This window comes from Gastrolobium bilobum, unplaced genomic scaffold (assembly GCF_033153095.1).
Source record: "Gastrolobium bilobum isolate Gb01-03AN ecotype WA unplaced genomic scaffold, APGP_CSIRO_Gbil_v1 utg3268, whole genome shotgun sequence".
Lineage (NCBI taxonomy): Eukaryota > Viridiplantae > Streptophyta > Magnoliopsida > Fabales > Fabaceae > Gastrolobium > Gastrolobium bilobum.
In genome coordinates, this window is record NW_026899992.1 from 857,030 (window position 1) to 923,849 (window position 66,820).

Genomic DNA, 66,820 nt, shown 5'->3' on the forward strand with positions numbered 1-66,820 from the left:
GTTCTTAAATGACATCTACCATTATTTAGCACTGTCATTAGTGTCGTGATTCTCACCTACAATAACGACATTCTTCACTGGTTAAACAATCCAACAGAGACCCGCCAGAATGTGACTCATGTGTGGAACTCCCCTGAAAAAAGCTTTGTTTTTTATACACCAGGGAGACAAATTCTATATTACTTGTTTTAATGCGAGAAATTCAAATATCATCATGATGAAGGATACTCTAAACTCTAAAGACTTCGGTGCCCCTTCATATATAAGGAGTGAAAATACCACATAATAATTATTGAGAAACGAAAGTAGCATGGTCATCTCCTAGTCAAACACGTTTATATGGTGCATCTCATTTTCGGTTCAGTCCTCGTGCTTGACCAAATGAGCAAACCACCCTCTTAAGAATCAAAAATACAAAATTAAGATATGGAAGGACGCTCACCACATCACCGTAGGTGGTTCTATTTCTCATCTAATTGATGTTTTCTAATTTCTCCACATTCCATTTTTTATTTCTCAAATTTGAACCGAACAAAATGATCATGATTATGGGATTATCCTGACTAAGATATTTATCTTCAACTAAAAATAAATGTGCTATATATTATACACATTTTACATATTTTAGATTAAAAAAAAATCGTCGCCCAACAACAAAAAACAAATAAAAAAAATGAAATATTGAAGGAGGGCGTTTAAACCGGTGGGCGAGCCGAGTCCACAGCCGGCGGAGGCGGAGGAGCTGTATTAGAGGAAGTGCCTTCACCGGCGCTATTAGCCACCCTTGGGGACCTAATCGACGAAGCTCTGACTAGGAACGGCGGCGCCATCGTGAAAACCCACCGGTCCGATTTAAATCCCCGGTCCAATCGCCTCGAAGACCTCCCTCTGCTACTTCCCTCTCCGCCGGTTCGATATCCCCGCCGCGAACTACCTTGTCGAGGCAAGATAACCAAGCTTCTGGCCCGATGCAATTCCGGGTTCAGTATCTGCTTCCTCACTTCCACGGGCAATCTCAGAGTGAACCGTTCCGTGTCTTCAGCCGGTTGGACAACCGAATGGCCGGTCGAGTGAGACCTCGGGAACCGGCGCGTCCGGCTCGACCGCGACCCTCTCGTTCGGTTTCGGTTAAGCGTCTGGTTCAAGCGCATAACTTCCAGTTCTTTTGAGTCTTGAACAGCGTCCGCATTTTGCTGTTCGGGATCGGATTCGACGACGTCGTTCTGGGCCTCGACATCTTCCCCCTCGGCGTTGAGGACAGGAATTCCACGCACGGTGTCGCCGGTGGGGGCAAGGTTGGCTCGGCAGACGGGGCAGGTGGTGTGCGAAGCGAGCCACTCGTCGATGCACTCTGGGTGGAAGACATGGTCACATTTCGGGATCAAACGCAGCGTTTCGGTCTCCTCGAACTCGTTCAAGCACACCGCGCATTCAAGCGCGCCCTTTCCAATCTTATGAATCTTCACCGCGGAGTATTCAAAGGTTGGGAACGTCTCGATCACGGCAGGATCGAGCCCACGCGCCGCCCTCCGGGATCGTCCGGCGGCTCCGCCGGCGAGGTTGCGTATGTTGCCGGAGGGGGAATCAGCGCAGTGGCGGATGTAGATGGAGAAAAAGCCCATGAGGAAGAGAGCGGCGATGAGTATGACGATAATGATGGCTAAGGAGGGGCTGAAGTTGAGGTTGTTGTTGTTGTAATAAGGATCGTTTGGGTTGTTGGATTGTGCTCCCACGAGGGTGATGAGTGGGGATAAGATGAGGAGGAAGAAACAAAAGGCGAATATTCCGCCATTTTGGTAGAAGCCACGTGGCGTGTTCATTGCGTGCGTGAAATTGAGGAGATGTGGCTCACTCTGGTGGAGGAAGCAGGGTGAGCTATGAAGGAAGAAGGAGATTGCAGGTGGGGTTTATAGAAGAATAACGCAAGCGAGGAGAGGAGCTTATAAATGAAATGAAGGGTTGTTGATTGGGAAGGTGTCGTGTAGATCAAGGGAAGCCTCATAGCGAGTGGGGTCTTAACTTAAGTGATGTCAGATGTTTGGTCAGCGACGGTGTACAATGTGGACTAACCGGAAACTTCCATACAAAATCAACCAATTTCGTTTGGATGCTTATAATATATATATATGGGGGGGGGGGGGGGGGGGGGTTGTTTTTCTGATATTGCATGAGAAAATAAACCCTTCTTACACATATCAAAAAAAGGTGTGTCACTCATTTTTTTTGTTTTTTGTTTTTTTAAATAAGTGAGTCCCACACTTGATGTATCTATGACATGAGATTTGAATTCTCCTACAACATAAGATTTACTTTTCTTTCTATATATATATTATTTTTAATTTAATATTATCCCCTGATCCAGTAAGTAAACACTTAATTTTTTAGTTAACAGTTTAAGTCTGTCAAAAATAATGATAGAAAAGAATAAACTCAATAGGCTCGTGTTTAACTGTTTTGAGATGATTTAGCGATTTTGCTTACATGATATTAATAGCAACTGATACCTAACACTATAAATAGACATAAAAGTCCATTTGGAATAATACAAATCTCCCTGATCGTGGATTACGGTATGAAATGTATTTGGCATTTTTGATCCCTTTCTAGAATAACATGATTTCATTGTCTGTTGTTTTTTTTCTTCTTTTACCTAATTTTAATTTTTTTTTTCCCCAATCTTCTTGGTTGACGAATGAAATTGATTTTGAAAGGAGAAATAGGGAAAATGCATATCGGTCAAATCCTTAAAATATGGCTAGGACTTAATTTGGTCTTTGGGGGCTAGTAAAAAAGGCTTCGCTACAGCCAATTTGTAAAACACCGTAACTTCGAAGAACCGCTGGAGCATATTACCATGTGGCTTAAGCTCTTCCTTATCACTCTTATCCTCTCTGTTTTTTACTCCATAAAAGTTGTATACAATACTAGCACTCAACTTGAAATAACATATAGATCAAATTGAAATTTTAGAGCTTATATGAAGATTGAAGACAGTACTCAACGCTAACTAATTGAATAAGGTGGCCGTCGATCTAAATTTGGCTCATGTCCATATATGAGTAGATATTTATTTTTATTTTTCATTATGTAAAATGTAAGTGAAAGAAAAAGAAAACTTTGCCAAGCTAGTGATATCAATGTGTTTTGTTGAATATAGTTAAACAAGTTATATATGATGGCTTAGACATTAAAATTTGAATACAGCGAAAAAATTAAAAAAAAATAAGAATCAAAAGGTCTTATTTTGACTTAGCGTACATGAATTCTGAAAGCCTGAATTGCTATATGTATATAATAAATTACGATCGATATAGTTGACCAGGCAGAAACGTGACCGTAATTTGATTTTGGTGCATCTTTGTTGGATATATGCTTTTTTGGTCACTAAAGTCCTATTGGGCTTCAGTGACACTTGAGCTCATGAGGCTTAGGGTTGAGTTATGTCTAAGACCTAAGCGTATATATTCATAGTTTTCTCCTCTTGTGCCTCCAAGGTGAACAGATCATCAGAAACAAACCCCAAGAGGCAGACGTTCATCATCTGAACGGTTGCCCACACAACCATCTCATCCTCCTCGAGAGATAGTCTGGAAGATCTGCCACAGTCCAGCTTCAAGGAGGTTGTTCATGCTGCGGCGCTGAGGTGAGCTGTTCGTGAAGAGGAATCCTACAAGGGAAGATTCTACACGAGACCTGCGCACCGAGAGGTAATTGTGAAACAAGGATGATTCGGTAAGCATACCAATGTACTAGGTCCTAAACCGCTTCCGCATAAATCTAAGATTTCCTACAATTGGTATCAGAGCCTTGACTGTACATTGGTATGTGAATCTAGTTTCACTATTCATGTAATTAGTTTTGCTTCTTGAAATGTGGCACCTAGGGTTCTAGGATTATGGTATGAATCTAGCATGTGTATTTTATAATTCATTTTCATAAAAGTTTAAATTTTAATCAGTAAAAATGCTTTAATCCATGGTTAGGGTCTCTCGTGTATTTCTCGATTTGTAACAAGGAGGCTAATCCCATATGATTAGGTTTCCTCCTTGCTGTTTTTGTTTAATTTTGGAATTTCTGTGTATTTTTTCAATATTTTGTAAAAGTTCAAGATCGAGAAATCGCGAGGAAGATGCGCAGTCAGCACTGTCGGAGACTTTTCGAGGACTTACCGATCTCAGAATGGGGCTATCTATATATGGTTGGAAAGAGGACGGAAAGACGAACGCAACGGTGGGTGGATCACCTCCATCGGAGACTCCATGCTCCACCACGCGCCTCCACAAGAGGCTGAGAGTGGCCGCCACTCTCCTGAAAAGAATGGGAGAGTGAGGGAGCGTCCGGCCACCTTTTTGGGTGGTTCCGGCGGCGGTGCACTCGTCTCTACGTGGCGGTCCTTCCCCTGGAGTTTCACCCTGATTTGACTTCGGGTGACGGCGCGGCAGACCTGACGGCTAGGGTTCCTCTTTCGCGTCCTAGGGTTTCTCGCCAAAGGATTGGGTCTTTGGGCTTTGGGCCCATGGAAACCCTAAAGGGGCTTGAGACAGATACTATGGGCTAGGCGAAAGTTGAATTCCAAAGTTGTAACATTTTTTTTTATTTTCTTTAAAATAGGAATGTCATGGATTAAAGTAATTAGATTTTATTATTTAATGCTTTTATTATTGGTATAAATTATATGATTGATAACATGCTTTATTGCGATAACATGCCATATAGGATAGGTGGTGCCATATTGTTGCATAACTTGTATGATTGCATGAACATAATAGCTATTATGTCTTCAGCGACTAGTATGATAGTTATTATGGGATTATTTTGATTTTAAATCATCCTAAGAAATTAATTAATAATTATTATGATTTTTATTAAAAATCTAGATTAATAATTGAATTAATTAATTTTGGATAATTAACGTCAAGACAAATAATCGTTATGGAAATTATTTTGATTTCAAATTATCCTCATAAATGATAATTATTATGATTGTTGCAATCTAGATTAATAATTACGTCAGCTATTTGGATGATTTAAATCTAGAAAAATAATTAGAGAAAATTTCCTAAGAGAATTCTTTTATTTTGCGAGTAATTTGTGGGTTTTCTGAAATGGTCATGGAATAACACACGCTGCATACAACATTCATGTATCATGATTGTTCGGAGCATACGTAAAGTGACCGGATTTCAGGACCTTAATGCTTTCAAAATTATGTTAAGCTTAGTGCACGTTTATCGGCGCTCTTACTTATATAGTTTTTGAAATCAAACAAAGGATACTCTCAATTAAATAATTCTTGGAAATTAGAAAATGTTGCTTATGTTGAATTGAAGGAGATTTAAATTAAGAGATTAATTTAACCTTCAAGCGCATTATAGGATCATTAATAAAATAATCATGTGAAGTCCCATCGAATAAGCATGATTGGATTTTATTAGATTGGACTTAAATATCAATGGGAGGATATTTAAATTAAGAAATTAATTTAACCTTCAGGCGCATTATGGGCCTATCAATAAAATAATCATGCGAGGCCCCAACGGATAAGCATAATTGGATTTTATTGGGCCTTAATAATTTCAAAATTTTAATAAAGTATTGTACGGCCCATCGTCGATAATACTAAGTTATTAAAGATAATTTTGAAATTAAACAATGAATTCGACTGGGCTTATGAAAATTCTCAAACAAAAATGTTGAATGGGTGAAGGTTTTAAAAATTAATTAATTTTAAAACCTGTGGGCTCCATTTGTGGGTCTATTAGTGAAATGGTTATCGCTGAAGCCCCATCGGATAAGGATAATCAGATTTCACTAGATTAAATCTTAATAATTTCAAAATTTTAGTAAAGTATTGTACGGCCCATCGTCGGCAATGCTTAGACACTAAGGATAATTTTGAAATTAAACAATGGTTAATTACTTTCAACTTTGGTAAAATTGTTAACCCTCCCATCGAGGCTCTGGCAATGGCACTGAAGGCCCAAATAACAATTTTGGTTTTTACAAGTGACTTGCCCATCGTAAGCCTTGTAAAGATAAACTGAAAGATTGTTAACAATAAACAAGAGTAGTTATGAGAATCTACTCGCACTTCATTTGTTTATTGCATTATTTGTTTGTAATTGTGTGCTTTATATGTTTTTCAAAAAATATCTTAGAAATGATTTTGAGTCGGAAACCTCTAGATGGTACCAACTCTGAATAAGTGAAAAGCAAATTTTTTGATATTGTTCTAAAACATGGAAGCTAAAATTTGTCCTGACAATGCGAGGGCCATAGCAACCTGCAGAGGATGCGTCTAAGGAAACTAAGATGCATTTCTCAGATTAGGAAATGGCAGATATGGTAGTTCGCTGCTATATTATAGTCAGTCTTTCCAAATACTTGCAGAAGCAAGTGTACATGATTAAGAGTGGAGTAGAAATGCTTCAGACTCTTAATGACATGTTTGCTGCGTCTAGCAGCTTTGCTAGACAGAATGGAGTCGGTGCAGGTTTTGCTATGAGTCTTGTTAAATCCAAAGGGAAACCCAAGGGTGGTAACAAGAACAAAATGACTTGGTTATCAGTTGTCAAACCAGTTGCTATGAAGAAGCTGCAAGGCAAGTTCTTCAAGTGCAGACTGAAGGGATACTGAAAGAAAAATTGCCCAGAGGTGATGAAAAGAACCAGACATGGGTATATCTAGGCCTGATCAGTGAATGAATTATTTATTCAGGAATCACTGATTATGTTTGTTACTCTTTGTAGTAGTTCAAACATGGATACCTGTCAGCAATGGACATAGATATTTTAAGCTTGAAAATGGGAACTTGTGTCTGCATTTGCAGTAGGACAAGTTATTTATAAGACTATGGTTTTGGGTGACTATTTGTTTGTTCCAGATTTTAAGAGGAATTCAATTATTGTTAGTTGTTTTGATTAAAACATGGTTTGACAATGCAATTGATTCCTCAGTTACATTTCGAAATTCATCTTCGTCTTGTTTTGTTCTGGTACATTGTTTAAATAGTCTTTATTACCTATGTCCTATACCCTTTTTAAATTTGTTATGTTGAATGGAAAGGATGATGAACAAGAACTTTCACCAAAGAAATAAAAGTTTCAAATGAAACATAACTTTGGCCTTTGTGATTGAGTCATATTATCTCAAGTAGGAAACATATTTTAGTTAAAAGAGGAACTGAAAGTTCAATAATATTTTAACTAACAGCTACATGTTAGTCCTATTTGGAAGGTAAAGTGGCCAAGCAATCCTACAAGGGCCAAAAAGGTTTGCGCAACTATTCAACTGGAACTGGTACATACTAATGTATGTGGACCAATTAGTGTTCAGACCAGAAGAGGTGATGAGTACTTCATTATATGAATGTTTACTCTGGATTTGGACAGATGAACCAAGTGCGCCATAAGTCTAAAGCTTTTGGAAATTCCAAGAGGTTTAGTCTGAGGCAGAAAAGCATGTAGGTGTTCAAATCAAAAACTACTTTGGTCTACTAAAGGGTTTGGCTACCTGTCTGGTAATTTCAGGTCTTACCTGATTTAAGAGGGGATAGTTTTCGTAACTGTCAACTCTAAGAACGCGTTAGTTGAATGAAGTTGCAGTATGCAAAAATCAAACATTTCTAGACTTGGTGAAGATCATGTTCAGTTATTCATCTTTGCCAATGTTGTTCAAGGGAGATGCCTAAGAGAAGGAAATGCACCTTCTTCACTTGGTTCCGTCAAAGTCTGTTGTAAAGACACCTAAAGAATTATGGAAAGGGTGCAAGCCCAGATCAAACCATATTCGGATTTAGGGTGCTACGGCACACGTCCTACAACAACAGTCAAATAAGATGGAATCTTGTATGGAAGAGTGCATATCTTTTGGCTACCCTAAGAGAACTAGGGATGATTTCTTCTTTAGTCTTAAGGACAAGATAATCTAAGTGAGCACTCACATGATTTTCTTAAAGGAGGACTAGATAAGAAATTATCTCAGATCAAGAATTTTCAGAATCTGTAGAAGCTTCATCCACTGTTTCCTTGATTGTTCAAGAGGGGATAGATATATCTCTAAGTGAACAAACAAGAGAACCATGATTGGAAATTCAACATGATAATATATAAGTGAAACTAGTAGAAATATTAGTATCACATGTAAAGGAACAATATCAAGGATAAGCGGATCCTCAAGAAATTGAAGATCCATCATTTGACCCACTTTTTGTTTTACCTATAAATACACAAGGTCTAGTGCAGTACATTCGTAGTGGGAGAGAACCTTGTTAACTCTCAAGTTGTCTCTTGTTGAGTGATATTGATCCTACTAGTTACGATAATGCACTAGAAGATGTTGTTGATCAAGTGTTGCTCAGGCTATGAACAATGAGATGAAATACTTGTATTTCAACTCCGTTCGGTCCTAGTAAAGACACCAAGAGGGGTAAAACCCACAAGGTGCATGTGGACATAAAAGGCAAATAGAGGATGGACAGAAAGGTGAAAACCTTCAAAGCTAGCTTGGAGGCATTTTTTGCCAGACGCCAAGCTTGAGTCTATCCAGATTCTCTTAGTTGCTATAAGTCTCAATTATGAGAATACATTTTGGGAGTTGGATGTCAGGATATCTACATACAACAACCAAAAGGGTTTATAGCAAATGAGTAGGAACACACGGTATGCAAGTTGTGAAAGTCTATTTCATAGACTTAAGCAAGCATCCAGGTCTTGAAACATCAATTTTGATCAGGTTATCAAAATTTTGATTTTGAGAGAACCTTGATGAATGATGTGTATTTGTATATAAAGGATACAACGGAAGACAGTAGCTTTTCTGGTACTTTATGTAGATGATATGTTCCTTATTAGAAACAATGTGGAGGTAATATCAAGCATAAAGAGTTGGCTAAGTTAGTGTTTTGGTATGGAAGTACTGGGGAAGCCAATTATATTCTTGGTATAAAACTCTTATGAGGCCGGAAGAATAAGTTGTTGGCATCACCTCAGACTACTTACATTGACAAAACTCTTGCCAAAATTCAACATGAGAATTCTAAGAGAAGAATTATAATTCTCAGATGTGGAATTCATCTTCCTAAGGAGTGACCAAAGACTTCTAAGAAGGAAGAATGCATGAGCAAGATATCTTATGCTTTGGCAAAGGTAGACTCACACATATCATGTTGGGCGTTAAACCAGACATCTGTCACGCAGTGGGAGTAGTGAGATAGTACCATTTTGAACCTAGAGGAATACTAGATTATTGTTAAGCATGTACTCAAGTATCTTTGGAGAACGAGAGATTATATGCTGGTATATTCTAATGGGAGTCTTGAAAAGCTGAGTTTTCAAAAATTCAGTTATTTCAAGTGGATATTGACTCGAGAAAATCAACCTCGAGCTATAAGTTTTTCACTAAACTCAGATAGCATTAGAGGTGGATCTTGCAGACCCAGTTACTAAGAGTTTGCTTGAACTTGTGTTCGAGAGGCATGTTACTTCTTTGGGTCTTAGGAGGATCTCAGACTTGCATTAAGCAAGTGGGAGTTATTGGTTTCATTGTGCTCTTGGAGTAAGACGATGAAACAATAAAAATAATTTTCTGAATTTCATAAATAAGGTTTTATTTATTTATTTTGCGCACTATTTACAAACATAAAGGTCCGGATCAAATTGTGGAGTATATGATCATATGGATACGTTCATGGAGGACATGATCATAGGTTCTCACAATTGATGAATGGAGTCACATCCGTTAAATAAAGTTGGGCACTTTATTCAGGCTGCAATATTTTATGAAATGGTTTTGTCCGAATCATTGTAAAATATTGGTGTGAATTAACATTCACATTGAAAGGATCAAGGAGAGATTTGATTAAGGTTGTTTTTCTGTCATAAGGTATCAAATCTCCAGTTAACTATAGTTATGTGATTGCTCTTAATCCTGAGTTTATTATAAATAGGTAATGAAATAGTTTTCATTCTTTGATTTACCAACGGGTGAGGTTCGATCTATTGACGGCCAATAACTCGGTATTTTGGGAGTGAGATTATTTGATTATCGTTATTTATGAGATAAACAACATGGAATTTGTAGGATATGTCCCCTTGATATGTTTTGGTACTTGGATATTAAAGACACTGGCCAGTGCATGTAATCCATTAGAGAAACTATCATAGTCAAGGGAATAAATAATTGATTGAGTTACAGAAAACTTGTCAATCAATTATAGACATTCTACAAAGGGGCGATGCATATTCATGTTATAAAGGTCATTAATCTTGGAGTTCACGTTCGGGCTTTTAGTGGAGTAGCGCCGAATTAGATAATCTTTCAAAGATTATCAGGAGCCTTGATCAATGACAAATGGTAGGTCCCCAGGCTAGCTCGAGACAAGGGATGGGGTATATTATCAGATGATGATAGCTTATGGGCTACATGGCCTTGGGTTAACGAACTCAAGTTTGTATCTTAAAGAGCAAGTGGGAGATTGTTGGATATATGCTCTTTTGGTCACTAAAGTCCTATTGGGCTTCAGTAACACTTAAGCCCATGAGGCTTAGGGTTGAGTTATGTCTAAGATCTAAGCGTATATATTTATAGTTTTCTCCTCTTGTGCCTCCAAGGTGAACAGATCATCAGAAACAAACCCCAAGAGGCAGACGTTCATCATCTGAACGGTTGCCCACACAACCATCTCATCCTCCTCGAGAGATAGTCTGGAAGATCTGCCACAGTCCAGCTTCAAGGAGGTTGTTCATGCTGCGGCGCTGAGGTGAGCTGTTCGTGAAGAGGAATCCTACAAGGGAAGATTCTACACGAGACCTGCGCACCGAGAGGTAATTGTGAAACAAGGATGATTCGGTAAGCATACCAATGTACTAGGTCCTAAACCGCTTCCGCATAAATCTAAGATTTCCTACAATCTTTTCATTTTAGTATAATAATTCAATACAAAAACTTCTGGTTTATTTTTAACCAGTATCAACAAAATAGGCATCTTGCTGATTGGCCTGGTGTGCTCTGTTATATATGGATCCTTTTCATCCCTAAGACCTATAATAATTACAGAAATGCATGAAAGAAAGAGAGCACAAAAATCAAAGATGATAATTCTGGGCTTATCCATAAGCGAATAGTGGTTGGCAAAATGGGGTTTTCATGGACTTCTTTGCCACTATGGATCGCAAGTTAAGGTCCCGCACAATATGGGATTTTCTCTTTCTTGTTTGATTTCATATGTGTGTAGGGAAAAATAAGTAAGTAGACGTTATCTTTCATATTTAAATTAACGTGATGCACATATATGCTTTTTAATTTTGCATGAAAACGCTTGTTCATTATGTAATCCTTCAGCTAAGTGTTCACGCGATACCTGGACTCAACAAGAATAATCATAATTATTTGTGTAAGTATATCTGCCGCATGTCTAATGGTTGCAGCCTTTCCAATACTATTTTCATTTTTCTTTTAAAATAATATCATTAAAATGAATGTATCAATCTTTATGAAAAAATTGTAGCATAAAACAACAAAGCAAAAATTGCGTAAGAAAATAAGGCGGCTAGGATATAATTCGTTGTTTCGTAGTAGTCCGTATTAGCATTGATTGCGATAAGAAATATTGTCAGCACGTTGCCTAATTTGCTTTAGCATCAATTAATCTCATTAGTGTCTGCGGTCACACAAGGAAAGCATGCATTCAATTCACTTCGTTGTTCTTGCATAGAAATTCAAAAACAGGGATTTTTTTTTATTGTGCTCCGTGATCATGTTACTGTTTTATGGTAATTTTTCAAAAAAATAAAATTATATTTCAATTACATCCCTTTCTTCTTTTCAAATTTCATCTCAATCCTTTTTCCCTCTTATATTTAAAAAAAGAGCACTTCTTTCCGGTCCCACGCCATAATAAACAAGCTCAAAAAATAAACAATGGTTTTTAATACAACTGATACAGAGAATCTGAGAAAAGGTAAAATTCATTCATACTCAATTAATTATCAGCTATGAACAGTGCTGATTTATATACAAGATCTGAAACAGAAAAGTGCAAGGTGTCATAACCACCTGATGCCAGCAAAAACTACAAAAAGGAATATATGTGGTGCAAGGCCAAAATGCAAAGCTATTGTAACAAACTCTGATATGATCTGGCACTAAATATTATCAGCTAAAATAACTAAAATAAAAATTGAAAAATACAATATATTTAACACTCCCCCTCAAGATGGAGAGTGAATGTTAAGAACACCCATCTTGGACAACAAATTAGACAATGGAGCAGGGTGAAGAGCCTTGGTCATCAAATCTGCAAGTTGTTGAGAGCTAGGAACCGGAAAGGTGAGTAGACGTCCGTGAGTGAGCTGATCGCGAACGATGTGGCAATCAATTTCAATATGCTTTGTCCGTTCATGAAAAACAGGATTGGCTGCAATATGGAGAGCGGCTTGGTTGTCACAAAAAAGATGAGCAGGGGCTGAATTTGGAACCTGTAAATCAGTCAGCAAGGAGAAGAGCCATAATAATTCACAAGTTACATTAGCCATGGAACGATACTCGGCCTCAGCTGATGAACGAGAAATGGTGCTTTGTTTCTTAGACTTCCAAGAAATGAGAGATTGGCCAAGAAATACGCAGAAACCGGAGACTGATCTGCGGCTGTCCGGGCAAGAAGCCCAGTCTGAGTCACAAAAAGCATGCAGCCGCAGGGAGGATTTGGAAGAAAAAAATATTCCCTGCCCAGCAGTAGATTTGAGATATCCAAATATGCGTTGAGCAGCTAGAAGATGAGGCTGGCGAGGAGCAGACATAAATTGACTTAAATGATTGACTGCAAAGCATATATCCGGCCTGGTTATTGTCAGATAAAGAAGGCGACCAATCAGCCTTCTGTATGCAGTAGGGTCATCCAAAAGAGAACCTTCAGATGCTGATAAATGAAGATTAGGTTCCATAGGTGTGGAACGAGGCTTACAACCAATGTGGCCAGAATCTTGAAGAAGAGAAATGGTGTACTGGCGTTGACACAAGAAGATGCCAGTAGATGATCTTGCAACTTCAAGTCCTAAAAAATATTTTAGAGGACCAAGATTTTTGAGCTTAAAGGAATTATTTAAACTCTCAGTTAAATGCTGCACAGCAGGAAAATTGTTAGAAGCCACAATAATATCATCAACATAAACTAAAATGGCCATGAAACAGTCAGGTGAGCTGCGGGTAAATAAGGAGTGGTCAGCATGGGATTGAGAAAAACCAAGAGAAAGAAGAGTTGAAGAAAATTTGGAAAACCATTGTCGGGAGGCTTGTTTCAATCCATAAATGGATTTTGTTAAGTGACAGACAGCATTAGGAGGCAGAGACTCCCCCTGTGAAGCATATCCAGGAGGAAGACGCATGTAAACTTCTTCATTCAATTCTCCATGAAGAAAGGCGTTGTTAACATCCAATTGAATTAAATGCCAGTTGAAGATGGCAGCAAGAGCAAGTAAGGTTCGGACAGTGGTGATTTTGGCCACAGGGGAAAAAGTCTCATTAAAATCGATACCTTCTTGCTGTGAGTAGCCTTGGGCAACTAACCGTGCCTTGTAACGTTCAAGGGAACCATCCGAGCGAAGTTTAACACGGTAGACCCATTTACAACCGACTGGATGCTTGCCGGTGGGTAGGGATACAATTCTCCAAGTTCTGTTTTGTTCCAAAGCATCAATTTCAGCAGCCATGGCAGCACGCCATTCAGGGAGTTGGGAGGCTTCAGAAAAAGAGGAAGGTTCATAATGGGTGGAGACAGCATTGATGAAGGCTTTGTGATTTGGGGAAAGTTTATCATAAGAAATGTGAGAGGAGATAGGATACTTGGTAGAAGCTTGGCAAACATAATCTGTGAAGTGGGGTGGGGGTTTTCTGATACGGGAGGAAGGAGTTGATGACGATGGAGCAGCAGTGGTGAGAGATTTAGTTGGAATTGAAACCAGAGGAGGTAATGCAGGAGGGGATTTAGTGAAGGGAAAAACAGTTTCATGAAATATGACATCTCTTGAAATGAAAATTCGATTGGACTCAATGTCAAGCAATTTGTATGCCTTATAGCCAGGAGGATAACCAAGGAAGACACAAGGCAGAGACCGAGGGGAGAATTTGTGACGATGCTTAGGTAGAGTGGAACTGAAACAGAGACAACCAAAAACACGTAAATGTGAATAAGTAGGAGATTTGTGAGAAAGAAGCTCAAAAGGAGTCTTACCATGTAGAAGAGGAGAAGGAGTTCTGTTGATCAAATATACTGCAGTGAGAACACATTCAGACCAGTAAGCAATTGGAACATTAGATTGAAAATGTAAAGCACGAGCAACATTTAAAATATGTTGATGTTTTCGCTCAACAACAGAATTCTGTTGTGGGCGATCAACGCAGGAATGAAATACCTGAATACCTTTGGATGAGAAAAAAGAGGTGAGAGACAACTCTGGTGCATTATCACAACGAATGGCTTTAATGGAAGACTGGTACTGATTGAGCATCAGTGTGAAAAATTGAGGAAACACAGTAGCAAAATCAGATTTCTGTTCAAGCATGTAAACCCAAGTGAATCGAGTGGCATCATCAACAAGGGTTAAAAAATATTTTGCACCCGTAACAGAGATAGGGATGAATGGTCCCCAAATATCACAGTGGATCAAGTCAAAGGCATGAGAAGAAATTTTTGGATTTAAAATAAATGGTAAACGTCGCTGTTTAGCAATCGGACAGACAACACAAGGAGAATTAATATCAGAACATCCAGTAAAATGCAAAACATTTTTCATTGAATGTAAAACAGAATGAGACAAATGCCCCAAACGGGAATGCCAAGTATCACAATGAACAACCGAATTAACAAGTGAACGGGGAGGGGGAACATGCACGGAGGGGAATGGTACAGCAGTATTTAAAATATAAAGATTCCCTGATCTACTAGCAATCCCAATCATCTTGCCCGTGATACGATCCTGAAGATGACAAAAAAATTGAGAAAAATGAGCAACAATGGGAGAATCCCGAGTTAGGGCACCAACAGAAAGAAGATTAAAAGAAAAAGAAGGAACAAATAAAACATGCATGAGAGAAATAGAAGGAAGAAAATATACTGAGCCCATAAAAGAAACAGGAACGGAGAAACCATTAGGGAGACATACAGAAGAGGAAAAAGAAGATGATTTTGAGGAAAAAAGAGTTGAAAAACAGGACACATGGTGTGTCGCACCTGTGTCGAGAACCCAACATGATGAAGGAAGAGAGGACGGTGACTCACCACTGAAGCTCGCGACGGTCGGTGATGGTGATTCTGTAGACGGAGAAGAAAGTGACGAAGTTGGAAGTGACGAAGGTAGGTTATCTTTCAGAAGACTAAGGAGATGGGTATATTGGGTCGGTGAAATAGGGTTAGGATTGGGTTCAGTAGTTGGTGAGTGAAGATGGGCTGCATGGGTTTGGGCCGAAGTGGGATAAGTGAAATTAGGGTTGGGCCGTGGGATTCTGGGTTTGTACCCAGGGGGAAAACCGTGGAGCTTAAAACACTTCTCCTTAGTATGGCCAAGAGTTTGGCAATGGGTACAAAAAGGACGGCCACGGCGAGGAGCGGTGGAGACGGCAGCCATGGAAGCTGGTGGTGATGATGTGGAAACAGAACCAGAAGAAACAGCCACTGAGCCCATCAACGGAGTGTCAGGAGCAGGAGAAAACGTAGACGAAATCTGACGTTGGCGTTCTTCTTGGAGGACCAAAGAAAATACCCGTGAAAGCGATGGAAGAGGGGTCATCAACAAGATCTGAGCACGGATGGAGGCAAAAGAGTCATTGAGACCCATCAAGAACTTCATGGTCTGGTCCTGTTGAACTGAATCAAGCAACGTTCGTAACGCTCCACAGGTGCAGGCAGCTGTTGGGGAATAGTCATTGAGTTCATCCCAAAGAATCTTCAATTTTGTGTAATAATTGTTAATGTCCATGGAACCCTGACTCAGAGAGGAAATTTGAAGTTTCAGTTGAAATAAACGTGGACCATTTGCTTCCAGAAAACGGGTACGTAAGTCAGTCCATAAGTCATAAGCATTGGAAAAATACATAAGGCTGTCTGCGATTTCTTTGGAAACTGAGTTAAGCAACCAAGAGATAACCATGGAATTGCAACGATTCCAGGAGGAAAAGAGGAGAGCAGAAGAATTTGGGCGAAGAATGGAGGAATCAACAAAACAAAATTTATTTTTAGCGGTGAGGGCAATGGTCATAGCTCGGCTCCATGAATTGAAATTACTACCAGTAAGGGTGTGGGTGACTAGAACAAGGCCAGGATGATCACCGGAATGGAGAAAGTAAGGACTCGAAGAATCATCCATGGGGGAAGGTGAAGTATTAGAAGAAGAAGAATTGGTTGTGGAGCCGCGAGCCATGTATGAAATCAAAATTCATCTGATACCATAATACAACTGATACAGAGAATCTGAGAAAAGGTAAAATTCATTCATACTCAATTAATTATCAGCTATGAACAGTGCTGATTTATATACAAGATCTGAAACAGAAAAGTGCAAGGTGTCATAACCACCTGATGCCAGCAAAAACTACAAAAAGGAATATATGTGGTGCAAGGCCAAAATGCAAAGCTGTTGTAACAAACTCTGATATGATCTGGCACTAAATATTATCAGCTAAAATAACTAAAATAAAAATTGAAAAATACAATATATTTAACAGTTTTCTTTCTTTTATTGTTTATTATTATTGTGCTGACTTGGATTCTTACGTGTCACTCAATCAATCTTGCGTCTAAAAGATCTTTAAAAATTAGTAAGTATCTTGTTCGAGGTTTTTTTTTTTTTTTTTTTTTTTTGTAAATTTAGTTTTTAATTTGTAATAATATGAATTTAAAGAAAATATATATGATAAAAATGAAAAAAAAATGCATAGTAATTATATTAAAAAAATTAAAAATTAAAAATTTTAAAACTAAAAACATGTGTCATTCATTAAAAATTAAGCCATTCCCTATTAAAAAGTATTATACTTTAATAGATAAATTTAAATATATATTTCAAAAAATATGGAACTTACTTTATAAAATATATAGTTGAAATACTTACTTAAAAAAAACCTTAAACTAGGAAAATTGTTACAGATATATATAAATCATTACATTTGTCGTCGTTGAATTTTGAAAAGGATAAATTCCGTTTTTTAAGACAAAAAATGATAAATTCTATATAGTACGTATATATTGTATTATACGGGGATTTGGCCTCAGTTCATAAAACCGGTCTAACCACATTAAATTGGATCACAATAGAACCTCATGAATTGTACACACGGATAAACCTCATGGCTCATGCCATTTCACAGAATCTTGGCCTCTGTTTCTGCACCTTGGCTTCATCTCGATCTATTTCTATATTCCGATTTGGGAGGGATTAGTCTCAAATGCTTCAGAATCTTCGTTCTCAAACGTTAATAACTAGCACACTTCCTCGAGGCCAACGACAAGATCGACTTATTATATACTGAACAACGCATGGAAAAGCATAAAAAATTGGGAGGGGAGGAGTTATATATCTTTAACCTTTTCTAGTGACTTGGCTGGCAAAAACGAATTTTGTTGACTTAGCCAATTGTTCTTCAATTTAGTAACATTTATATCAGATAACTCGATTGGCATCTTAATTAAACGGCAAATCTTGTTGACACCGTGTATCAATTTAATATGTTGGTCAATCTTTTTTTCTACCATTCATCGATTAATTGACTAATCCGATCAAATTAGATAGGATTAAAAATGCACCAAAGCTCTTCCTATCAAGTTTTTAAAATAACTATGTGTTAAAAACTAGTACAATCCTATGCCATTTAATCCACCTGTTTGGTGATTTTATCTCCCTGCCATTATACATACAAATATCCACATACACTACAAAACTTTATCCGTATCAAATATAATCTAGGAAGTCAGTATATAACTCAACATATGGTATTACATGTGTTATTGTTTCGGGTTAATTTTATCCCGCTAGGCACTGCCCTCTTATTATATTGGTCAATGCATCAATCATGTTCGTTATATTATATCTGAAGGTTGTGGCCCTAATAATTGTCCTTTGGACAGTAAATTACCTCCATTGGTAACTAGTTCTACCTATAATGTGGATGGTCAAACAAGTTGTAAAACGTATTAGAAATTGATCACATATTCCACGTTGAAATAGTCAGGGAAAGATATAAAAATTTCATTGTTGAGAGCATAGAATATCCTATTGACTTTTGAATATTATTGAATATCTTGACTGGTATTAATATTTAAACATCTTGAGTCCTTGGTCACTCGTAGAGAATAATATAATATGGTTAAGAAGGTCTATCTTTCACCATGACCATACTTATTTCTTTGTCAGCTTTTCCTTCCAGAAGCAATCATATCTGGAGGTGAAGTTAGCACTTACGACACCCACCCCAATCCATTCTACTTTTTGAAAGTAACAACCTTTAAATCACAGCCATCGCAATAAATAATTATTCATATCAAGTTATTATTTTAAATAAATTTATTGGTCATTGTTAAATGAAATGCATCAAGTCAAATTGTCTCGTAGTTGCACCAACTACGAGATATGTGTATATAAATTAAGTATGTAAGTATAATCTACAACGGTTGCTGAAATAGTAAACTTCAGTTTAAATATGTTGAGGGGACTTGAGAGTATTAGGGATTTGAGTTTATAAAAAAAAATACTTACGGAGAAAAAAAATCTCTATATCAAAATGAAAACTAATCTCTGATTCAAACGGTATAAGAAAATCTAGTTTGTGTGTATATATCATTATTTTTTATCAACAAGAATTGGCTCCTTTTACTACTCTCGGTCTATAAAAAACGCATGACCAATATGTTTGAATTCAAAAATTTGTATTATATGGACCCGATTAATGGAATAACCATGAACTTCAGTTGTTTGGTGAAGCCCAAAAAATTACCGAGGTAGCTGTTTGAATTGCCTGGCAACTAGGCCTCTCCACATAAACATCAAGAATGCTCGTGAGTTCAGTCAACCCAAGCCCACAACAATAAATTGGTTTCTTTCAATTTTCTTTCTGAAATGTGAATGGTACATGACTATGAAACTCAAAGTACTGATATTGTGGAATAGAGTTACTGAGTGCTGATACATTGCGATCTTGTCACGAACTTAATAATTGATGCTTGCATCTCTATAGGCTAAAGCACGGTTTTAAAGTTTTTGGACAAAAGAATTGTCTGGTTAAAGTTGATTGGATAAGTTTTTCCAAAGTAATGCAGTCAAACATGTCAGTTATGCTGACGGGACTAGTCCCGTCGCTGATACTGACGGGACTCGTGTCACGTCAGCGCTACGTAGGCAGTCCAATTATCGTAAAGCTTCGGAAGGCCATAACTTGTGACTCGGGTATCCAAATCAGATGATTTTTTTTTTTGATTTCATATAAATTTTCGAGATCTACGTAATGACACCTCATTTGATATATTTTATCTCCCATAAACATAGTCTTATGGATAAACACTCTTGTGATTGTGATACAATTGTTACAAATTCAAACTATGTTTGTGGAAGATAAAATATGTCAAATGAGGTATCATTGCGTAGATCTCGAAAAGTTATATGAAATCAAAAAAAAATCATCTGATTTGGATACCCAAGTCACAAGTTATAGTCTTCCGAAGATTTACGGTAATTGGACTGCCTACGTGGCGCTGACGTGGCACGAATCCCATCAGTATCAGTGACGGGACTAGTCCCGTCAGCATAGGTGACATGTTTGACTGCACTACTTTGGAAAAACTTATCCAATCAGCTTTAAACGGGCAATTCTTTTGTCTAAAAACTTTAAAATGATGCTTTAGCCCATCTCTATAATAATAATAAGTTAATAACAACAAAGACAAGCATTTCATTTAGGGATTTGTTCAAGTGGTTATCTGGCGGTGGGCGGGAGGGCTGGTTTTAATTAGGGTTCGTTTTTTCTGTAGTTACTGCAGATAAGTTATCTGCAATAAGTCTAATACGACATCATTTTCGGACGAAAATTATGGTATTTTTATAATTTTAATTTATTTCAAAGATATTATAGTTTTTATAATTATAATTTTTTAATCTTTCAATCTCAAAACGATGTCATTTTGAAAATAAATACAGATAACTTATCTGCATTAACTGTAGAAATATTTTTCTATTTAATTAAAGGGTACAAAAAAAAATTATAGAGCAATTAAATCTTAATGGCTATACTATACCCCTATATGCAATTATATCTAGCTTTTTCAGTTAAATGAACAACATCAGCTGAATGGAACCACGTAGAGTTGTAAAAGAAAAAGAAAAAAGATACTTGCAATGTCAAGTTGTCAACTTCATTATGGGCCCCAAAAAATAAACATGCAACAAGAAGGAATGGACAATGGTTATCACAAAATGCTTCCTCTAGGCCTCTCTTTATTTAGCCCTACGCAAGTTAGTTTGGAATTTAGTTTAGGTTCAAGGCAACAATTATTATCATCATCATAATCGTGATGAGAAATTAAGTAAACAATAGTTAGGGAACCCAATCCGTTTTACTCCTTTTTCTCTGAAACTTTACCCATATGAGAAAATCCCACACACATAACTACTTGCTCTCAGTACCTTTAAGCGGGAACGAGACAAAGACACACGCAGAGCTTTCAAATTTCATTATCGACAAAAAGTATGTATGTTTGATTCGAAATAAATTCAAAACAGTACATTACAATTTTCATTCCGTTCATAGCATATTGCTTTTCAATGTAATCAAAATATACCTCACATATTTATGTTTAAGGTTTCTAACTCATCGTAGGTTATGGTATTATTAGATCGTGTGAATATTATTTTTTAGACTGGAAAATTACTTATCTTACTTCTAAATCCTACATATATTGTTAATTGAATCTTAACAGAAAATCAAAAAGTTAAAAATATCGCTCATTAATACAACACAATTTTTATTTCAATTTCTTTGACGATGCCAAATACTTATTTTTGAACAAACAATGAATACCCAACAGAAGAAATAAATCCCTTCAATTTTATTTTATTTTAAATGGAAAAGATTAACATGAACCCAATAAAAAAAATTTGATTGATTGGTTGGCCGGGCTGGATGTATGTGGCATGATTTGGCTTATAATGTTAAGAACCTACGAAGTAAGAGCATGTTTTTTTCATTTGAGTTCAATCATACATCTGTTAGAAATAACAGTAGTTTGCCAGTTGTTTTGCTGGTTGAGATTAGCTAACAGTAGCCTAAACGTAGAGGTGTAAATAGGCTAGACTTTGACTTAAATAGGTCAAGTTTGTGTAAAAAATATTGGATATGGCCTGACCTATTAGCCTGTGTAGGCTCCAAATTACAAGTCTGACCTGACCTATATTTAAAACATAAAAGCCTTGGCCCAGGCTATTAGCCTGTTTAAGCCTATTAAACATTCAACAATTACAAGAATAACTAAAATAATATTATTTTATTATTAAAAATATTAAATAATAATTTTATTTATTACAATTTAAATAAATAATATGATATAGGCCGGCCTGTAGGCGTATAGGCCCGACATGTACAAAAAAGCCTATGACCTATTTTCTAAATAGGTTTTTTTAAAAGCCTAGGCCTATTCTATTTTACTACTTATAATAGGCCAAACCTGACCTAATATAGACTAGGCCATAGGCCTCTGTAAGCCGGTCTAGCCCATTTACACCCCTACCTGAACGGAATGTAAAATTTTCTCAAACTCACGAAAAAATCATTTTTTTTAACAAAGAGTTTAATTGAGATATAATATTAATGGATATGGATCCTCTAATGTGAAAATTCACATGACCATGTAATGTGGGGAATCATAACCATACAAAAGTGGATCAGTGGTAAAAAAGAAGGAGAGAGAAAAAAATGATAAAATAGATAGTTACGAAATCATAACCGTTGATTTATCTTTGTATGATTGTGATCTTCTCACATGATCATATCATGTTTTTTTGACACATTAGAGGATCCATTTCCAATATTAATATAAAGCCTTTTATACTAAGTGGTGATCCATCGTTTAGTAACTTTGATTACATTATTACTATATTTATACGAATGTTAAATGTTTTTAAAGATGCCACAACACTTTGAAGTATAATTTTTTTATTTATTTTTTTACACTGACAATGGCTCAAAATTTAATTCTTAATTAAGTTTATATATAAATACATTATCATCTTCCTGCACAATTTACACGTAACTTTATTAGAGAAAGGTTAGAGTTTAATTTTGATGCACTGTGTGTAACATTTTCTATACTGTCTCTCAACCATACATTATTATATATTAAAAATATGGTTTTTGAAATAATTATTACCAAAGTCAAATATTATGAATGATCGATGTTCCAATGTATAATTAAATTATAATTTTTCAAATTATAATTAAGTTATAATTTGCATGAACATGGTTATTTGAATTTTCAAATATCACTCATAAGGTATTTGATATTCAGCTATCTAAGCATAGTTTTTTTTTTTTAGGATAAAGTTATATATAAATCGCATAAAAAGTTATTAATGAGATACTTTTATAGAAAAAAATGCCTATTTTGGACTTCTGCGTCTGCTTATAAAGAAAAAAAAAAGATTTTTCTTTTCTTCCAATCATCATAAGATTCTTATTAAATATTAGTATTGATGGAGTTTGAAATCCAATATATCAATTCACTTTTTCATGTGGATTAAAAAATATTTATAACTCAGACAATTTTTGTTGTTGTTTGAGTTATTACCATCACTACTTGGAGCTTCCGCACTCTCTATGAATCTCATCTATCTAGTTACTTGAAAAGTAAGCTCTATTAGCTCCGGGTCATTGTTGTCATTTTATGTCGTCTAGGTTATCGAAAAACAAAAATAAGGAGACAATTCAGTTATAATTTTGGTTGGGTTCGTAGCCTTGGTAAAATACCATCTTCTATAAGAGAGGAGAAAGATAATTGGGACCGGAGATGCAGAGTAGGGAATAGATATGATGAATATGGAAAATCCAAACTGTGTGGGCTCGCAGGAATATTGAAACTGTTTGGCTCATGACTCTGGAAAAAGAAAAGAAAAAATTCCTCCCACGAGAACTAATTTTTATTTGAGTGTTTGACGACACGACTCTACCAATATATAATATATTTTTAATAAAATTTAATGTTTTCTGCTGCGAACAAAATCTTTTTATACTCAAATTACTTCTTAAGTCAAATTATGGTTTGTTAATTCTGCTATGCAAGCTATACATAAATATTATCACGAATATTATAGGTATATATGTTAAAAGAAGTTTAATATAAAATTATTAATGTATTAATCATTTTTTTTTGGATAAATGTATTAATCATTTACAACCTTAAGTTATTGGAACAAATTTGTTGTATAGTTTCATTACATGTCATTTGAGCCAACCTCGGAATTTGTTGTTTTAAAAGGTTTAAGGGCAACGTATTTCTTCTGCAATAGGAGAAGAGGGGAACTTCCCGCAGAAACATGATTATGGTGGAGCTCACATTTAAAAAAAATGTCAAGTTCGAAATTCAAAGTGTAACTGGTAAGAATTTTTTTTTTTTTTTTTTATAAACAAGAGAAAACATTTTTACTACAATAGAAGAAATATTTTTCCCAAAGTTTAATTAGCTCTTTATTGTTGTTGCCTATTGTTGCACAAATTGAAATTATTATCACGACGTTGGTAGAAGTCTTACATTGGTTAAGAATGGACTAAGTGAGCATCATATAAGTGGAAGAATTTATGCACCTAATGTCTTAAAGTTTTGAATTTGATTGTGGTGTCTAAGTCCATTTTGCTCACTTAGCCCATGAATGACGGCCTCTCCTCGCCATGAGCTCCTTCCACTGTCCCAACAAATGGTATTAGAGCCAATGGTGGATTGGCATGTGGTGATCCAAGTATTTGAAAATGTGGGAAGCTAAGGTCTCGATGAGTGTAGCCAAGTCTTGATAGAAAAGTCAATGTTTGATGAGAAGTCAATCATTGATAAACCTCATGAATACTCGAAGAAGCATATCCTTGAGGGAAAAAGAATGTGAGCCTAGGACTCATACATGAGGAAGAGATGTTGAGAAATTCAAGTATGAGCAGGTGAAATTTCACATTGGTTAAGAATGGATTAAGTGAGAACCATATAAGTGGAATGACTTATGCTCCTAATGCCTTAAGATTTTGAGTTTGATTGTAGTATTTAAACCCAAATAATGTCGTTGCTTACTTAGTCCATGGATATCAGAGGTAATGTTTGATTAGAAGTCAAGCATTGATGAACTACATGAATATTCGAAGAAGTTTCTCCTTGAGAGGGGTGGAAAGAATGTATATTGTCTTAAGATTTTAGGTTTGATTGTGGTGTCTAAACCTTCAATTAGCCCATGGATAACGATATCTCTGCGCCATGAACTCTTCTTATCAGCCCAATAGAATTATCGCATGTCGTGCACAAAAATTCTAAGTTTTTTTTTTTTGGAGAAAGGTTTGACCCGAAAATGTAGACATCGAATTTAGCTTTGAAATTGATAATTTTAATTATCTTATTAAAATATTAATTTTGAGTTGGAATTGGATAGGAAATAGATTTGGAAATAAGCTGTCAATTCATGAAGGGGATAGAACACTCAATGTACAGTGAACTATACAACTATGGATGATAAGAATTCAATTAACTTGGACTATAACGAGTGATGATGCCAATGACTGACTAAGCTAAGCAGAGAGGAAATGTGTGTGTATAGAAATCGGTTTCAACTTCCGAGGGTTGTGTGCAAAAGTTTGGAAGCAATGATGGAGAAATATAAAACTCTTTTTGACTATTTTTTTAAAGAGAAATATAGTTTTGCTGTTGTTGCAAAAAAATAAACTTTTACAATAACACATAGAAAGTTAGGAAATGTCGATGGATTTTGACTCTCTCTGTTTTTTTTTTTAATAAATGAGTCCCATTTTTTTGTATTTGATACAAAAAAATCTCATTTACAATGACAGTAGAAAAAAAATTATTTTTTAAATTAAAAATTACTTTTAAGCTAAAGTTAAAAAAGAGTTTAAAAAATGAAATTAAAAGTTATTTAATAATTATATAAAGTTGTTATGAGATTTTAAAAGAGGAAAGATAAAATAATTTATTATTATGATAGATTTTTAAGATAAAGAGTAAAATTTGTAACAGAAAAATATTTCTGCAGTTACCGTAGATAAGTTATCTGCATTTACTCTCAAAATGACATCATTTTGGGATTGAAATATTCAAAAATTATAATTATAAAAACTGTAATAACCCTGAAAAAAATTAAAATTACAAAAATACCATGATTTTCGTCCCAAAACGACGTCATATTGATTTACTGCAGATAACTTATCTGTAGTAACTGCAGAAAAAACGAATCCAATTGGTAAATGCAAATTTAAAATAAGGATAAAATTAAAAAATAAATATGAGAACTCTAAAAAACTAGTATATATCATAAAAAAAACTCTTTTTGGGAATTTCAGCTTTTATTTATTATAATAAATTTCTTTTAAAATAATAGCTTTTGTAAAAATATATTTGATAGTTTCTGCTTATAAAGAAAAAAAAATAAAAAATAAAACTTTGCAAATGAACACTAAATCGAAGGAGGCTTATAGGTAATGAAAAATTTCCCTTGCATACCATCCGTGATCTCAAAATTATTACCATAACGAGCCTCTTCGTATGTACGGCTAACTCATTAAAAATCATGAGATGATGAAACGCATGGTTGAGACGACAGTATAATGGAGATAGAGGCTAGAGGGAATTAATGAGCCTCATTTTGGGTTAAGGCTCTCCTCCACAACAAAATTAAATTAAAATTAATTTATATTATATTTAACTCTCAATTTAAATCTTTAAAATTATAACTCTAAGTATAAAAAATTAAAATTAAAATTAAAGTTTTATTTTATTATTCATTACGTTTGTCGTTATATATATGTTATCACATAAAATTAAGATTGAGATACTTCGATAAATATTGTCGATGGATGGCAACCATCAGTTTCACCATTTTGTCTATGTTGTTGCCGACCTTTGACCATAACGCCACTATTAACATCCTTCAACCACGAACGACGACAGCCAATGAAATTTTAATTTGATCTAGAAGGATGATTCAATATCTCAATTATTTATTTGTCTAAAAAAAACAATTTTTATTCTAACAAAATTAGAATTCAAATTCCACCCATAAAACATATACCCTTAATTTTCATTCCCAATTTAATATATATTTATGTAATATTTGTCATAATTATAATTTTGTAGCAAATAAGAAGTTAGCACAACTGCTAGAGAAAAAATATAAAATTATTAATATTACCTTCACTTAATAACTTTTAAGTTTTGGAGTTGAATTGGTTTTTCATATGATATTAGAGTCTACATGACTAAGTGGTCACAAATTCAATTCTCACCGCTCTCCATTCTACTAATAAATAAATAAATAAATATTGTAAAAATTTATCTATTATTCACTCTTCAAATTCAATAAACTTTAATACAAGAAAATAAATTAAAAATATATATATAAACTTAGGGTTCGCTTTTTCTTCAGTTACTGTAGATAAATTATCTGCAATAAGCCCAATACGACGTCCTTTTGGGGCAAAAATCATGGTATTTTTGTAATTTTAATTTATTACAGGGTTATTATAGTCTTTATAATTATAATTTTTTAATATTTCAATCTCAAAACGACGTCATTTTAGAAGTAAATATAGATAACTTATCTGCAGTAACTACAGAAATATTTTTCAGATAAACTTATTAACAAAACTTTCCCCTAATAACATACGCTTTTGGGATTGAATTCTTTATAATAACCAACCAAATTAGCAATCCCATCTAGAATGGCCCCATTAAGAAAAACCGGAAACCAATTCCCGTATAAGCCATCATATATCTCTAACAACCTAGTGTCACCTAACCAATTATTGTAATAGATCTAATTTTTATTTACCATTAATTTTGTATTATTAATAATTAATTATAATGTAATACCATTTACTTAAAGTACTGTTACGATAATGATATAATATTTTGTTTTATAATAAAAAAACTATATTTTCACCAATGAGGATTAACATATTTGGTTGAAATTTCTATTTGTTTAAAAAATTATATTTTAAAAATAAAACAAGATTTAGCTCAATAATAATATTTCATTCTAATAAAATGGCTGCGTGTAAAAAAATAATTTATCGAAAAAATGTTCGAAGATAATTGAATTGCATTTTTGAATAATCATTGGTGTTAAATTTCGAGTTATACTACTGTATATCTATTTAAAGATCTAAGATTTGGTGAAATATCACGCCGATGATAGGTATAAAACACTTAATTAAGCAGAAGAGCTATTGTTGCGATTGGCGCATACTGGTATTAGCTTTTTTCTAGTTACTGTAAATTCCGCCACATGTAAATAAATTTCCTGAAACATCCTTGTCAATGTCAACGTCAAACTCAAAGGAAAGGAGTGAACGTGTTTGTTTGTCTTGTTTGTTACAGATAGATAGATCCAACGTCGAAACCGCTTTCTACTTACGCAAAGTGGTTTTTTTTCTATCTGCAGCCGCTGTTTTGATGGTTTTCACTGCAGTAGTACCCACCATTGCTCGATCGATGAGGGAACTGTATAGTGTGTGTGATGTTGTTGCAAGGTGCAGTTGCCATTTTGCATCTCAACGGTGAAAAATGCATGATCCAGATTAATCCAATTCATGATGACAAAAAGTCCTTTATGTCCAATCCAACAGGCTTAAGAGCAATAGCAAATCACCTTAAGATATCTTTGTTCTGCATAAGGCCAAAAAACTAGCATTACCTTGTACATCTATATATATTAACGTTCTTCCAAACCTTAAGCATGCATGCATCATACGCCTTTGCTCATCATTGTTTTGTTTTTCACATTTATTTTTTCATATATATATATATATATATATACAGAGGGAATAATATCTATCTTTTTAAAGGATATAAACTTATATCCTTTTAAATCTTAACCGTTGATTTCCGTCCATCAACGGTTATAATTTATTGGATTAAAATTATTAATTAATTAATAATAAATTTGGCTCATTAAGTTTGGCCCAATAACCGTTGATGGACGGAAATCAACGGTTATGATCTAAAAGAATATAAACTTATATCGTTTAAAAGGATAGATGCTTTTCCTATATATATATTGTTTTTACAATTTTGACATTATAATGCTTTTATATTAAGGATCGAATTTTTAATTTTTAGACTCAAAGAGTCATTTTTATTAATCTTAACGGGACGGTTCATTAATAAAGAATTAATCATCTTGATTTGTTCCCTTCTATATTTTTGTTCTCTTCGCACTCGGTTTTGATATATATCAACTTTTAAACACGTAGTTCCCTGGTTATATATATAACAATATAGAATTAATGTTAGGTATGGTGAGTGAAAACCAACAAAGATATATATACCGACCATGTTTATGTTTTGTGGCACGTGTGCTCACAGTGTAACCGATGTCCATAATGAAAGAACTTACTTAATTATATATAGTCTATAACACTAATTGACAATTCCACTAAGTATAATTATGTTTTAGAAAACTGGAGAAAGCTTCCTATCACCTGGAGACATTAAAAGCCTAGAGAAGAATTTGATTGGATGTTAGTGAACTTTTCACTATAAGAATCATAATAATTATTTTGGATGGGGACGTAAAGAAGGTAGGTAAGGATTGTGGGCGGTTTAAGAATTTGAGTAAAGATTGACGAAATTGAAATTGATTTTGCCAGTACATTAGGATATACGTTTGTGGAAGAAAGAGTTTACCTTTTGCAATTGATTTTGCATGCTGAACTGGCTTCTAAATTGACCAATGTGGGTTTGATTCATTGGCAGAGCAGAGTCGTCTAGAATTTCATTTTAGGCGAAACTGTATATACTCAATAATGTACTCATTTTGTGATATGTACATATATATAACCGCATATATCGAACTTTTTAGAGTTGGATACGAGGGAATAAAAGGATTGATTATGAGGACCCACAACAAGGTCTGCTTCAACATGATGAATGGATTAAAGTGATAATAATTTTTTGTCCCTGATAGACTCTTAATCAGACGCTTTTCTGCTTCCATAGTTCACACAGGCACAGTAGCGAGTTAGTACTGAAGTGAGAATAAAGCAACGAATCTCTCTCAATACCTTGTTGTTTTTTAAGGAATAAATCTTCAGTGGATGATGCATCAAAAATTCAGTACATCTGTCTAATCATTTTGCAACATGTGAATAAAAGACATCACATTATTTCATTTTTTATTTTTAAATGATGTGATTTTTTTATCCACGTATCACAAAATGGGCAAAGAGATTCACTAAAGATTTATTCATTTTGAAGGCACTCTGCACTTTATTCCATGCATTAATATTGACAGCCAGCTATATATAGGACAAAAAGGGGAATTCGCTTCAATATCTGCTGAATTAATTTCCACTGCACTGTATGTGTATTAATTATCTTCTGCAATCACGAATTTTATTATGCTTTAAAAAGAAATTCAACCCTTTTTTCAATTAGTTATCTCAAATTATACCTTTTCCCGCACACTTCCACATTTTAATGACGTTCATTTTATTTTCTTGCCAGCATATCTATAATAGTTATTACACAGGAATCGAGTCACTTTAAAGGGAAGATTGGTTTTGGTGGTCTCTCTCTTTTTTTTTTTTTTGCCAGCATATCTATAATAGTTATTACAGTGGAATCGGGTTATTCTAAAGGGGAGATTGTTTTGGTGGTCTCCAAGTTGGCTCGTCCCCATATTTCCATAAGTTTCGATTTTTTGAACCTGATTATAAGATTACACCAGATTGTAGGATGAATTCCTCTCAAATATGATATGTGTAGATCGAATCGAGACCGTTTTATTTCCACTTAATCAACTTCATTGCTACCAAGTTAGCTACAATTTGCCTCATTGCATCGCTGGCTGCTATCACTGCCTACATGTATTACATTTTATTTCACACACACATTATATAGAAAATAATAATGGATTGAGCCAGAATAATAGTCACGAATTGCTCAAAGACAAGATTGTACTAACCAGATCCAGAAATATTGGAACACTTTTGATTAAAAAAAAAAAACCTAGAAAATAGGTCTCAAAATAAAATGCAAAGTTTTGTTATGGGTTTAACAATGCATGCTATTATATATTTTATTTTTTGCTATATTGAATATTCATTTCTTTTAATGTATATTAGTTAATATATATAATTCTCTCATAAGCTAGCCATGACATAATGATGAGCTGTTATACATTAGGATAAATAGGATTGATGATATATGATTAAATATGTGATTAGTTAATTTATAGATGACCATGCATGTAATTTTAATACATATATATAGGATATGATTCATAAGGGGACTAGGCTCAGACGTAGACTGGGGGGCGTGTGTGTTTCGTCGTTCTTCGGCAACAACAAAATCTTCATCCTTGAAATTGAACATCAGTATGTTTCCGTCCAAACATTTATAGCCCAATACAGACAAATTTTCCGGTATCTTTTGCTAGATACAACCAATGAACCAATTCCAAACCTTAATTCATTGATTCTTCAGTCTTCCATTAACCCTACCTATCTCAATGTGAATGAATGAACCCAACGGGTGAGATTAAGATTTTAAATAACTAAGCCAAAATTTGATAATCTATTAATTAATCTTACCCACTCCTTCGTAGACGCGACATGCATTTGCTCAAAAATATTATTCCATATATCATATATTTATCCTATCCTAACTGAACCCTAGCTAGTCAACCAAACCAAGACTTCAGCATCCGTGCGTGGTATCCACCCAATATGCATGACATGACAAAACATGTATATATATATATATATATATATCTGCATATGCAAAACCTAATTGGTTACCTTGCTTGAGAATGCAGTTTAATCTCCAATAAATTAAAAGAAAATAATACATGTCCAATGAAGTTTATATATGTGTATAAACCACCATCGTTGCTTCTGTGCCTTATTTCTAATTAATTAATTGACTTGTGTAATTAAAGTCTCCGGCTCTGAGATCAACCGGCCTAATACCTAAATAATATGTCATAGCCCTAACCACATCGATCCACTTGATATTAATAATGGTTGTAATTTAGTGTGGATTCACCTAATCAATATCTCATTTCTTTGATCCTTGGGTTGAATTTCTAATGGACGGTGCTTGCTCATGACGCCGCTAATCATATATATATACCTATTTTTTTGCCCTAGCATTTGCTACCTAAGTAATTTAGACTCATGTGTATTGTACGGTATTCTATTGATATTGAAAATAATGAGGGTAATATTTAAAAATAATGTTGATATACATAGTAGTTATAACTTGCAACGCCAGCAATACCATTTAATTATCCACTGCAGTTTCTTTTATTTCAGACAAGAATCTAATCTTCATCACCTTTTACAAAATGACAAGTATGGCTTTGTATACGGAGTCGTAAAGAGAATAAACTTATTCAAAATAGTTAGACTAATCCACTAATTTATTCGAATGTTGCACTGGATCTAAATGACAACGTGATATATGGACTAATATATAGATTATATAATCCCACAGATTCTTTATAAATTATTGGCAATACACACACAGACACTTACACTCTAAAAAGCAGGTAGCTAGACCTATGTTAAATTCTGAAAAAACGATTTTAGTGTGTTTTTAGTTTAGAAAAAAATATTTGTCATTTTAAATTATATAATTTTGTGTTATTTTAAATAAAAAAAATTTGTTTTGATGATTTTTTTATATTTTTCTTTTCTTCACAATATTTCTTTTTTCTTCCTCCTCCTAATTTTGTGAAGAAAAAAAAACTATAAAAAAATCACAAAATATGTATTTTAAAATAACAAAAAAATTTATTCTTTAAAATGACAAACGTTTTTTCATTTATTTCCGCTTAAAATGAACTTACTTTTCTATATACAAATTATGAATTTGTTTGGAATTTGGTCTATTAATAATAGTTTCTATTTCGGCCCAAGTAAGCTGCAAAATAATTAACAGAATTAGTTCCTTTTATTTACCCGCTGGCTGTAGATCATCACGCTAGTCAAAAGTAAAGTAGATTTCAACATCGCTGCTTATTTATTATTTTATTTTCAGATTTTTGTGAAGATACCTTCACAGTTCATACCTCACACATGCAGTAGCAGTCACACTTATGTTTACATTACATAAATAAATATATATATATATGCTCCTATTGTTGTTTTTATGCATGAAAACAACCAGATCAAGCCACAACGTACTGTATTGTCTATTAATGGCTTTTAATTACCATTTAATAACAGTTAATAAATCTACACTAAATTAACAGAGGCCCCCACTAAAATGACGAAGAAGATGACATGAATCACATGATTGCATAATTTCTTGTTTGGTACAGTACCCTTTGTTATAAGCATCTTAACCACATGATCAACGTATTTGTGATGACATACTGACAAGATGCTTATAAATAATATATTAATGTAAAACTAATCGTTATTGTATATATGAGAAAAAAATAAACAAAGAAGGGTTATTAATCGAATGGAATTATTTGTTAATTAGCAGTGTTCATTTTCAACGTATCTATTATATATGTAACAATTCTTTTGAATCATTCAATCAGGTGCCAGTTGGGTCTAAAATTTCTTTTAATGGTTTTATATATAGGTTAGCCAATTTTTTTTTTCCTTTGGTAGGTGGTTAGCCAATATTAACAATTCTAGTTAATTAATAATGCCCTACATTAATTATCATGTGCGGAGGTGGGTTTTATTTTATTTTATTTTCCTAACTTCTAATTATTATTATTTTTTGGAAACTAAGGGAAAGACATACTTCTAATTATATTAAGGGTAGAATTATATTCATAAACTTTTTTTTTTACAAATTCTTACAAATTACACTGTGTAGGTACACTGTGTGCTGGAATGTACTACCCCTAATACATATTGTAGTTTGTAAACAAAAAATTTATAAATATAACTTTCATCTTATATTAATTGCCCCTATATTGACATTTTTGTTTTTAATGTTCAACTCTTGTCAGCTAGTTAACTGAGAAAGTTCTGAGGTTGAGACAGGCATGGACTTTCAGTTTGAACATTGAATTTGAACTTTGAACTCACAGAAAACGAATGATACCTCTGATTCCTAAGATTAAGCAACGGCACATTCATCACTACAACAAAATTTATGTGTTACAGAATTCAACTTGAATAGTTTATTGTAGCCTCGTAGGTTAACTGATGTATTTAATTATATAAAAATAAGAACCCGAAGATAGGTTTCCCTTCTCTTTTTTGGAAGCTTTGTTGTATATAATATATGTTTGTTTTGAAGCACATGGTTGCTCTGCAAATTTTCTGACGATGGAAGAGTGTGCTTCTCTCTCTCTCTCTCTGGACAAAATTGTTAAGCTTTTCTCTCAGCTATTAAAGAATCTCAAAGTGTGTCATCCTTCATTTCCTTTAAATCTTTTGTTTTTTCCCCCATCTGTCTTGTTCTTAATTACTTCCGACCGTGTTATTATTACCAAATGTCGAACCCATTTCTCTTTTTGTCTTATAAATTCTCTTACAAATCACAATGTTGGAGGAACGCATATGTGCTCACGCTCCATAAGCTAGAGGTTCGTAGCGGTTTTTGGTACCATGTTAAGAATTTTAAGGTCACCACTCTTATAAAAGTTACATTAGTTGCTCATACAATTAATGTAAGACTATATATCTCAACACGCTTCACAAAAGAAAGTGGGGGCGGTGAGACTCTGATACCATGTAAAAAACCTTGGAATACACCACCCAAAATCTAGTTCAAAAGATGAGAGTGCCCAAGGCTTTATAAACCTCACATTAGTTGTACATACAACCAATATGAGACTATATTTTTCTGTACACGCGCAAGTCGAAACCAAAGGATTGGAAATTAACTTTTTTTTTTTTTTTGGTCTCTCTTTTCATTATTTTCATGGGGGCAAATATAACCTTAATCTTTATGTTTATACTCTCAATCACAAACAAATCTTCAGTTTTCCATAGGTGTAGAACACATTAGCAGACGTATTTTCTGATAAAAGAGAAAAAAAAAAACTTAATATTATAACTATATATTTTCTAAAATATATAATTTATAATTTTATTTTAAACTATTGTCGACGGTAATATTGAAAGTTTGTTCCTCGATCGCGTTGCACCATGGATTAGTAGTCTATGTTTTCCCGTACTGCAGCATGATAAGAATTAAGAAGTATGAATAAAGTGATCACAGTGAAAGCTGAACCTAGCTGCTGACTAACATGCTATTGCACTTTCTTTTATTTAATTTAAGACAAGGATTTATTTATAAATTTTTTTTAATAAATTTTTGTAAATTATATTATATACTCTCGGAAGTACATAATGTAATCTAGTGTACTTCCGATAATTTGCAAGAGTTTGTAAACAAAAATTTTATAAATATAACCATTCCTTAATTTAATTTAATAGATCAATAACGTTCAATAATTATTTTCCAACAATTTTATTTGTGATAAAAATTTAACTACAAAATTACTTGAGATAAAAATTTACATTCGAACCACTAAACCAAGTTTAATGATTCAATTCAATTTTTTAGTTAACTCAAACATATCTATATTAATAATTAATTTCAAAAATATTGTTAATCTGGTGAGAAGTGTGAGAAACATTGGTTTAAAAAATCAATATCGATCAATACTATGAATAAATATTAGTCTCACATAAAAATAAAAAATAAAAACATTGTAACGAAATAAAAGAATAATCATTTTTTTTTTGGTATAAGAATAATCAAATTTTTATATGTAAATCTCGTTGATAAATTGATTTGAAGCACGAGAGCAAATAATGATGGGGAAGTACTAATTATGAAACAATAATTAGCAAGCGTAATACATCGATCAATGGGATTTAGATGCCATAATTATTATTTGTGTGTTGTGTTTCGCTGCACTAAATTACATTAGTTTCCTGGTAAGTGGTACCAATTTGGCACTCATGACTGGAAAGCAATGATCTAATCTTCCCAAGTACCATTTTTTTCCAACTTCCACATCCATTGTTAGCCCAAAAAACCATGTTTGTACCCAAGAGTTATTGGTTTATGGCATCTCGGTTATATCTTAGAATTTGACCTGCTCAAAGGGTAATAAATTTGATTTCTGAGAAGGGTGGAAAGACTTAAACCCGAAATCGGATTAGTGAGACCCATTAGAACTTCGAACATCCGTTGATATTTAAAAAAAAAAAAAAAAATTTGTCTATTTCCGTTAAGTTGATTTTTCATAAGTAAATTCTAGACATTGCCTTAAGAGCCTATGCCTAGCTAAGCTTCGTCGATTGGTTTCTTGGAACTATTAACTATATATCTATTAGGTATTTTTAATCGAGGAATATATATGATTAATGATACATTTTATTTGTAAAAAAAAAAAAAAACTGATTACATAATATACAATTTACATGAACTCAACGAATCTATTGTGCATATGGTTGAACAGCATAATATAACCATTTACCTATTAGTAACTTATGGATAGAGGATTTATTATAGTTTATTATAAATTATATCATTTTTATGTATCTTGAAAATTTATATTGTAAAGTTATAGCATGAGATTCTACTTAATATTCTCAAGCAAATTACGTCCACACGTTTATGCGAGGTAGACATACTCCGGCAGAAAATAGCGAGCCATTTTATATACTTATATTTTAGTAACATCATGCCAAATTCTCAAGATAAAAAAGATTTAAGTTTAAAGTTCTCTTTTTAATTTTAATTTGTTGGTTGATAAAAAGAGAAAATACCCAAACACAAAGGAAAAGCTAGATAGGATTCAACAAACAAAATTTAGACTCTCATAATAAATATACTTAAACATGGAGTTTATTTCTTGAAGCATGTTATGATAGATGTAGAGTCTTTCATTCTTAACAATGACATTGTTTCCAAACCAGTCTATGGAGTAGTTTCCTTCTCGGTGAATATGCTCCTTGGCTATTCATGCTCGAATCCTAGTCAGTAAATGTGGCTCTCGAGTTTCGTTATCATTCTTGATAAGCATGAAGATCGCTTTCTTCCACAATATTCTATGCAAGTAAAAACATAAAGATTTAAAATGACATATGTAAAAACATTTTATTTGACGAGTGCATGATCAATTGTTTGTTTAATTTACATAATATTAATATTGGTCCAAGTTTATTATATCAAGCATACATTAAATTTAACTAATTGTTGTGCTGTGACTGTGGTCAGTCCCATCAAATGTGACATGAAAAACACTTGGTTCATGGATGCTTAATTGATCTTTGTTTATTTCAAGGTTAAATCATGTCACAAGCATCATGAAATTAAATCTTACGGTAATATTAATAAATTACTTACTAATAAAGAATTGCAAGCAGAATTTGAGCCCAATCATCAATGCCAACATTTCTGCGTGCATAGTGGAACTGACCTCATTATGTTTTTCGACATATCATTTTCAGAGACACGAGTACAAGTGTTGTAAAACTGCCGAGCCGAGTATGTTGTTCTATTACAAGTTCAATTCAAAGATACCTAGTTACCTACTACACCACATTCCTATGTACAATCCCTTCTTTTCTCTCGTATCCTTTTTACCCCTCTTTACTTTTTTTTTTCTTACTTTGTGTTTGGATGATAGCTAACGAAGGAAATGAAAAGTGGACGAAGAGAAGGTTGACGGATTTTCTTATTCGAGAGTTGAAAATTAAGATATCAATATTTATTCTCTCAAAATTGAGATAATATATGAGATTTAAAAGTTAATAAGAAAATGATCTATTATAATTCAACTTCCTGACATGATAATAAAATTCTATTTTAATATATCCTTATTAATCTTCTAAAAGATGAAAATATCGCTTTATTCCATTCCATTACTTTTCAACTCATTTCCTTTTCTTATGTTCCATCACGCATAAATTAAAAAAATCCAAACACAACATTGTGTTTTTGTACTTTTTTACATATGATGACTTCACAAAAGTTTAAATCTAGGGTTTGGATTTTTATTTTTTTATATTGTTGAATAACAGTGGAAGTTCCTATGAGAGAAACAACAATATAAAATTAAGTTTTAAATATAATTAGTGAATTTAATAATCTATCATGATAGATCTTTGCATAAAAAAATTTGTTTATTTATCCAATAAGATAATTTTTTTTAAAAAATATTTCTCAAAAATAAAAAAAATACCAATAATGTTGTAAACATATTCTATTTAAGGATCAAGAAATTCTTCTTCTTATGATATTGTAAGTCTAATTTAAACCTAATATCTACATAAAAAAATGCTAAACAACTAACTTTTTTTTGGTAGAATTGTTATCAAAATGAGCTAACATTATATTAATTTCTTATTAACTCTTAGATTGGTAAGCTTTTTTTATTACATTATTTTAAGATTAAAATAAAATTTAACCCTTCAACTTTGGTCATATTTTAAATTACCACTTTATATTTTTTAATTATTTCAATTATTTCTCTCTGAGTCTCCCTTATTCCAATGTGCACGTAGGCGAAGGAGCCACGGTCACTGGAAACCCCTCAGATGTTGTGGCCAAGGTAAGTTTAGTTACCCCTTCTTCTTCCTTTGCCGTATTCAATTTGTGACAATTAGATTTTCGTGGGGTTAACACAGTTAATCTAGATTTTAACACATTTGTTAAATTTTGTAACCATCACCAAGTACAAGGGGTTATAAATTGAAATAATTATAAATATAAAGTGGTAATTTTGAATATTACCAAAAATTTAAGGAATTAAGTTATATTTTAGCCTTATTTTAATTTATCTAATAATTATTCATGAATTTTAACAAAAGGTTTAGTGAGTGTACACTGGATGCAAAAATTTGTTCAGTACACTAAGTCCTCTCGCGAGAACACATTTATAGTAAATTTTATAATTATGTTCTCCCGAAAAAACATTTGAAGAACACCATTATAATATTTAGTGCACTAAATTATCGTGAAAGAACTTAGTGCATTGGACTGCAGCGACTGAATTTTCATTTTTTCCTTTAACAAATTTAATTACTCTATTTAGTTACAGTCAATAATATTTCACGTGCAAGGCACTGTTGATGATTTGTATCCTGAAGGGCCTTCTTTATAAGCACAAATATTCTTCGCAACACTTCATTTGTGTACCTTTTTTCGTCTTCCTCTTGAAGGCCTTAAAATTGTGTTATGTAGATAAAGCCATGGCACTAGAAGCAGTGGTATATCCACAAACACAAGACCACCCATTTGGTTATGGAGTGAAAGACTTGTACAACTGCAACTGGGGTTATGAAGACCACCTCAACCTTGAAAAAGAAGAAGAACAAGGTTCTATCAGTTTTCTTGAGAACCAAACAGGGAATTATCCTTATGGAGATTTGAATAGTTCATCATCCACTACTTCAATGTTACCCCATTTGAATGAACTTCAAGAAACCACTGACCCCAACAACAACAACAACAACAATACAGAAAACTTAGATATCTCAACCTTCATCCAAGCTCGTCCCAAGAGGCGCAGAGCCAAAAGCAGAAAGAACAAGGAAGAAATTGAGAACCAGAGAATGACTCACATTGCTGTTGAGAGAAATCGAAGGAAGCAGATGAATGAGTATCTTTCTGTACTTCGTTCTCTAATGCCTGACTCTTATATCCAAAGGGTACTTCATTGGCTTATTTGTTTTCTTGCAAAATGGTGCTTGTAAAATGTTCTACATTTTGGTTTTGCTGAACTGAGTTTTTCTTTTTTTGGGTTGTGAATGCAGGGTGATCAAGCTTCTATAATTGGAGGTGCTATTAACTTTGTTAAGGAGCTTGAGCAGAGGCTGCAACTTCTTGGTTCTCAGAAAGCAACAGTAGGGAAATCTGATGATGATGATGATGCAAATATGATGATGCCCTTTTCTGAGTTCTTCACTTTTCCCCAGTATTCAACAAGTGCTAGTGGCTGCGATAATTCTGCAGCCATAGGTGAGCACGTGGGTGAGGTTCAGTCTAGTATTGCTGACATAGAAGTGACAATGGTGGAAAGCCATGCAAACCTTAAAATAAGATCCAAGAAGCGGCCAAAGCAGCTCTTGAAGATGGTGTCTGGTTTGCATAGCATGCGCCTCACGATCTTGCACTTAAATGTTACTACCACTGGTGGAATTGTCCTCTACTCTCTCAGTGTTAAGGTTTGTCTTTGTTGTTGTTGCCTTAGAATTTCAGGCATTTTTGAATAGCAGTTTCTGCCTCTGGGGACTGAAGTTTTTTCTTTTCTTTTTCCATGTCTATTTAAGAGCTTAAAGTGGAAATGTATTGAAAATTTTTCTTGCAGGTAGAAGATGATTGCAAATTGGGATCGGTGGATGATATAGCTGCAGCTGTGTACCAGATGCTGGATAGGATTCAACAAGAGGCAATGTTGAATTAGGATTCAATCTTGACCAAATTTGCCCCATTTGGTTTTTTAATCTCACGACTTTGTTTTTTTTTGTTTTGATCTTTCAAGATGTACCTAATTATTGCAAAGTCTGTTCATCCTTTGTTAATAATCTACTGATGGTGGGGCTCCTTGGAGGAAGTTTTTGGTTCATTCCTTTTTATATATATATGTCTTTATAGCTATAGCTCCTTTTGATCTCTCTGTCTTCTCTTTTTCTCTGGGGTCAGGGTGTAGAAGGTTGCGGTATGTTGTGCTTGGGACATATTTAAGTGCTTTGGAATTGGTAGGGGTTGTCTATCTCAACCATAAGCCAAAAAATTGTCAAGGCCAAATTGAGAATTTCTCAAAATAACATTGAATGTAAATGAGAGCCGAAGATTTTTGGCAATTATCTCATATTGGTTTCCTTTATTTGCTTGTCATAATTCTATAAATTTATGCTCACAAACAATTAAACCAAAAAATGACCTCCAAATTGGTCCTGATTCTTGTCTCTTGACAATGCTGAAATACTACAAAACTTTAGCTCAATATTCATTGCAAACCTTGATGTCGTCAGATAACAATGCAAGGAAAGAAGCTTAAGACTACATGAACATGATAACATGACTTCTAATTGATTCTATATTTTCTGCACAGCAATAAAATTAGAGCTTGTTATTCTGATGATTGGACTCAAGAACTACAGTGGAAGTTGTTGTTTTTTTTTGTAGAATTTGATTAAATGAAAATAATAATGAAAGTTTGTACCTTAGATTATTATGTTGTGGACTTGTAGCAAAAGGTCTAACTGTCAAAGGAGACCTACCTACTCTGTAGTCTGTACTAAGTAGAATTGCACTGCAGGGGAAGGCTGCAAAGCACAGCTTTAGAAGAGCTAAACATTTTCTCTGTGCATTATGTTTCACACAGAATAAAGAAGAAATGCTCCATCATCATGTGTTTGAGTGTACGTGTTATGTATTATATCATGGAATTCTTAATTCACTTTGTGTGTCTAGAATTATTTTGTAACTAAAAAAAAAAAAAAAAAAATGCAAATCATTAGCACATTGAAGGTAAAACAATGGTCCCATCAAGTTGTACTATGTTCAAATCGAATCCCTAGGTAAAAAGTAAATAAATAAATAAGAGAAAGTTGGTCTGTGGTAGTGGGGTTATCAAATATCTTCCAAGGGCAGAATGAAAAGAATAATGTTACTGATGTAAACTAAACTATTGCTAAAAGCAAAGTCCTTTTTGAGGTTAACTTTGTTTAATGGAGAATTGGTATTGATTGATTTAAGCCAGCAAATAGAGTAACTTGTCTAGGTGAAAAGAACACTTTCCCTTCATTGATCTACTTTATTCTGTACTCAAAACTTTTTGTATGCATTGGAGATTTGAGTTAGAATGATGATTGCTTCAGTAGTGAACAGTATGACTTTTTAAGTAGCGGCCATTCAAAAACCATGATCTTATTATTCTTTGATGTTTTCTCAAATTTAAAACCTTGTTCTGTTCCCTCATTGAGTGAATTCTCCCTTGGGTCAAACTCAAAACAGTAATAACATAGATTCATAGAATACTTTCTAATTTTATAAGGATATCCTCAATACCTCAACTACCTCTTGAGTAAGTATTTGAATATGTGTTTCTTTTGAACTAGCAGTACCACAAACCAACAAAGGTAGCCAAAAGTGTTTTCCATTTTGCAGAGAAAAGTTACAGAAAAGTGAATTCTGCTACTCCTAATATCTGGTAAAAAGAAAACTCCTCTAAAAGTATAAAATCCTCTCCATAATATTGCCTTATTCATAATTTATTAGAGTAATGCTATATCATGGATAAATACCATCTTAGTAATTCTTCTAGCACTTAATAAAAGAATTAAATAAAAAAGTATATACGTTTAGTATTTTTAAAAAAGATAAAAAAAAAACATTCGATATTGTCTTTATTTAATAATTAAGTGGATTAGTTAGGAAGCTATATAATTATTGAAGAATCTAGTCTCGTCATCATATTTTTAGATTGACTTTTAACTTCATATTCTGCTTTAGCTTTATGCTTGGGATCTTATCTTCCTCTTTAATCCAAGCCACCTTCCTTTTATTTAACTATTAATCTAAATGTCTAATTTAACTACTCTTTTTGTGTAAATAAAAGTGTATAAAAGCCCATGAAAAAGCACCAAACAAATGTATTAGCATCGACAACAAGCTAATAGAAATCCTTAAAAGCTGTTTACCAAAAAAGAAAGAAATACTTAAAGGCGAGTCATGAAGAGTTAGAAGCCAGGGATCATGATTTACACTTGAGTTGACCTAATCAATCAGCAATTGAAGTATATTAATGGAGAAGTTGAACAATCTGTTAAGTCCAATTAAGTTATTGGAATTTGATCTGAACTCATACTAAGCGAGATTAATAGTCCAGTCCAAATGATAAGTTCAAAGACCCAAAAATATAGACTTAGTTCATAAGGAAAATGCATATATAATATGTACATGCAATCCCAAGAAAACACATTTTGATCGACAACATCATAGGATTGATAAGCCTCCTTAATAGCCAATGATTGAAGAATCACCATACTCCAATGATGTCAAAAATCAACATATCGCATATATTATTCCGCATAGTAGAGGAGATGATTCAGTCACAACCATCTATTAATAAGAATCATTCTCAACCGTGTGTGGTCAGACCCAATTTCCCTCGCATAAATTGCAATTCAGTTAGTTTCAACATGACTTTGAAATATATATATATCTTAGACCCTTCACCATTTTATTTTTGGCCTTCTCTCTTCCATTTTTAATGTCGGGTTTCACATGAATCCATCCTACAAGGGTCATAGCGTCCGTTTAAACAATAATAATAATAATAATAATATTAGTAATAATAATGGTAATAGTAATTAATAGTAATGCATGATCAGTGGTTGTTGAAGAAGGTCCAAGATTGTATTTCAGAAGATTCCAATTCTCATCACCTGTTTGTTTTTACCTTCTTGTTCTCTAGTGGGGAATATGACGAGCATAGATTCCAACTCTCTCTCATGAATTATTTCAAAGTTTGCACGTTAAAAAAAGAAATGCTACTTATACCAAGACATGAAGATTAGCTCTAGTCAGAAATAGAAAACATATAAAAAGAAGATGGAATAAGAATAGTCCTCGGAGAATAGTTGAAGTTGAAAGCAAAGTAATAAAGAAATAGTACCCAGACTGGGGACAGTGACTTTGCTTTATTTGATCAAATAGTATAAAGCAAAAAAATATATATATAGAGTCACTAAAATAACGATGACAATAATCCCAAAATAATAATTGAATGAAAGGAAGGAACCAAAGGGATAGTGAATGTATCAATGTGCCCAATGTTGGTCCGCATGAGACACTGCTGAATGGGTTTTCAAAGTGTGTCACAATTTGATACTATCATACGCTACTCTTCTCAACACAAGGAAATAAGAGTGTGTTATTTGCCTAAAGATTTAATAAAACTTGAAGATCCATCCATACCAATAATATAAGGTAGGGACCAAGGACAAGGCCACAGGCCACAGCAGATTGAGTCAAATTGCTATTTGATTACCTTGGTCACTGAGCTGTGGCCTGTGGGGGGTCACAATTACCACACCAAATATAATTCTTATACGTACTTCTAAATACGTAATATTCTTAACGAAATAATAGCGATTTATTTATTAAAAAAAACATAATTAACTAAAAAAATTCGCTTCTGTTTGATATGTTAAGCAATTAAATATTGAAATAATTTAATTAATAATTTACTTATAGTTAGTCAAATAGTCAATTACTTATATTTTTTTTTATCTATGTGAACTGTGAAGTATGGACGCCATAGAAAAAATATGAAATTTTTTCTTTTAAATGCTGGATTATAATGAGTCATGTTATTATATTTATTTTTTCCACACAGCTATATTCAAATTATCTCATATCAAGTCATGGTTCAGCCAATCGTACTTGAAAACTGGTGACCGTACCACTAAGCCAGGAGCGCTTTTTTCATACCACTATCGTATGTACTATGTACTCTCAATTGCAATCAAACACCTGTTTTTAACATAATATTTTTCTCTCTTACATGTTACTATATCAACATTGATATTTGATTTTTATTGAAAGAATGTATGAAAAAAATGGTTAAAACGAAATTATTGTAAAAATTTCCCTAAGATCAATTAGCGTTTAGATCGTTTTACTCAAATAGTTTGAATTGCCAAAGTCAATCTTCCTCTGCCCCATCCTAATATGTTCAAAATAGTGAAGCGAGTTTGAAAATTTATTCAGTACAATGGGAATATCAAGTGGATATTTTTTTTTCTAAATATGAAAAATTTTCTTCTATCTAAATCCAACTTTTAATTTATAATTCTATTTTTTTAAATATTCTATCAATTTATTGTTTCGCGACTAGTGCAATTTGGGATGGATCCAACATTAAAGTTTTAAACTCCTCCTAAAAATGATATCATAGAGTATCAAACACATATTCTCACTCCACGTGCTCAGTTCTCATGCGCTAACTGAACTACCACCTTTTGATATTTCTATTTCTATTCAAATCCCAAAAATATTTCCTTTTAGAAGGAAATGTAGGTGGCTACATCTGTAATACTCAATATTTGTTCGGCAAGTTGACCTATTATTGTTGAGTTGATTGAAAATATCAACCCGGGGGTTGAAAAAAATAATCAAAAAATTTAAATTATACAAATTACAAAACATTCCAAGAAGATAAGGAGCCTTCTATATTAGAGCGCGAGTACATAAAGTGACAAGACGATGGAAGTTATATTTCAAATTAAATTTATAAACTAATAATTACGATTTATTTATTTATCTAGAACCCTAAAGTAGAAAATAAAGTAATACATTATTATTCTCGATGAGAGGAAAAAGCTAAGATAGGTAGTTCTCAGTAGTGGGACACCTGCAATTTTCACACACTTCCAAGTTCCACCTGCAGAATGAAATAAATTAAAAGAGAATTAGTATTATAGAAATGAAGTGGCAAAAAGTGTTGCATGGGAAAGTCTAAAAGTTGAATGCATAGGCTAAGAGCACAAGAAAAAGATTCTACACCTTTCAAGCATGGAGGTAGTTCTGTATAGGTACACCAGACTGTTCTGCCAACTTTTTATAAGCAGCTTGCAATTTTCTAGTTATTGGTCCTACTTCTCCATTACCAATTGTGCGTCCATCAACCTTCACTACCTGGAGGTGTAATCCAAGAGTTTATGCACATCATATAAGCAAATAACTATCAACTAAATGGCTGCAAGAAGCCTAGTTAGTTGAATATCAAATTTATGTGTCATGAACCATGGTGCTAATAGCACTGGTAAGAATTAAAACCAGTCATATAAATAACTGATGGACATGCTTGTCAAGTTCCATAGGATCGGAAATAACTCATTCTATAGGAGCAAATGGATCAAAGGCCAAGGATTACTGAGCATTTCATCAAGAAGATCCTGAGTTGGACAGGTTAAGTAGAGAATTTACCTTTCATTTTAAGTCTATGGAGAGCTCAAGCTCTCAAGAGGTTGAGCTTTTTCACCATTAAATGCATATCTCGATTCATACATTGATGTTTTTAATTAATAATTAAACCTCAATTCCACTAATGAGAGCTCAACCTCTAGAGAGCTTGAGCTCTACATAAATTCACCTTTCATTTTAACCAATGTACTTGGTACTTATGTTATCCTGGCTAATTATTTGGCTAAGAGAATTGCTAGTAACACAGACGCATCAAAATGCTGGAGCTGACTAAACACAAAAGTTGGCCATCATCATGGTAATATATACCAATCAACATTCTAAAATGGGGCTGATAAACCTTGAGCAAACTAGGTGGAAAACCCAAACTAAAAAAATATATTTATCATGTCAGATAACATAGTTCAGACAAAATTCATCAGGCACTTACTGGGCTTAGTTCTCCCATGGTTCCTGTTGTCCATACCTGCAAGGCAGCCTTCTAGTTATAACTCAAAACATAAATTTGAATCTTCGCAACAATGGAGAGAGAGAGAGAGAGAGAAGCAAAGTGACAGAAAGAGAGAAATGTAACATAAATGTAAATCTTAAGGTTTTGAAACTTTTGACAAAGTAGTAACTAGTAAGGCTATTCAGGGCGAAGAGCCGAAGTTCCAGATTCTTAATATATTTGTCGTATGATCATGCAATAAAAAAACAAAGTCCCATATTGGAGTGAACTTTAATTTTGCAAACCATTCCTAGATAGACTATAAAATCAGAAAGCAATTAATGAGGTCAATATTATAGGAGTACGATATTAATATATAATTCCCAACGAAATTCAATCCATAATAAATGCGATCTTGTGCCATGACATCGCAGTGTGGTGCAAGAAACTCACTAATGTTTTTACATTTAAGAAATATTAGTTGACTGTATATCCCTCATTTCTGTAAGTCAGCAATAAATATTATTCAAATAAAAAAAATGCAATTCTAGAAAAACTTTTAGAAGATTTTTGAAATAGTAGATATTATAGGTGAACCTCATCTGCCGTATGCACTTCTGACAGGCTGATTCTCCGCTCCTCTAAGATAAACTGCTCCTTCACCACAAGATCCATGACCTTAAATTGTGAAACAGCTGAGTTACGTCAGCCAGAATACAGTAATGAACATAATTTAGAGTCTCAATGAGGGAAAAGAAGTTCGGCACCAGCTGAATGAAATTATAAAGTTAATCTTTTAAATTTATCTGCTCCATTGTTCTCCAAAAGTTTATTTTATGCCAACAAAATGGTGTCCTTACTAGCAAATGAAATAAGACGCTGAATAAAAGTACTACTAAGAGTTAAAATTGGTCTTTGGGAGCCACCTTATACTGGCGTCCCAACATATATAATTCAATAAATCTTAATCTCATGGCATTTTGAAAGGATATACAATTTTTCATATTATACCCATATTTAAGTGGTTCACTAATCCAAGATGCCCCACCATGAAAATACATCACATTGTCTAACACCTGTAATGGTTTTCATTTCCAAATTCTCACAGTTTAACCAGATTTCAGTCATACATACTAAAAGTCTATTATTAAATATTATTTTACTTCATTTGCACCTTCTTCAATTTTATATTAAATAAATAGAACAGGGCTTCCAACTCTAATAAATATGAAATATAAATTAACAACTTACAGTTGCGCGAGTAATGCCAGGAAGACAGTAATCAGCATGTGGTGTCAAAACACGGCCCTTTTTAAGGATGAACTGTACAAAGTAGAGCAATATATGAGTTGAAGTGTAGATGTAGTCCACCATTGTCTGTTGCTAGCAAACCCCGCCACAGAAAGAAATACAAAAAGAAAATCCTACAATCCTTCTCCGTTCTCACATAATGATACCTATCTTCTACATTATGTAGGGAGATGATTTTCATAAGCTATGCATTAACTCGACTGATATGTCGTCAATGTAAAATTATCCACGTAAGTTTTCTTTTTCTTTTTCTTCTTTAAGTTGTGGATAAATCAATAGTCCAGGGCTTGAACTCCAAGAACTACCTGCCTGCTACCTAGCAAACCCTAGCATATAATTAGCAAAATAAAGAACAAAGACTCTTCTAACAGTTAAGACAAAGTTGACGACATACAATGTTTGTTGCATTGGTTTCAGATACATAACCATCTTTGTCAAGCATGATGGCATCATCTGCTTTTGCATTATTGCCTTCGATCTGCACCAGGCCAAATAACGACATTTTTTAGATAAGACATAAGAATATTATTCAGAATGATAGGATATTAGCATGAAAAGATTAAAAACTAAGGTTTCTATCATGGTTGCACCAGTTAATCAAATTTTATTACTATAATTCCTCCTGTAGCAATAAATCATTAATCCGTGTTTCAGCACATAAAATAAATCATAAAAACCCCTCCCAAATTGAGAGCAGATCATCATAGGTTAGAAAAAGAAAATGCATTTTTTTCTCATAACCACTACCCACAATATAGATTGCTATGGATCTAACGATTAACCTATCTAAATTCATGATTAGCTCAACAACCACCCCTGTTCCAATAGTAAATAATCTACTAGTAAATATACTACTCATTGCTTGATACATTGTACGACAATAACTACTTGTAAAAAATTCATGAGAATAGAAGATTACCTTCGCAAGTATGTTATTGAGGAGATTATTGTGATGAATCTTTGAATCCAAATTCTGGTTAAGAAAACAAAGAAAAGGGGAAGAGACAGTCAACTGGACAGACTAAAAGGAGTATTATCAAACAGAAATTTTGTTGGTGTTGAACAAATCTCATTCAATTATAGTGATATCCCAAGCAATCCCATATGTCACTTTCAATTGTTATAATAATGAAATATTTTCAGAAGAATTTCATACACTTAAGCATGGGAGTTAAACAAGAACAAGAGATCAATCTCACTTGTTATTGATCAATACTAGCGTTAATAAATTTCTCCTCTATCTGATCTAAATATACCTACCAGATATGGGAACAAAACATATAAACGTCAAAGCATAACTGTAAGAACGTAGGGCCAATGTTCAAAATCAGCCCCAGTAGAAAGATCATAATCTTTTTTTTTTCTTCTCTGATGGTGATGAGACTAATAATTTAGATTCATATGTTAAAGGAAGGTAGTTGAAATGTTTCTGTAGTGATTAAAAGAAATTTTTCCATAAAATCGCATAATATACTTTAATTTTTTATGTCTCTTTCCGGTTACTTCATACCAGGAAATGGACACTGTAATTGGTGATAGCACTCTTGCTTCATATTTATAGTTAAAGATATATAATGAGTTAATGACAATGCATGAATTCTGCGCTTCCTCTCTCTCTTATACCCTCTATTATAAATAAACATTTTGGAAGAAAATTGTTGAAATTATAAAATTTAGGTAGGGAATGAGGAAGAGAGAGAATAGACATTCTGAATAAAATCTGGTGTAAAATAACATGATAAGATGTTATACAAAAGACTTATGCTTATAGTAGACTCGTGATCTTAATTAAATAAGGAAACAAACCATGAGATATAAGAAAATATGAAAACCAACTCTAATAGGTTACCTAAGATACTTAAGGATATTCTAAGATACATAAGGATATTGTAAGATATTTCCTAGATATTCTAACACTCTTTCTCAAGTTAAAGCCTAGCTTGTTACAATTAAACAAACTAAAAAGAAAATAAACTCAGAATATAACCCACTGGCAAGAAACAGGGCTAGACTGCATCAGAGATTGAAGATGGGACCAGACTGCATAGGGACAGGAGACTGATTCCAATCTAAGGAAAGACAGGCTGGAATGGAGCTAATTATAACACTAGTTCTCAAACAGAGACATTATTACCAAGGTGATATAACCAAAAAAGCTTGGATGTTAACTATTATTGGAAGTGTCAAAAAGTTCATCAGTAATGCAAACATAAACAATTAAAATATTTTTTTCTTTTCAAGGAGCAAGTATACAAACAAGAAACTTACATTTGGAGAATTCCGACGTGTTGTAGCAGTTACAAGAACTATACCACGCTCATTATCATAAACTGGGGGCTTCCATTCAGCAAGCACTGCATATTTCAGGAAGGACCAATTTAACTATAATATTGCCTATCCATTTGAAAAGAAAATTGCCGAGTCATGAAATAATTAAGGTAATTTATACATTAAAACTAAACTCAAATGAAAACATTGTCTTGCATAGCTCCACAAACAACTGAGGCATTCTTCCAGAACCAAAATGCTTCCACAATGAACATTTTGTCTTGGAATGTTAAGTTTGTTCATGCTTTGAGAGGAAGTAATTCTTGCGCTGACTAGATAGCAAAGGTGACCCTTTCCTGCTCCTTGGGTTCCTCTGTCATAGCCTCTCCTGATCAGAATCTCCTGAAGTTGATCACTTCAGACTTAGAAGGGTCCTCTGGCCAGATCTGGCCCACTGACCCTCATTAGCTCTCTGTTCGTTTTAGCTTTTGTCTTTTTTCCTTTTCTTTTGGGGCTTTGCCCCTTTTATGTACCAAAAAAAAAATGCTTCCACAATAAACAAATGTAGAACTTAAAACCTTAACTTGTTGCTCTTATCAGCATGCCAAGTCTATTAAACGGTTCCATTAACCACCATATATAATAACATAAATCCCCAAAAAAGCACGACTTCTATCCTAGATCTAATAAGAATTTAACTAGATAATCCATTATGTCAAGTAACATGAACAAAGTGTGGCTGCAAAGATAATTGTTTGGAACCAAAAATTAGACTTCAGTAATTTCTCAAGAGTTTCCCAAAATCGAAGCTGTTATCAAAGCTGTTTCTTCCTATGATCTCATTGAATACTAAGTTGTGCATGCAATTAATAAATCAACAACAATAACCAAAGTCTTTTCCCACTAGATGGGTTCAACTACATGGATTAAATGATGCTATTGTGTTCTGTCAAAAACTATATCTTTAGAGAGACCATTTATGTCTAAATCCTTTTTAATGGTTTCACATAAATTTTTCTTAGTCTTTGTATACCTCTAATTATTGGGATGTCCCCCATCCGATCAACTCTTCTAACTAGGGCCTGTAGGTCTTCTCACATGTCCAAACCACCTTATGCATTGTTCTACCGTATTTTCCTCACTCGGTGTCACTCCTCCTTTTTTTTTTTCAAATACTTTTATTTCTGATCTTATCTTTTCTAGTAAAACCATTCATCCAATGCAACATTCTAATCCCTTTGACACTAATGCTCTTGTTGGCACTTTGCCGCCCAGAATTCTCTTCCATAAAGCATTGCTAGTTTTATGGCTGTGCGGTAAAATTTTCCTTTTAGCTTGAGAAGCACCTTTGAATCACAAAAAACACATGAAGCATTCCACCCTTTAATCTACGTAGCTTGGATCCTATAATTTCCATCTCCCTCTATTTCTGCCTCATTTTGTATTATAGATTCAAGATCACAAATATCATTCCCATGAAAAAATGGAAACCATAAAACAGATGTTGTTAGGTCAATCCAAAAATTTCAACTTGCTCAGTAAAGCCACATTGATATACATATATTCTTTCAGGAATATAAATATTTTGCTATCAGCATCATTGTTATTTGGTGAAGGGATAGGAAGTTACCAATTAATGTGCATCCATACAGATTTAATGCTGGGCTCATCCCGGAAGTAACCTAGAGAAGAAAATAATTTTTTTACGTCAGTTAAAAGATGGGTTGGTCCATAGAATTACATATGGTTGATGGTTTCATAACTTTTGATGCAAATAGTATAAAATATTGTCACCACAGATGAAAGATAGGCCATCATTCAGTATATTGCACATTTACAATGAGGTCATTGATAAGCCATAGCAGCAGAAAAGGGTTCCTTAGGAGCACAGGGATAAGTTTCAGCAGTCTTATCAATCAATAACACCCACATTATTACCTATGGTCACAATTCTCATTCAATAGGTTTCCACTGAACCCCATTGTATCTTTTATCATTATTAAGATTTCAGGTCAATATAATCAACACTGAAAAAATAAGAAACCTGTCCAGATTATTACCTACATTCAGAGGTCTTTTTGTACATATAGCCTATACTTAAAACCCTGCAGACTCTAACATATAATCCTGGCTATTTCCATGAAAATGATGAATAAAATAGAATTTTACAATTATTAGCAATGAAGAATTTGCATAACTGAAATGAAGAGAGAGAGAGAGAGAGAGAGAGAGAATAAAACCTTCTTTCCTCGCGTTAGAGAAAGTCGGATGTGGGAATTGTCAAACATCCCATTCCTAATTAGGGTTTTGAAAATAGCTTCCTTAATCTGCAATTTGTTACAAGTTTACAACTACATTCATCACAATGAAGGACTAAACAAAACCAAAGACAACAGAATTTGGTACTTTTTTTTTTCTTTTACATAGAATTTGGGACTTTGATCTTCAGTAACAACCAGCACCATCAAGCGTGGAGCCTATTGGGATATAAAATGTATATTTTTCAAACATAACAAATCTTCGGACTCACCTTATCTCGAGTTGGAACATTTTCAAAAGCCAAAGCTTTTGCTGAATCAAACATCCTGACAAGAAGCAAGAAATGTTAAAGATCAACCACATTGACGGAATCCAGATGTTTTTATAGATAAAATCATATTATGAGAACAGAATATATGACCGACCTACAATTTTAGTTGAACTAATAAGAAATGAAACCAAAATGCATAACTGAATAACATTCACACTTGTGACTCAGGACTCAATGAAAAATACACACAAGAGTTTTGCTCTAGAAAATTTGGTTTTTTAATCATAACTTTTTTCTTTTGGAATAGTTTAACTACTTAGTTAGCTTGAACAACGCCCAATAAAATTTTTTTTAAGAAAATAGAAGCACATTATGTCAGAAATTGTTTGCCCAAATTTTACTAAAATTAAATAAAAGAAACACAATTAATACCACTGAAACAAACTGATTTGGCATCTTGTCCATAACAGATGGGGTGCTGCAGGTCCGACAAAAATGGAAGAAAACCTTTGATTTCTAACACAAGTTGGTTTGGTGGGGTTTGCTATTTTTGGATGAAATAACATTACTCGATGAAAAATGAAACCAAACAGAAAGTTTTGTACCTTGTGCATCAATTTATTGGAGATTAAAAAAGCACATGGTTTATTAGAAGATAAAAGTAACTCCCAGGAGTAAAAAAAAATAACTTCTTTATTTTTTTCTATAAAAGATGAAATTCATTAAGACAATAAAAAAGGGAGTATAAAGAATCCTCCTTATCAAAAGAACAAAATAGAAAACAACAAAGGAAAAAGTGAAAATCAATGGAGCAAAGCTGTCCAATCCCTCATCATATATGTTAGGGAAACCCCGTTAAAAAGGCCAAGTACAATTTAAAAAGGCCATGTACTTTATACCAACTATATGTCAATCAACTAATCTTATCCCAAATCAATTGTTTTTACATAGAAACCTCCTTAAAAATACAACGTACAGTCCAACCAAGTGCACCAAAGTGTAGAGTAGGTTGCACATTGCCAAAAAATTTGCCTCTTCATTTCTACCAAAGCCATGAAAGCTAATAATCAAAAATCTGGGAAACAAACTATAACTGCTGCTACTCGGGTTAAAGAGAAGCAGCTCATATATATGCATCATGCATTGCAGAATTAAATGCAAGTCTCATTCTTGAAATAAACCAGAGGAGTAGAAAAGATCAGTACTCATTAGAATACATAAGCAAACAAGAGGAAGTATGTCTTAAATGAATGCTAAAACTCCAAAGGACTGTGAAAATAAATTCTGTAGTCTGTACCCTGCATGTATTACCACTTTCTTTTTCTGTTCAATGGTAACTATCCCAAAATACCATGGCTAGAAAAAAGCTTACGTACAGATAACTTTCCTGCTGTTTATGATTTAATAATACTAATTTAATCTATAGAGTATATTATATCAATCATTCAATCCATGCATGCTTAGTTAAGCATTTAATCAGCTATAACATTATTGAATGAAATGACAGCAGTAGACATTAACTTTCAACTTCTCAAGTTTGTACTGCTACCTGTCTAGATGTTCCTCAAGCATAAATATCCTTCCATTATACACTCGAAGACCCTCCCAAACCGAGTCGCCTCCTTGGACAACTGAATCAAACACAGAAACCTGATAGATCACAGAGTACAAATAAAAACCACAAGAATGTGTGAACCAATCACATAAATCAGATGCCTTATTCTACTGACAGGAGGCCTTAAAATGTACAGTAAGTACCTTTGCACTGTCACGTGTCACGATTTCATCACCAACCCAAGCAAGCAATTTCTCATTTGCAGGAACTGGAAGATCAGGAAGAGGTAAAGGAGGGCTCAGAAGGGATGACTTCTTCTTCACATGGTGCCGAAGCATATTGTACAGGGGTAGACTTTGCTCCAACAAATCATAGAGAGAAAAGGGAAATGGCTGAAAAGGGAATAACAATACAGCATAAACTCATCCAGGATTTTTTTCCCCCGTTACAATCAGAGAATCTTCCTCCAACCAATCATACAAACAAAAAAAACCTTCTTGTCTTCATTTTCATATGGAATTTAATCTTTTGCATGGAAAGAAGACATAGTGCTAGCTATGAAACTCCAAGCTTGTATCCAATTTCAATGAGATCAAACTATAATAGTCATGGACAATGCGAACAATGACAAAATATTATTGATACTGCAAATGAAATAACGGCCTGGACACCTTGCAACAGAAACTAAACTGGAGGCACACCATAAAACGACTGCAAACCTGAGGATACTTCCTTTCTTCCTTAAAACCAGTAGATTTATGTACAGTTTTATACCACCAAGGGGCCCACAAGCCATCTATTGGTTTTGGACCTGCTTCCCAACTGGCAAGTTTAAAATTTGAGTTGTTACTTCTCATGTATGTATGCATAAAATTGATGTAGGAGAATAGTTTTCATATACACTAAATCAGTAACTTAATGAATTCTTTGACAAAATTTTCAATTACTAAATGTGTCCAAAACTTATAAATCTAAGGAGATGGAAACAAGAAAACATTGAAAAAGAAAGACAAGAAAAAAAGGGCAGCACAAGGTTTCAGCTTGCAAAATGAAAATTATGCATACTTGAGCATTGCAGGTTGAAAAGGAATCTCTAAGTCATTACAAAGACCCCGTAAAGTAGCCTGCAAATTAACAAGATCACAAATTGATGCAAGATTAAAAATAGAATTGAGGTTTGCATATAAGTAGGCATAACTAGCTGCATGATGTATCACGACCAACATAAAACATGACAGAAATTTATACGGAAAAATCTATTCCAAAAACATGTTAAAAGAACAACATGAGCTGCTTTCATAAAGTTTTATTAACTTTTTTCGGGGATCTTTCAAATAGTTTTTTGATCTAAAATATGTTATGCTTGTTCTTTAGGATAAAAGCTTCCATGTCTAACATTACAACTCACAGAGATTTCATAGTCAAAGCAGGGTCTACAATAGACATCACAATTTGCCAAAAAATAGTATTACACCAATGTAGAGCAACAGCAGTAACAAATCACTGATTGAAGCACAGTATTCAAATAGCAAAGGCATTAATTGAACCAATTAAGGTGTTAGCTATTTAAAATCATTGATAGTTTAAAAAACTTTGTATGACTCAATATTGACAATAATTATAAATAGCAATATCAATATTGAAATTAGACACTTGTAAATCAATGGGCAGCATGAAACTAGGTCACATTTGATTCGCTGGAATTACTTTTCATTCCCTTTCATCTCATTCCAATGATGCTAACGTGACCTTATTTTCATACTTTATTCAGTAATAAGAATTAAGCATGTTCAAAGAGCTCAAATACCTCAGGATCTTTCTGAAGTTCAGCAGCATCAACAACGGGTGGTGGTTTTCCAATCTCGCAAAGTTCATTGTATAAACAAACTAGCTCTGCCAAGCCCAACTCAAAGAAAGTTGGAGGGACAACCTTGTCGAAGGATGGCTGGAGGACACACAATCAGGTTTAGCATACAAGAATCATCAGCCAGTGACCAGAGGAATAGATGAGACTAATGACATTGCTCATTCAAATATTTGCAGAGCTTTTAAAGCAATACTTAAGCATGAAGCCTTTTCACTAGCATAACCAACAATTTTCAAAGCAGACAGATCCATCAGGTTGAGATGAAGACAGCACTAGCCTTCTGTTCTAGAGATAAAGGAGTAAAAAATGAAAGATTTTTTGCATTTTCTTATTCACAAAAATGAAATACAACATACCAATATGTCAAGAGGATTTCGTATCAGAATGAAGTGCTTTCCGTTCTTCATTAGATCCTCTGTCAAACCCAGTACCATTTGTTTCGATATATGCTGTAGACAGCAAAGTAATAACGAATGTCATATAGTTAGAGATAAAATCATTTGCCATCAAGGCATTGGATTCTTTCTCTTTTAATAACCAAAGTCACATATGAAGAAAACAACAAAGAGATAAGAACGCATAATTTGAGTAAAACCAGTCGGAATGTTAATCAAACACATTTCAGTATCTGCAATTTAGTTCTTCACAAATAGCATACGATAAGAACCTCGGAATGCACTACTCTAAAAGCTAGCTCAAAGGGAAAAAGTGTCTAAGGCCTTATATTCACATATTAGTTACTCATACAACCAATAGGGGACTTGGAGTCCCATACCTTGCAAATGAGTACCTTGCAAATGGGTCCTAATATTCCACCACGCTTCGCAGCCCTGTCGCCCACGCGAGCTGGTTTTGCGCTAGTCTTTTACCAGCCCTAAACCACCCCAAAAGCTAGCTCAAATGGTGGGAGTGCCCAAGGCCTTATAAATCCCACATTAGTTTCTCATACAACCAATGTGGGACTTGGAGTCAAATACCTTGCAAATGGGTCCTAACATTCCACCGCGCTCTGCAGCCCCAGCGCCCATGCAGGCTGGTTTTACGCTAGTCTTTTACTAGCCCTAAACCCAAAAGCTAGCTCAAAGGGTGGGAGTACCCAAGGCCTTATAAATCCCACATTAGTTGCTCATACAAGCAATGTGGGTGGGAGTATCCAAGGCCTTATTAATCCCACGTTAATTGCCCATACAACCAATGTGGGACTTGGAGTCCCGTACCTTGCAAATGGGTCCTAACATTCCACCATGCTCCACAGCCCCGGCGCCCACGCGGCCTGGTTTTGCGTTAGTCTTTTACTAGCTACGGGCGAACAATGCAATGCTGGCGTCACCACCTGCACCACTCGATTGCAACTGGGAGACATCGTGGAAGGCTTTGATACCATTTAATAAGAACCTTGGGATACACCACCCCAAAAGCTAGCTCAAAGGATGGGATACAACCAATGTAGGACTTGGAGTCTCGTACCTTGCAAATGGGTCCTAACATTCCACCATACTCCACAGCCCCGGCACCCATGCGGGCTGGTTTTGCGTTAGTCTTTTACTAGCTACGGGCGAACAATGCAATGCTGGCGTCACCACCCGCACCACTCGATTGCAACTGGGAGACATCGTGGAATGCTTTGATACCATTTAATAAGAACCTTGGAATACACCACCCCAAAAGCTAGCTCAAAGGGTGGGAGTGCCCAAGGCCTTATAAATTCACATTAGTTGCCCAAACAACCAATGTAGGACTCCAAGTTTCATACCTTGCAAATGGGTCCTAACAGCATATCTTGAAAGAGATCCTGTTTACCTTACAGAACCTATACTTCTTGCTTCCCGGACGATAAATTATGTCCTTAACAACCTTATTTCCATCAGATTCCTGCTACAATTGAAACAGCAACACAAATGAGGATTGAGGAATGGTTACATTTTTACGGAATGTGAGATGAAAGAGATTACACATACCATTTTGGAGAGCAGTTCCTCCCTGTAGGGTCTATCAAGAGCAGTGATTCGAAGGAAGTTAGCATAGAGTGGCTCATCAAGCACTTCAATGTCATCCCTCTAAGTTAGGTTAACAAAGCAAAGTCCACAGATAATTGAGGGAATTAAACTTCAAATAGCGAAGAACATAATGAAGGAAAAAGAAACAACCACTTGAGTTGAGTGTAATGTGATGTGATATACTACATACCTGAGCAAAAGAATACATGAGACCTGTACTCAGGGATCTTGGAGCAGACCATGAGTGAATCAACTCCACCTCCTCACCCATTCCTTCCTCAAATTCAATTTCTTATTATCACTGTGATCAGACTTCAGAGACTAACCAGTATCACACTCACTCACCACCTTTGTGATCTGCGGCATGCATATGATATCACATAGAATATTTAAAGGGTTTCATAAACCCTTCGATATTTTATGCACCCTTCCATTTTCGGGGTCACATGCGTCCATTACATATTTTTTTTCTAATATACGAATTCCACGTGGCTTTTCCCTCGTGACAATATGATGTAACATAAGAAGTATAATACTTATATTTAAATGAGTTCCATTTTTTTTAAATTATTTTAAATAATTTTGTCTAATCTATATTAAAACAACATTATTTTGGGGAAAAAATCATTGTATGTTTATAATTTTAATTTATTTAGAGTTATAATATTTTTTATCATTTTAATTTTTTTATTTCTCAACCCAAATCGACGTCATTTCAGTGAACATGAGATAAATTTGTCTAAAATAATATTATATACTTTTTTTTCCTAATTAAATATACACAAGTTAAAAAAAGGGTTTAGTGTTTCTTACGAGGCCAAAAAAATTAATTTAATGCTTTATAATAAAATAATTACGCATTTATTACAGTTTTGGAAATAATTACGGATCTATTGCACAATGTGATGCCTTTTTTTTAGCGTCACTCATCAGGTGCTGACACGTGTCATTTTTAAAAAAAAATAATAATAATTCAATCATAAAATTTCTGAAGGCCATAACTTTTGACTCGGGTATCCAAATCAGATAATTCTTTTTTTGATTTCACATAACTTTTCGAGATCTACACAATAACATCTCATCTTACATATTTTATTTCTCACAAAAACAATTTTAATTTGCAAGAATAGTATTATAAGAGCGGTTAAATTCAGAAGCCTCTCAGTTCTGGGTTTGTGATTTAATATAAAAAATAAATAAAATTTTGATTTGTGATTTAAATTTTTTTTATAATTTTTTTTATTACAACAAAATTTGGTTTGTGATTTAAATTAAATAAAATTTATTATTAATAAGGAAAACAAAATAAAGATTTAATTTGTGATTTAAACTAAAAAATCAATTTGAAAAATCTGTAGAAATAAAAAAAATAATTAAATAAATATTCTAAATCTCTAAGGAAGAAGGATATTATTTTTGAAATTAATGATTAATTTTGTAAGCTTCTGGGTTATTATTCGTGGTCTGAAATTAATGACGTGATTGCCTCTTGATTTGGCGTGATTGTCTCTTGATTGAAACTCAATTTAGACGTGATTGGTGACATGTCAGGTGTTGACACGTGTTGACACGTGTCACATTTTTAAACTCAGAGCCTCTCAGTTCTGCGTCTGTGATTTAATATAAAAAATAAATCAAGATTTGATGTGTGATTTAAATTAAAAAAAATAAATATTTTTATTTTTATTATATAAAAAATTGGTTTGTGATTTAAATTAAAAGTAACAATTATTATTAATAAGGAAAAAAAATACGTGATTTGTGATTTAAACTCAAAAATCAATTTGAAAAATCTGTATTAATAAAGGAAATAATTAAATATATATTCTAAATCTCTAAGGAAGAAGGATTACCTGATTTGAATTTAAATTATGTTTGTGAGAAATAAAATATATCAAATAAGATGTCATTGCATAGATCTAGAAAAGTTATGTAGAATCAAAAAAAGAATTACCTGATTTGGATACCTGAGTCAAAAGTTATGGCATTCAGAAGTTTTATGATTAAATTAATTTTTTTTTTGAAAAAAAAATGACATGTGTCAACACCTGATGAGTGACGCCCCATTGAGGCGTCTCCCTTAGGGTGAGACGCCTCAATAGGGCGTCAATTGTGATACCCTAAAGGGGCGTCACATTGTGCAATAGATCCGTAATTATTTCCAAAACTGTAATAAATGCGTAATTATTTTATTAAAAAACATTAAATTGATTTTTTTGCCTTCTAACGAGTGTATAGGAGATAAATTATACGAGAAACATTAAATCCTAAATTAAAATAATCTTAAAATTAGATTAACTTTAGTATCTAAATTTATCAATATTTCAAAAGAATGATAAAAAAAGTTTGGAGAAAATATAATAAAACGTATTAATCTCCTCCACGGAAATAGGAGAAGAGGAATAAAAAATACGGTGGAGGAGAGAGGAAATAAAAAATCACAAAACACATTAGTTTCATTTCAAAATTGAGGGAGGTTATATTTAAAATAATCAAATTTTAACCGTTGATTTTTATAAATCTAGCGGTTATAATTTATTGAGTCATACTTATTAATTAATTATTAATTTACAACAAATCAATTGATTTTTATGTATTTAACGATTATAGTTTATTGAGTCACTGATAAGTCTTAAAGACACTATGTTTTTAATATTAAAATTACTTTAAATGATGATTAATATGATTATTAGTATAGTATTAATTAATAAAGCTAAAAGATATTAAAATACCAACAACTAGATAAGATTCTAATCCACTTTTATATTGTTTCAGATTCAATGTAACAAATCACTAATCTGATGAAAAAGGCAGTTGGGATCAGTCGTAACAGATAAGGATCAAGAAAAATAAAGAATTAATCAAAATTAATCCTCAACAAGCCTGGTCCAAATTAAAAAGTCCATTTTTATTTCTATAAAAATGCACGTTATAGTTTATTCCATTCATTCGAAATTTGGAGGAGGAGGCATATGAGCGATTCAGAAAGCTGCAAAAGGCATAGACAAAGAGGATAATCTCGGAAGGGAAGATCAAGAAATCATTGTGGAGTTTTCTTGCTAAGTCCTATGAATCTGTATAGTTTCTTTTCATTTAGTGTTCTTATTTTCTTAAACATGTTAGGCTAGTTTTATTTATGTAGTTAGGGCCAAAAGAAATTGTAAAAACACCCTGTGTATACCCGGTTTGTTAACATGCCATCGTATTAAGCCACACTTAATTAAATTTGCGGAATAACTTTTTACTTTCAATTATGAAGTCAGTATACTTAGCCAAGTTGATTACTTAATCATTTTCATAAAAACATTGCATGTATGTAAATTGCAAAAGACAACTATCTACACTGAATAACCTCATATATGTATATAAGTGAGTATCTAGGTCACGGAACTACAACATGTAGACCGGACATAATCCTGATACAATTAAACAACTCGAATCTAAAAGAATAAAGTCAAGTCAATGTGGCATTGACAATCCCCATGCTCACCAAATAACGCAACAAGCCCAACAGAGTCTCAACAATACCAACATAATCATAAAGATAGTGAAGCATATCAGCATCCAAACATAACCCAAGCACAATCATCATAATAGAAGATATCTAACTCAGCTCCGGCCTCCTGTCGCCCGAGGTCTCAACCCTTGGGTTACCTGAACCTGAAATATGTTCCCCAAACGTGGGGCGAGATCTCTAAACAGAAATCTCAGTAAGACAAGGGGTCCTCAAGGATCTTCCACCCCAAGTTCACTTACATGTGCAATATAAGTTCTAAAAGCAGTAATTCAATATCAGTTCCAAAACCAGTGCAATGCAGCAGATAATCATGTCATATGTGTTATAACTAATCTACTGGCCAGAGAGGTGCAGGAATACGTCTATTACCCACACAGTACACGCTAATGCCGTACCTGTCCACAGGAACTTAATCCCGTCTAGGCGAACACCACATACATATCATAAGGCATTTGCACTTAACATCTCAATAGCATTTCAATCAAACAATACATGAAAACACATCATGCATATAAACTATCCCCCCATTGGATATGGTCGAACCAACAATGGATAAATCGAGGACACGAAAGCTTACCTTGCAAGCTAACTATCCAAGCCAAGAGTCCACACAAGCTCAAGTCCACAAACAGCAAGATCACAATCTGTTTTAGACCAACATTCATATCAATATTTATACTCTACAAGCATAAGACATATAGACAACGCCTTCCTCTTACGTTTCATGTCTTTAGGCTTCTCACAAAACCATAAGCCCTTAATCACTTAGATTATGACTTAAAAATTCATTATAGAAGTTCAACTTCATCAATCTAGGGTCCACAAACCCCAAATACAGTTCTCTATGAACAATACCGTTATTGTTCTTGGAAACCCAGAATATCTGGATATATGTCGGGGCCATATCTGGATATCAATATCCGGATATGCATATCTGGATATCACAAGACCCCATATCCGGATATCATATCCGGATATTTCGCGACAGAATGCAGTTCTGCATTTCGCGAGATATCCTTCCCAAAGGTGGTTCTTTTCACAGTTCCAGAAGCTTAAACATGCATTTTTAGGTGTGTTTAACCTTACCCAACCTCAAGTTATTAACTTTAGCTAGTTACATGCATCAAGGCTTCATTTTTAATTAAGAAAACTCATGCTCAAGGTTGATGACACTTACCCAAGCTTAAAATAAAGCAAGAAGGTGCTCTTTGAGCTCTCCCTTCAGCCCCAAAGGTTCTGACTTGCAAGTATATGAAAATGGTACACCACTAAGGTTCTTCCTCACCAAAAATGGCTTCTTGGACCAACACCAACAAGCACAAGCTCTCAAACAACTCAAACAATGAAGTCAGCCCCACAACCCCTACACACAGTGGTTGAACAACCAGAAAAGGCTCTCACTCCCCCTCACAAGACCAACTCTTACTCAACAATGGTGTTTTGGAGAAGGTTCCATGGAGAAAGGTGGCTCCTTGGTCACAAAATTGAGAAGAGAAGACAATGAAGTGGTGAAGGCTTCTCAGCTAAAGGTCTCCCACGTAGAAAGCACTAAACAATGACCTAAGATCATGTGCCAAGGCCTTATATAGGCCACTTAAATTTTAATCGCATAGTATTAGCGCTAATTGCTATGCTTAGCAATTTAATCCCAAACTTAGGATTCTGAACCTACTCATTTTTCTAAGATTTTCATATTTTTATTTTATTTTTCGCAGCACCTTTTCGGTACGCGCTTTTACATAGCCAGTATCAGTTCTGACACCAGTTCTCATTATTTTGACTTGAAGCTTATTATAACAGTCCTATATATTTTTATAGTGACATATACATACTTTTCATAATTTTATGGGATACTTCATTGATACGCATTTGTACCGAGGAGCAGAACCGGTATCTGCACTTTTCGTGAGAAAAGTGACTTTCAGCATTCGTAATCACTTACTATAATTATTTAAGTCTTCTCATAATTATTAGGGTCAATTATGGAATTATTTCCTAATTCTCATGTTTATTTAAATAATTTCCTAAATTAACGGTGATGGCCCTTACATTCACCCAACATTTTTAAGGATTTTGTCCTCAAAATCAGAAACATACCTGTCTCGGAAGTCGGGGTACTGTCGGAGAAGCTCGTCCTCTCGCTCCTAGGTACACTCCTCGGGAGTTCTTCCTGTCCATTGTACTTTGACCATCGGAATGATCTTGCTCCTTAGCTGCTTCTCGCCACGATTGAGAATCTTGAATGGTCCGACGGGAGTTTTCAAGTTCTCTCGAACTTCCACATCATCCGGTTGCACCACGTACGAAGGATCCGATACATACTTGCGAAGCTGAGACACGTGAAACATGTCGCGGATGTTGGCCAAGTTCGGAGGCAAGGCAAGCCGGTAGGCAACAGGTCCTACTCTACCAAGTATCTGGTATGACCCAATGAATAGCGGGCTCAGCTTCCTCACTCCGAGTGCCCGACCAACACCGGTGACAGGTGATAGTCTCACAAACACGTACTCACCCTCACTGAACTCCAGTGGACGATGCTTGACATCATAATAACTCTTATGGCGATTCTGCGCCTGCTTCAGCTTTTCCCTAATCAACTGGATCTGCAGGGTAGTATCTTGAACAAAGTCCAAGCCAAACAACTCCTTATCTCTAACCTCAGACCAGCAAGTAGGAGTCTGACACCTCCTACCATACAACGCCTCGTAGGGTGTCATGTCCAGGCTAGCATGGAAACTGTTGTTGTACGAAAACTCAATCAATGGCAGGTACCTATCTCATGCTGAGCCCTGCTCCAAAGTGCAAGCCCTCAACATGTCCTCCAATGTCTGGATGGTCCGCTCAGTCTGTCCGTCAGTCTGAGGGTGATAGGTTGTACTCAATCGTAACTGAGTACCAAAAGCTTCCTGCAGCGCCTCCCAGAACCGAGATGTGAACTTCGTGTCCCTATCACTGATGATACTCTCGGGCACCCCGTGAAGCCTCACAATCTCGCGAACGTATAGTTTGGCCAACTGCTCAGTAGTGAAGCTCACCTTCACCGTAAGAAAGTGGGCAGACTTCATCAATTTGTCCACAATGAATCAAATAGAGTCACAACCAGTCTGAGTCTTCGGCAAACCCACAACAAAGTTCATGGAAATGCTCTCCCATTTCCATTCCGAAATCTCAAGAGGTTGAAGTTTACCAGACGGTTTCTGGTGTTCAATCTTCACCTTCTGGCAAACCAAGCACTTGGACACATAGACAACTATGTCCTTCTTTATGCCCGACCACCAGTAGTTCCTCTTCAAGTCCTGGTACATCTTTGTAGCACTATGGTGGACAGTAAACCGGCCCTTATTAGCCTCTGTCATCACCTCAACAGTTAAAGGACCTCGAGGAACCACAATCCTCTTTTGAAAGGTCAACAATCCATCCTCATTCCAAGACACTCCGTCCTGGTTCTTCATATAGTCTAGGCAATCTCTCTGCTGTTGCGCCTTTTTGATCTTTTCCATGAGCTCATTTTCAACTTGCACGGTTTTCATTTCGAGAAGTGCACCTCCAAACGAAGAGGTCACTATCAGATCTCGAAACTGCTTAATGATATCGTAATCACCCATGGTCAAACTGGACAGACTCACGGATTTCTGACTCAAAGCATCAGCTACCACATTGAGCTTGCCAGGGTGGTACTTCAACACAAAGTCATAGTCCTTTAGATACTCCATCCATCTCCTCTGTCTCATGTTCAGCTCTTTTTGATCAAACAGATACTTCAAGCTCTTGTGATCACTGAACACGGCAAACTTCATGCCATAGAGATGATGCCTCCAAATCTTGAAAGCAAACACAATAGCAGCCAACTCCAAATCATGAGTCGGGTAGTTCTCCTCATGAGGCTTCAACTGCCTCGAAGCATAGACAATCACCTTGCCCAATTGCATCAACACACATCTAAGCCCCTTTCCGGAGGCGTCGGTGTACAACTCAACTTCCTCAGCAGGATCAGGAAGGACCAACACAGGTGCAGTCGTCAGTCTCTCCTTCAACTCCTGAAAACATTCCTCACACTCGTGAGTCCATACAAAAGGAGTCTCCTTCCGGGTAAGGAGAGTCATTGGCAGAACCAACATGGAGAATCCTTTGATGAATCTTGGGTAGTAACCTGCCAAACCCAGAAAACTCCTCACTTCAGTAACCATCTTGGGCCTCTCCCAATCTAGCACGGCCTCAATCTTGTTCGGGTCAACTGCAAATCCTTCTGCAGAAATCACATGCTCAAGAAATTTAATAAACTTGAGCCAAAACTCACATTTAGAAGGCTTAGCATACAACTTTTTCTCCTTCAGAACTTGCAACACAATCCTTAAGTGCTCAGCATGCTCTTCCTCTGTCTTGGAGTAAATCAAAATGTCGTCAATGAAGATGATCAAAATTTGATCCAGGTACGGCTGGAAAATCCTATTCATGTAATCCATGAACACTGCGGGTGCATTTGTGAGTCCAAAAGGAATCACCAAATACTCATAGTGACCGTATCTCGAACGAAAAGTCTTCAGGACATCCTCCTGCTTTACCCAAATCTGATGGTATCCGGACCGGAGATCAATCTTCGAATACACACAAGCGCCCTTCAGTTGATCCAACAGATCATCAATACGCGGAAGAGGATACTTGTTCTTGATTGTCACCTTGTTCAGCTGCCTGTAATCGGTGCACAATCGCATTGTCCCATCTTTTTTTCCACAAAATGACCGGTGCTCCCCATGGAGACACACTCAGTCGAATGAAGTCTTTTGCCAAAAGATCTTCAATATGCTTCTTCAACTCAGCCAACTCTGGTGGCGACATCCGATATGGAGCTAACGAAATAGGCCCCATACCAGGCAACAAGTCTATGGAGAACTCTATCTCCTGCTATGGCGGAAACTCAGGAATCTCTTCGAAAAATACTTCGAGGAATTCCCTCACCACAGGAATGTCAGCGATATCCTCCTGTGACCCACTCACCAAACCTCCCAACATGACATATCCAAATGCCCCTGCTCTCAAGGCTCTCCTATCCTGCAACAATGAAATAAAAGGCGAGGAACTGGCTGTGGAATCACCCAGAGACATCACAACTCGCTTGGCGCAACAGTCAATCATCACACAATTCTTGGATAACCAATCCATGCCAAGGATGATCTCCAAGTTAGCCATCGGCAATCCAATCAGATCTACCAAAAAATCACGGTCATCCCACTGAAACACGATATCTCGATGTATAGTAGAGGTAACACACTTTTCTCTGGTGGCGGTAGTCACCCGCAACGGTGGAGAAAGCACAGCAATGGGCAACTCAAGCCCCACAGCAATCGGGGTTGCAATAAATGAATGCGTAGCCCCAGAGTCAAACAAGACATCAACAAAAGATCCACCAATGGAAACAGTACCTCTGACAAGGTTCGGAGCTCTCTCCGACTGCTGGCGATCCAACGTATACACACGCCCAGTGGCAGGTGGCACAACAGGTGTCGCTGTAGGTGGTAGAGGAACCATCTGAAGTGGAACTGCTTGTATCGCTGCAGCTCGCGTCGTCGACGACGGATAATCTCTAGAGTAGTGGCCCTCCTTGCCACATTGAAAACAAATCAACTGGCCTGTCGCACAAGGCCCCACATGAGCCTTCCTACATCCCGTGCATCTGGGAGTAGGAGGTCTCGCTGCACTCCCCTGAGTGAAACTCCTCTTGAACTGATTTGGCGCTTGCCTAGCTGCCAACTACTTCCCTTTGCCCTTACCAGCAAACTTCCTGTCCCTCCAGGAAGTGGAACTACTAGTTCCCTTCATCTCAGCAATCTTGTCCCTCTTGGCCTTACTTGTGATACAGACATCCTCGATGTCTTTACACTGCTATACCAGTGTACCAAAATCTCTCGATGCTGCTCCAGCAATACGCTCTGCAATCTCCTCACTAAGTCCCCTGCGAAACTTAGCAGCCAAAAAGGTCGGAGTAGGCATAGCCATCCGAAAGTGGACGAACTTAACCAGCTCATTAAACTTCGCCACGTACTCGTCAAAGACATCGAGCCCTGCACCAATCTGTCAAATTCCCTCTGCTTCCTCTCCTGCGCATCATAAAGGAAGTATCTGCCAAGGAAACAGTCTTCGAAGAATGGCCATGTCATGACATGTCCCTGCATCTCATAGGT

General features: G+C 34.7%; 3 protein-coding genes across 3 annotated transcripts; 1 reads left to right on the top strand and 2 right to left on the bottom strand.

Annotated features, from left to right (window-relative positions):
- Positions 1-545: 545 nt before the first annotated feature.
- LOC133294770 (E3 ubiquitin-protein ligase ATL6-like) lies at positions 546-2,017 on the bottom strand. The gene has a single exon (XM_061493522.1). The coding sequence runs from the start codon at positions 1,818-1,820 to the stop codon at positions 696-698; it is 1,125 nt and encodes a 374-aa protein (XP_061349506.1). The 5' UTR covers positions 1,821-2,017; the 3' UTR covers positions 546-695.
- A 36,404-nt stretch (positions 2,018-38,421) lies between these two features.
- LOC133294771 (transcription factor bHLH94-like) lies at positions 38,422-39,635 on the top strand. The gene is made up of 3 exons (XM_061493523.1): positions 38,422-38,880; positions 38,986-39,396; positions 39,540-39,635. The coding sequence occupies exons 1-3, from the start codon at positions 38,422-38,424 to the stop codon at positions 39,633-39,635; spliced, it is 966 nt and encodes a 321-aa protein (XP_061349507.1).
- Positions 39,636-44,506: 4,871 nt separating this feature from the next.
- On the bottom strand, positions 44,507-57,411 carry LOC133294749 (branched-chain-amino-acid aminotransferase-like protein 2). The gene is made up of 20 exons (XM_061493494.1): positions 57,315-57,411; positions 57,086-57,184; positions 56,928-56,999; positions 55,484-55,576; positions 55,068-55,205; positions 54,326-54,384; positions 53,980-54,082; positions 53,464-53,652; positions 53,255-53,355; positions 51,706-51,760; positions 51,416-51,502; positions 50,806-50,857; positions 49,176-49,261; positions 47,827-47,880; positions 47,302-47,385; positions 46,848-46,919; positions 46,194-46,274; positions 45,597-45,632; positions 44,747-44,878; positions 44,507-44,624 (listed from the first exon to the last, which is right to left on the bottom strand). The coding sequence occupies exons 1-19, from the start codon at positions 57,393-57,395 to the stop codon at positions 44,750-44,752; spliced, it is 1,671 nt and encodes a 556-aa protein (XP_061349478.1). The 5' UTR covers positions 57,396-57,411; the 3' UTR covers positions 44,507-44,624; positions 44,747-44,749.
- Positions 57,412-66,820: the final 9,409 nt, after the last annotated feature.

What these genes read in the sequence shown, in the direction of transcription:
- LOC133294770 (XM_061493522.1), bottom strand. Translation starts at nt 1,820, where the DNA reads ATGAACACGCCACGTGGCTTCTACCAAAATGGCGGAATATTCGCCTTT.
- LOC133294771 (XM_061493523.1), top strand. Translation starts at nt 38,422, where the DNA reads ATGGCACTAGAAGCAGTGGTATATCCACAAACACAAGACCACCCATTT. An exon ending in CTGACTCTTATATCCAAAGG is followed by an intron (nt 38,881 to 38,985) that starts GTACTTCATTGG and finishes TTGTGAATGCAG; the next exon opens with GGTGATCAAGCTTCTATAAT. An exon ending in TCTACTCTCTCAGTGTTAAG is followed by an intron (nt 39,397 to 39,539) that starts GTTTGTCTTTGT and finishes TTTTTCTTGCAG; the next exon opens with GTAGAAGATGATTGCAAATT.
- LOC133294749 (XM_061493494.1), bottom strand. Translation starts at nt 57,395, where the DNA reads ATGGGTGAGGAGGTGGAGTTGATTCACTCATGGTCTGCTCCAAGATCC. An exon ending in AAGAAAGGAAGTATCCTCAG is followed by an intron (nt 53,653 to 53,979) that starts GTTTGCAGTCGT and finishes TTCCCTTTTCAG; the next exon opens with CCATTTCCCTTTTCTCTCTA. An exon ending in GTATGGATGCACATTAATTG is followed by an intron (nt 49,262 to 50,805) that starts GTAACTTCCTAT and finishes TGAAATATGCAG; the next exon opens with TGCTTGCTGAATGGAAGCCC.